Genomic DNA, 71689 nt, shown 5'->3' with positions numbered 1-71689 from the left:
TTTGGGCTTGCTAAATAACAAATTAATTCGTTTGAATTGACTCCTCCACTTATGAATACAAGCATCGACTTACTCAGCAAAGTACTTGCTAATGGTGTGAATAGGAACGTACCAGACTGAACAAAAAAATATACGTAGTCGAATCTTGACCTTAAACTGTTGACAATTCATCGAATTGTATGGGGAGGGTAAATAAATAAATAAGTTTGTCAATCACACAATCATGAACTGCAAATCTGGTGAAACAAAAAAAAGTTACTCTCTTTTATTTTACCAGGTAAGGCCCACTGAGTTGTGGCTCTTTTTCAGAAGCGACCTGGCTATCACAAATGATAGCTCAACAAAGTGTCTTATCATGTGGAAATGTATAGCAGCCAAATGCTCAAAATGCGTGATGTTGATTCTACATGTGGAGGGAAAAACCAGAGGACCCGGAGAAAAATCCACACGACCACGGGGAGAGACTGTTGACATGGTAAAGTACAAGGTAAAGGGAATAAAGGCAGACTGACAAAGTTTGACAGTATTGTAAATCTAACTCTGATGTTATAGCAAATACCATAATCGAGGTAATAAGTACCCAGTAGTGAGTAGTGCAAAACAGGGAGAAAGACTGGAGTGGGAGGGGGTCTCTTGTGTAAACACACTGCTCTACATACGGGTCAATGTGACCTTGGCAATTAATTGAAACTGGCCACGTGACATGACTGAATCCGGGCTCCAAAAGACCCCACAGGTTTACACTATGAGACCTCTTTAACCAGTGGCAAAATATAGTAATATGTTTTTACCCTTTCAACTGGTACAAAAACTGACACCTTTATACAAGGCATCATGTTTGCAATAACCACAACACAAGCAGTCAAAATGCAAACAAAAATAAACAACTCTGATGATTTACACCATTGGATCCTCATTTCCCAGTAAAAATATATTGGTTTTTTACCCTTCTATTTGGCAACAAAACTGACACCTTTTTTTACAAGGAGTCATGTTTACATAGACCACAATACCTGCAGTCATAATGCAAACAAAAACATAACTTTAATAATGTGCACTGTCCTTGAAGTTGATTGGTCCACACCCGAGATAGCTTTCCTTAGAGCCTAGTCTCACATGGTGTTGTATCAGATAGCGCCTTGTATTGTGGTCTATGTAAACATGACTCCTTGTAAAAAAAAAAGGTGTCAGTTTTGTTGCCAGATAGAAGGGTAAAAAAACCAATAATCAATTCTGATGATAATAATGATATGCACTGTCCTTGAAGTTGATTGGTCCACACCTGAGACAGCTTTCCTTAGAGCCTAGTCTCACATGGGTTGGACCAGATGGCGCCTTGTATTGTGGTCTATGTAAACATGACTCCTTGTTAAAAAAAGGTGTCAGTTTTGTTGCCAGATAGAAGGGTAAAAAAACCAATGATCAACTCTGATGATGATAATGATATGCACTGTCCTTGAAGTTGATTGGTCCACACCCGAGACAGCTTTCCTTAGAGCTTAGTCTCACATGGGTTGGACCAGATGGCGCCTTGTATTGTGGTCTATGTAAACATGACTCCTTGTAAAAAAAAGGTGTCAGTTTTGTTGCCAGATAGAAGGGTAAAAAACCAATGATCAACTCTGATATGATAATGATATGCACTGTCCTTGAAGTTGATTGGTCCACACCCGAGATAGCTTTTCTTAGAGCTTAGTCTCACATGGGTTGGACCAGATGGCGCCTTGTATTGTGGTCTATGTAAACATGACTCCTTGTAAAAAAAAGGTGTCAGTTTTGTTGCCAGATAGAAGGGTAAAAAAACCAATGATCAATTCTGATGATGATAATGATATGCACTGTCCTTGAAGTTGATTGGTCCACACCTGAGACAGCTTTCCTTAGAGCCTAGTCTCACATGGGTTGGACCAGATGGTGCCTTGTATTGTGGTCTATGTAAACATGACTCCTTGTAAAAAAAAGGTGTCAGTTTTGTTGCCAGATAGAAGGGTTAAAAAACCAATGATCAACTCTGATGATGATGATATGCACTGTCCTTGAAGTTGATTGGTCCACACCCGAGATAGCTTTTCTTAGAGCCTAGTCTCCATTGGTGTTGGACCAGATGACGCCAAAAATCCTTTTGGTGTCATCTATTTACCCACAGGTTACCGGGTGGCTGGAGCTGTTCCCGTACCGCAATGTGCGCTGTTCCGTGGGACGCGGCCCAGGTGCTCCGACACAGAATCCTCGAGACACCGCAATCCTCCCCCGGGTGTAGGGGACTGCTGGGCTCCCCCGTTGCTGCCGCCACCGTCGCCGCCACCGTGATCTCACTCTTTACACTCTCTGAACACGTGGTGTGCGCATGGAACAATGATGAACATCCGATGCTATAAAACTACTGCCTTTTGCTGTTATTTTTTTCTTCTTCTGCTATGCTGCTGTCAACGAGTTATCTCTATCTATTAGAGACTTACTCTGTAGATAGAGTTGTCCAATGAAACCAGCACTGGAAGGATTGGCCTTGGTGTTCCCAATGTCATGACATTTTCATTTGCAATTCTGCAGCCGGCAGTGCATCAATCTGTGCCACAGAGCAGCCTGGAAGATGCCATCACACAACTATTTATTCTCAAGTTACTTCAACAGACCGCTCAAATATTCATCAAATCGAGGGACACACAACCTTTATGGTCCCTGAAAGGAATGTGAATCGTACGTTCACCAAACCAAAATGTTTCGGTCTCTTTGTGAGACTCTAAAAAATATAAAACTGTTCAGATTTTGCTTGCATGTACGAATGCTTGCTTTAGGAGTCCGAAGGCCCACATGCTAATGGGGAACAAAACTGTAATTGTATCGTAAGAAGTAGTTCTTGTCGGTTTTTCTTTTTATGAAGGATATTTGTCTGTTAATTATGTTACTGCACGTAGATTACTTAGGCACACATCTACAACAAGATAAGGACTGTACATATGTTTTGAATTGTATCTTCCTCTAACCAACGCTGGTCCAAAGCCATTCTACCGAGTTACCAGGTATTAGCTCTGGATTCACCGACCCATTTGGCCACCTGCCGCCACCCACCGGATTGGGACAGCTCTTCTCCGGCCGCTATCCCAGGCTCCAGCGAGATGAACCTCTGTGCGGCGTGATGCAGTGTGTCGCTCAGCGCGCTCAGCATCGCCACGATCGTCTCCACGAGCCCGCCCAGCGCCACCGATCCCCCTTCCCCGGTGCCCCCCCCTCGTGGACCAGCGAATCTGCGATGCGGCGCAGCACTGCGTAGAAGGCGAAGGGCAGGCGCTCTTTGGCGGCGGCGAACAGCTCGACGCGGACCTGCGGTGCCAGCGCGCACGCCAGCAGCTCCTCGTAGTCGCTGATCCCCAGCTCGCGCTCCATGGCCTCGGCGAACGTGAGCTTCATGCCGCGGGAGGCAAGCCACGCCGGGAAGTCCCCATGCGGGTCCACGCTGCTGCTGCGTCTGCGTTGTGCCACAGAGGCCATGCTGTTGCCGGAGACGGCCTGTTGAGTTAAACGATGAGGTTGAGGGTAATGAGTACTGTGTGAGTTGTATTGGGTATGCAGTTCACTGTTGTTGGAATGAGTGAAGAGTAAATATTGCTTGAAAAACTGATACGGTGAATTTTTGACACCCTTTCAAATCCTTCATGCACTCAACTGCCTACCTCTACAATCTCGTCTCACTACTCCCCTCCACGTACTCCCATACCTCTCCACCTTGCCTCACGCAACTCCCCTCCACACACTCAAGTCCGGAAACCAAGGCTTTTTATCAGTCCCAGTCAACATTCACGACGGAGTTCACTCATTCTCCTCTGCTGCCCCTCAGGTATGGAACTCTTTTCAGCATCCTGTACTATAGACTCCTCGCCCCCCCTGTTCTGAGCCCAGGCTCATGACCCTCGTCTCTTGACCGGCTCTTACCACATGGAATTAATAAACCAGTGGAAGCACATTTTGCACAATTTCTGTACTGCGTCTTGAGATATGATTGCATTTAGACATTGCTCTACCGCATGTAAATCCAGATCGCACGGTCTTAATACATTCCTGTGGAGGGAGCTGGTAGGAACGTTGGGTTGCTCGGTCAATGGCCAGGGTCAACGGCGGCGTGGTGAATTCCGCAAATATGCCCGACTGTGAGGGCGGGCACAAGCCGGCGTGAGTAGGTTAAACGTTGAGTTTTATAAGGGCACCACGGGGTGACCAGCCCCTCCCCACCCAGCCCCACCCCCCACCCAGCCCCTCCCCATCCGGCCCCTCCCCCCCAGCCCCTCCCCATCCTCCCCTCTCCACCCAGCCCCACCCCTCCCATTTTGGATGCACGACGGACAGACACAATAAGCCTGTTGTGTGGCGATCGAAACGTCGTGATCTAGTATTCATTTTCTACGTGACTTTACCGAAAGAACCAAAGAGTATTACTATCATCACCACCACCACCTCCCTCAAACTAACAAAAGGCCTTCTCGCCCAGTCTCAAGACGGGAGTTTAAATAACCCAGCCCAGTCGATGGCAACCTCCTCACAACAACGGGGGCAATAATAGATGCGTTTATTTCACCGTCCGAACAAAAGTAAACGCTTCTAATGTGAATGGCAAAGACGCCCCCCGTATAACCTTAACAGACTATAGGGGCAAGTGCTGTTAGCGAGCACCTATGAAGGCCGGCACGGCACACGAGGGGTGGGTGGCCAGCACCACGCCCGACCGCCTTTGTCTCCCCAGTGGCGATGTTTGCTACACACCGCACCAGGTACTCATTTGAGGCTGAGTCGACCTAGGGGAGGCCCAGGACCGGTTCACATAATCCGTCACTGGTGTTGGCCGTGAGCGGGAATCGAACTCGGGTAACTTGGTTCATAGCGCAGCGCGCTAACCACTACACCACCGCTCCCCATAGACATACGCACAGACACACAGAGACACACACAGGTACACACAGACACACACCAGACACGTACACAGAGACAAACACACAAACACGCACGCACGCGTCTTTACCGACAGAGAGGGCACGGCAGAGGCCTTGTGCCGCAGGCTTCACTCCAGGCGAGGCGGCGATGACTTTTCCGCGCGAGAGAGATGTAGTTCTTTTTATTTCGCTTCGAGTTGAACCCTCAAAGTGGCGTGTCTCGTTCCGCCCGTGGCCCCGATCGAACACCAAAGTCTCGCTCAACAAAGCGTCGCGTCGTCCGTGGCGACTTTAAAACGCCGTTTTACTGGTGGGAACCTCCTGGTGACACCAGGCCACAGGGGATTATTGCGTCCGTCGTGCAGGGAGGGGCTGGGTGGGGAGGGCGGGGCTGGGTGGGGAGGGAGGGGCTGGGTGGGGAGGGCGGGGCTGGGTGGGGAGGGCGGGGCTGGGAGGGCTGGGTGGGGAGGGGCTGCCACGCGGCTGCCTGGAATCTCCCCATCGCTTCTCAGCCACTCACGCAACCCCGCTGCACCAATCAGACGCGCGGAACGGGGGGTCAGGGGGTCAGAGGGCGATGACGTCACGCGCACGCGCGTAGCCGATTGGGGGGTTGTATTGGAGCATGATTTAAAGGCTTTTTCGGTGAAGTCACGGAAGTAAAAATAAATAATAAAATAAAAACTTTCATTTTTTATTATACTAGCTGTACTACCCGGCTTCGCCCGGGACTTGTATCCACCACGGCCGGCCGCCTTTGTCTCCCCAGTGGCGATGTTAATACGCCACACCAGTTACTCGTTTGAGGCTGAGTCGACCTATGTGAGGTTCAAATAATCTTGATCGGTGGTGGCCATGAGCGGGAATCTAACTCGGTTCGCCGGTTGGTAGCGCAGCGTAGCGTTAACCACTACACCCACCGCTCCTCACACACACAGACGCACACACACACAGACACACGCAGAAACACACAGACAGACACAGACAGACACAAAGACAGCACGCTAACCACTACACTACCGCTCCCCACACCACACACGCAGACACACACACAGAACACACAGACAGACACACACCACAGACACACAGACAGCACGCTAACCACTACACTACCGCTCCCCACACACACACCACCACACAGACACACACACAGACACACACACACAGACACACACACACAGACACACACACACACAGACACACACAGGCAGCACGCTAAGCACTACACTACCGTTCCTCCTACACACCACGCACGCACACACACAGACACACACACACAGACACACACACACAGACACACACCACAGAGACACACACACGACACACACACAGACACACAGACACACACACACGACACCACACACACATAGACACAGGCAGTACGCTAAGCACTACACTACCGTTCCCCCTACACAACACACGCGCGCGCGTCCATAGGTACACATACACGCGCTTGCTGCACACACACATCACACACATACATAACCGCGCATACACACAAACACATACACACACATGCATACACACAAACATACACATACATACAAACACACATACATACACACAAACACATACACAATACACACACATACATACAGACACACACATACATACACACAAACACATACAGACACATACATACACACATACATACAGACACACAGACATACACATAAACACATACACACATAGTCATGACCCGGCTTTGCCCGGGACTTGTATCCACCACGCCCGGCCGCCTTTGTCTCCCCAGTGGCGATGTTAATACGCCACACCAGTTACTCGTTTTGAGGCTGAGTCCCTCCCTCGCCACTCTGCCTCCCTCGCCACTCTGCCTCCCTCGCCACTCTGTAGAGGACGTGAAATTTGTATGAATTTACCTCAGAGTGGCGTGTTGGGTGTCGAGGCCTAGCACCGTGCAGAGCCTCCCGCCTTGCCTGATTTTCGCACCCGGCGAACGCTGGGTACGGGTGCCGGTCCCCCCCCCCCCCCCCCCCGCGCTATTAAAAATGGCGTCCACCCCGCGGAGAAAAGTTGCTACTCGTTGCCAGGGGCAACCGCCGTCCAATGAAAGCGGCGAAGGCGTGGCTAGCCGTTGCCAGGGGCAACCGCCGTCCAATGAAAGTGCAGTCCACACACACACACCACACACAGACATGAACGATTTTATATATATAGATTATTTTATTTCTATTATTATTTCTATTATTTTTTATTTTTTCCCTACGTGACTTTACCGAAAAAAATCTAAGAGTACAAATCCTTGCAGTCACGAAAGCTTCAAATCTATAAATGATTTAAAGGGCTGTGGGGCGGATGTTTCGTGTTAGCACAAGTGTTGCTGTGTACTGGGGAATTAAAGAAATGCTTTAACCGTCCTCCAGAGTAGCTGGCGACAAGATTCACGCACCACGCTTGGACACAACCTCAACAATAGCCGCACGAATAATACTGCCACGTGTACCCGTGCGATTCTATCCTCTGCTTTAGAGTTTTTTCCACGAGTCCCTATTACCTGAATCAGTCGGAATCAGCAGGGTAAGGCATGATGATACTCTTAGTTCTTTCGGTAAAGTCACGTAGGTAAAAATGAAATTCAAATTAATAAAAATAAAACAATAAAAATCACGACGTTTCGGAGGCAACACAAGCTTCCGTCTTCAGGTGAAACCGTCACAGCAAAATATCTGTACCTTATTAGTGGTTAAAGGGGGAGGACCCAGGAAGGGCAGCGCTATATAAGGTACAAATATTTTTTGTGACTGTTTCACCTGAAGACGGAAGCTTGTGTTGCCTCCGAAACGTCGTGATTTTTATTGTTTTATTTTTATTAATTTGAATTTCATTTTTTACCTACGTGACTTTACCGAAAGAACTAAGAGTATGAATGAATCCTTGCAGTCACGAAAGCTTCAAATCTAGAAGGCATGATGAGTTAATGAGATAATGATGACGTCACCCTGCTGCTGCTGCTCTATATAAGAACAGGAGACACAGCAGAGCCTCACCATTCTGGCGAATTGCCCGATGATGCTGGATGCAATTACCAGCGAAACGTCGTGCTACTCAAATTGTAAATGTTGTGGTTTCACGCTTCAACACACCGGTGGGCTAAAGCAGTGAACTATTTGTCTTTTGTAAACGTGACACTTTTTTTACTGATTGGCCGTGTCGGGTGGTGGAGGGTTACGACACATTTATAAATAACGCGATCTAAACCCAACAACGTTGATTATGAATAATATTGGTCGCGAAAGCCTACGTGTTAAACAGGGTAAGGCAAGTCTATCTCCCGACGGTCTAAACCCGACCTACCTCGTCTATTTGGAATTAATCTCCCGAGGCTTTTACGCTAAATCCCAACTCTCTCTCACGTACTCACGGTTCGGCTCGGATGTGCGTGAAGTCTTAGCTGCACGAAGCTCTCGCTGGGAGCGGGGCCCTGGCTGCGCTGATACTCTTCACACAGACGATCCAGTGGCCGGCAAGATGACTGCTCCAATCGCTGATCACGACTAAATAACTCTACCTTGCCTCGCCCGTTATTGTTCTTTACATCAAAGAGGATTTGGCGCTGATCCGCTCGCCTTCTCGGCCAAACAGATCGGACCGTTGCTCTCAGCGACGTCCGCATCTAGGTTTGCCACGAAGCTCCCGACCAATCAGAGGGCCTGCCATTCGTGGCTCCGCCCCCTACCTGCCTGCTGACCTGTGTGTGTGGTGTGTGTCTTAACCCGCGGGGGCTGCGTAGCCTCGTCGTGACCGTGTAATTCCACGTTAATTCACGGTGCCGCAGCGCAATTTAGCCTGGGGAAGCCTAAGTCAATTCCCTGGCCTCAGGGAAAACCGTGGAGAATGTTCCCCCACGAGGAGGGCTCCTGGGTGAAACCTGTGGGGCCAGGCGACTTCCCCGCGAGGCTCTATGTGGGGGGGTGTGTCCGGGTGTTCATGTGGGGGGGCGGTGAGGGAGGAGCAGTGTCGGCCAAGCTGCTTGGTGGTGGTGGGGTCGTAGGTGCGGCGTCGGCAGAGCGGCTTCGCTGCTGTGGCACCAAATAGCACCCCGAGGCGCCCGTCCCCGTCCGGTTGACTGGAGCACCTCGCCTGGGCTGCCCCACGAGGTAGCGCTACGGGGTCCGGGGATCCGCCCGGCCCTCGTGGCTGGTCTCGGGGGGGGGGGGGGGGGGGTGGTGGCTCGTCCTCCTGGGGTTCCTGCGGCTCCCCTCGTCCCTCGGCACCTGCGGGCTGAGGGACAAACTCACAGGCAGAAGGTTTTAGGGGCCGTCGCCCCCCGCCATCCCCTGGCTGGGCCACTACGCGACATAGCCAACTCGTAAGGGTTGTCACATAAACAGAAAATGCTAATTCGTTACTAGTACAGCACACCGGTGTATTGGAGAGCCAAGGCACAACATTTACAATCTGAGTACGTTAGCCAGTAATTACAACCCAGCTTCATCAGGCGACAGCCAGATTTGTGTGCAAAAACGAACGTGTCGGCGTGATGTATTTTTCAATAACTCTCCACAAGCAGACAGGAGCGTCACACTATTTAAAATTTAATCGAGCATTGCAATTTACAACAATTCCCACCGCGCGTCCGTGAATACTCAACACGCGTAAGATACTGTGGGGGGGGGGGGGGGGGGGGCTTGGGGAACCAAATCAATTAACGGCACAGCCCAGGGCAAAAGCAACTACCAGTGTCCTCGAAATACCGGGATAATCCACTCACTTTCCTTACAACCCACCAAAAATATTCCACGAAGGCAAAATTTCGCGCATTTACAACCAGGAGTTGCATTTATATTGCTTGGTATACTATACACAAAAAGCAATATAAAACAAAAAATACAATTAAAGTAAAAAAAACACAAGCCAAATTTTGCAACACACACACAATCCACTGCCACAAGTAGTTGCACCACGGTACCAAAGTGGGACTGCTGTCCTGGCTTGTGATAAATCTGCACGGCGTGCAAACGCAGCCCGTCATCAAATCAGCATCCGCATTTGCACGCCTCTGGCGAGTTTTGGGAACGTGATTTTACGTTCTCTTTTTTAGGGGTTCCCCCAAAAAGCTTGTGTAAGAGGAACAGCCCTTCAAACCGATTACTCACATCACCAGAGGGAGATCTACGGAGTGCTTTTGGCCTACTCTTCCAGCACCAGCCCGACATCTTAAGAGGTAGGAGTACCCATACTTCACCTCCACCACGCGTCATCTTCCCAATCGACCCCACTTCCGTTGCGTGCTGGACGTGGTGGTATTTCTCGACCCATGCTATTTCGAGGACACAGCGCACAACCCCCGGGCTGTAACCATTTCAAAGAGGAAGGATAAGGTGGTGGTGGTAGGGGGGGGGGGTCATAAAGATCGTAAGGAATCGCGCGACATTCAAGCGACAAGCAAGCCACTCAATGAGAGGAAAAGGTGCCCCGTGGCAAGCCTCTTAAAAATTAAATACAGCACATCGAGGGTTTTTTGCTGCCACACAACGAGGTTACGGCTACTCTCACACGACTGCTAAACCACACCAGAGCCAGGGGGGGGGAGTGGTGGAGGGACGTTTAGACGAGCACAACATTACACTACACACGTTTCGTACGTCAACTACACCACTTCCAAACATTCAATTCCGTTTAAGCCATTTACACGTGGCAATAATTAATACAGCATTCCGAAACGAACAAGGTTGTCGTGTGTGTCTCTTTGTATTGATCGGCTGCGTGCATTTTAACAAATCTCAATACTCTCCCGCCCCTGAACATAACGAAAGAAAAAAAAATATATGCAAAATTGCAGAAGAGTTACTTTTTTTTTAGGGAGCCGATTTGCTGCCAAAACAAATCGGACCAAATCTTTCAATGAGAGAAGACTTGGGTCTACTCTTGTTTTTGTTGTTGTGATTCCAGTTGTTTGTGCTCAAGTCCGTGTACCCCAGACGCAACCAAAAGCAATCGTGATATAATCGCTCGCCTCAAACTTCTATTCGTCTTTGAACAAAGATACACGTGGCATGATGCTAAACACGTGGCATGATGCTAAACACGTGGCATGATGCTAAACACGTGACGGACAAATTACGGCCGTGCGTCTTCAGTGCAGCAATAATATGCAGTGCAAATAAACAGGTGAATGGTGATCAATGCAGTCAGCGTTGTTTATTAATGGCCAAGCTGAGATGATGACCGTTTTGAATGTCCCACTGTCCTCGGCAAAACTGCGACTACCTCGGATGTGCACCGCCACTGGTTTGGGTGGAGTCATATCACATGAACATGTTCAGTCCCCGAGTTAATCCACTGCTGGCTGAGGGCCTCCTTATGCTGTGTGGGTCATGGGTGATATTTGACCATAATTCCCGCTGGGCAGTGCTGGTTGGTGAAATAGATGCTGGAGCAGAGCACAGTAACAACGGTTGATTTTGCTGCACTGCCGCCTTCTGCTGGCAATGTAGCCCAACAGCGGCCTACAATGCCAATTTTGTACATTGTCGTCGCCCATCCAAACATTATCCAGGCTCGACTCTGCTTGGCTTACGAAACAGGACACATTCCTGGTGATTTGGTGATCGGCGATTACATTCTGAATCCAATCATGGAATGTATCAACGCTGCAAATTTAATAAAAAATCCCCCACGTGTTTCGACATCCGTCACGCTCCTCCGTTAGCCCCGTGTCTTACGGGGACACGACCCAGCACGTGGGTGCGCATAGCCCGAATGTGCATGGCCAAAGAGTGCAGATGAACGCAGATGAAAGCGCGCGAGCGCATTGGCAGGCGAGCACGTACCAGAGCTGGAGTCAAACACGAGTTCAGCAGCGATGTTGGCCGCAACAGCAATCCCGATATGGTGTTTTTTTTGCACTTGCATTGCGACTGCAAAGTGACGCAATAACGCATTTGTAACCGACTCCAGGTCGAGCACACACACACACACGGACAGACTGACACAATTGGAAACTCCTCCCTAACTACCGATGACCAGCTCGTTCAGAAGCACATGCCAGGTAGTTTACATGCGGCCAACCACGAGGCACGGATCGACCGTGGAGATTCGTAAAGCGGTGTCCGTTAATCGACGAGTCTGCCCCTACCTCGGTAGGCATTCAAAATCGGCAACGGGCACTCATCTCAAACAGCTCGCATTATAAGGTCGCACTCATTAGACACGACAGTGCTTGTAACAAATCAACCACAACACTCTGCCTTCTCGACAGACCTGTTCTTCACCTGAAGACGCTGCTTGCATTGTGGCCGAAACGTCGTGAGAATTATTTTATTATGTTTTATTTTTATTATTTTCCTTCTACGTGACTTACCGAAAGAACCAGAAGATCAACCACAACACCTTGCTGATCTCGTCAAGGAGTGGGAGCATAAGCCGTCACGCGAATTCCGGTCATCCTCGCAGCAGCAGCTTTTGGCTGGCCATTTGGACAAAGACGATCACCGCATCGCGGCGCTTTCAGAGGCGCTTCTGCAGCCCTCTGGAACGCTCTTCCTTCCGATATGCGGAAGCCACTGGAGCTATGCACTTTTAAATAATCTAGACTGAAAACTCATTTCTTTACAACTGCTTTTTGCGTTTAGTTTGTTGTCCTTCCCCCGCACCTCCGATTAGCACGGTCGGCTACGTACGGTGCGAAAGAAGTTCAACATACGTACAAATAAGTGTCGGCGCGGATGAAACAGAAATGTATGTCAAAGGAACAGCTCTTCAAACCGAGAGAGCCTTTACGCGATGGCAGCGCGAGTGCGTCTCGCGCAGCGGATCTGTTTGTACTTGAGCATCGATGCTGCGCCAGCGATTGTTCGCAGAGCCGGCCCAATGGTCAGACTGGAAGAGGTTAAACTGCGACGGGGGGAGTTTCCAGTTGCGAGTCTCTTTACTGAGGTGACCTTGGGTACGTGTGTGTATGTATGTGTCTTTGTACGTGGTGCACACACACAAAGTGCACCTAGCCTGGCACAAACGCCATGGTGATATTACCATCTCTTATGTGGCGAACGGCGGTTGCTGTTGTTGTGCGGGTGTGTATCTTTGTTTTATTCAGGGTATGAATGTGTGGTTGTAATTGCTAGCTGCAATTTCGATCGCTTTCATTACAAATTACACAATTATAACTGTGAATGACACCAGTTCTGGGGGGGTCACACACACACCCAAGTAGAACCGGAAACTTTCCCCTGACAATGCTGACAGGCTGCCCACACATGCACACGTCAAGAATTCTACACCAAAGACTACCCACCCCCCCCCCCAACACGGGGATTGTGAAAATTCTCAAGTGGTCTCTCACCTACAATACCTCGTTGGGTAGGTTAAATCTTAAATAGACTCTCTCATCTCAATCCCTCGGAAACAGCTGCGATCGGCGTGGATTGAATCGAAATGTCTCGGAGAGCCTTCAGGTGCCGGCAGAGGAGCGAGGATGCCTCTCGTGCAGCAGACCGCTCTGCAGTCACGAATAACGCTGTGGCTGTGGTGATTTAAGCGGTGGCCGCCCAGTGTTAAGCTTCGACAGGGGGAGTTTCCAGAGAGCGTGCTCTTAGGTGTCCTTAGGCAGATGTGTGTGTGTGCAAGAAGTGTGTGTGCAGGGTGTGTGTGTGTGTGGGGTGGATGTTCACGCGGGGTGTGCGTATGTGAATGCATGTATGCGTGGGCATCATGCGGGGGAGTTGGTGTATAGGGGTGTGTGCGTGCACATGTACGGTGTGTGTGTGTATATGCATGTGGGTTGTGTGTATTTGTGTGGGTTGATGTGTGTGTGTCTTTGCATGTGTGAGTGGGATATGTGCGTAAGTGAGTGGGTATACATGTGTATGTGAATGATGTATGTGTGGGTGTATATGTCTTTGCGGCGTGTATATTGTGGGTGTGTGTGGGTTGTGTGTGGGTCTATGTGTAATGGTTGTGTGTCTAATGTATGACAGTGTGTGGCTCGTGTACCAGCTCGTGTGTATATATGTATGTACGTGTGTAAGTGTATGCGCATGGGATTAGGGTTAGGAGTCGTGCGTTCGCTGGTTGTGGACTGAACGTGTGTTCTGGTCACCAACAGCAGCTGTCACTTGTATGGCTCAGTCTCCCATTTTCACTTTCGATGTCTGCGTAAAACACAAACAACAACGATGCCAGCAGGTCAATCATTGTCCTTTCCCTGCACCTCCAATTAGCACGGTTGGCTATATATGGTGCGAAGACGCTTAACATACATTCATATAGTTGCTTGGTTAATGCATACACTGCAATTTAGTTTATTAATCGACGCAAAATGATATTCAGAGTTGAATATTTTTTCTCCAAGTGTTACCCATATAGTTTAATAAAGAATTAATAATTGGTAGAGTAATCGATCACTGAATTAATTGGATAGCCCAGCTCCAACAATGACCATCATTACCGAAGCGCCACAGCCCCATAACCGCACCCCTACAACCCCACCCACAACCCCACCCACAACCCCACCCACAGCCCCACCCACAGCCCCACCCACAACCCCACCCACAACCCCACCCACAACCCCACCCACAGCCCCACCCACAACCCCACCCACAACCCCACCCACAGCCCCACCCACAACCCCACCCACAACCCCACCCACAACCCCACCCACAGCCCCACCCACAGCCCCACCCACACACCACCCACACACCACCCACAACCCCACCCACAGCCCCACCCACAGCCCACCACACCCCACCCCAACCCACCCAGCCCCACCCACAGCCCCACCCACAACCCCACCCACAGGCCCCACCCACAACCCCAACCCACAAGCCCCACCCACAGCCCCACCCACAAACCCCACCCACACCCCACCCACAACCCCACCCACAACCCCACCCACAACCCCACCCACAGCCCCACCCACAGCCCCACCCCTACAACCCCACCCACAGCCCCACCCACAGCCCCCACCCACAACACCACCCACAACACCACCCACACACCACCCACAACCCCACCCACAAGCCCCACCCACAACCCACCCCAACCCCACCCACAAGCCCCACCCACACACCCACCCACAGCCCCACCCACAAGCACCACCCACAAGCCCCACCCACAGCCCCAACCCCCAACCCCACGCCACAGCCCCACCCACAGCTCCACCCACAACCCCACCCACAACCCCACCCACAACACCCCACCCACAACCCCACCCACAACCCCCCCCACAGCCCCACCCACAGCCCCACCCACAACCCCACCCACAACCCCACCCACAGCCCCCCCACAACCCCACCCACAGCCCCACCCACAGCCCCACCCACAACCCCACCCACAACCCCACCCCACCCCACCCACCCCAGCCCCACCCACAGCCCCCCACAACCCCACCCACAACCCCACCCACACCCCACCCACAGCCCCACCCACAGCCCCACCCACAACACCACCCACAACCCCACCACAGCCCCACCCACGCCCCACCCACAGCCCCACCCACAACCCCCCCACAGCCCCACCCACAACCCCACCCACAACCCCCCCACAGCCCCACCCACAACCCCACCCACAGCCCCACCCACAACCCCACCCACAGCCCCACCCACAACCCCACCCACAGCCCCACCCACAACCCCACCCACAGCCCCACCCACAACCCCACCCACAGCCCCACCCCTACAACCCCACCCACAGCCCCACCCACAGCCCCACCCCAACACCACCCACAACACCACCCACAACCCCACCCACAGCCCCACCCACAAACCCACCCACAACCCCACCCACAAACCCCACCCACAACCCCACCCCTACAACCCCACCCACAGCCCCACCCACAGCCCCACCCACAACACCACCCACACCCCACCACAGCCCCACCCACAACCCCACCCACAGCCCCACCCACAACCCCACCACAACCCCACCCACAGCCCCACCAAAACCCCACCCACAACCCCACCCACAACCCCACCCACAACCCCACCCACAACCCCACCCACAACCCCACCCACAACCCCCCCCACAGCCCCACCCACAACCACCCACAACCCCACCCACAACCCCACCCCTACAACCCCACCCACACCCCTACCCACAGCCCCACCCCTACAACCCCACCACAGCCCCACCCACAGCCCCACCCACAACACCACCCACAACCCACCCACAGCCCCACCCACAACCCCACCCCAACCCCACCACAAACCCACCCACACCCCACCCACAGCCCCACCCACAACCCACCCCACAGCCCCACCCACAGCCCCACCCACAGCCCCACCCACAACCCCACCCACAACCCCACCCACAACCCACCCACAGCCCCACCCCTACAACCCCACACCACAACCCCACCCACAGCCCCAACCCTACAACCCCACCCACAGCCCCACCCACAGCCCCACCCAACACCACCCACAACCCCACCCACAGCCCCACCCACAACCCACCCACAACCCCACCCACAGCCCCACCCCTACAACCCCACCCACAGCCCCACCCACAGCCCCACCCACAACACCACCCACACCCCACCCACAACCCACCCACAGCCCCACCCACAGCCCCACCCACAACCCCACCCACAACCCCCCCACCCCCACCCACACCCCACCCACAACCCCACCCACAACCCCACCCACAGCCACCCCCAAACCCACCCAGCCCACCCCTACAACCCACCCCAGCCCCACCCACAGCCCCACCCACAGCCCCAACCCACCCCCCCATAGCCCCACCCCAGCCCCACCCCTTAACCCCAACCCACAGCCCCACCCACAACACCACCCACAACACCACCCACAACCCCACCCACAGCCCCACCCACACCCCACCCCAACCCCACCCACAACCCCACCCACAGCCCCACCCACAACCCCCACCCACAGCCCCACCCCTACAACCCCACCCACAGCCCCCCCCACAGCCCCACCCACAAACACCACCCACAACCCCCACCCACAACCCCACCCACAGCCCCACCCAGCCCACCCACAACCCACCCACAACCCCACCCCACAGCCCCACCCACAGCCCCACCCACAGCCCCACCCACAACCCCACCCACAACCCCACCCACAGCCCCACCCACAACCCCACCCACGCCCCACCCACAACCCCACCCAACAACCCCACCCACAACCCCACCCACAGCCCCACCCCTACAACCCCACCCACAGCCCCACCACAGCCCCACCCACAACACCACCCACAACCCCACCCCAGCCCCACCCCACAACCCCCCCACACCACCCCACAGCCCCACCCACAGCCCCACCCCTACAACCCCACCCACAGCCCCACCCACAGCCCCACCCACAGCCCCACCCACACCCCACCCACAACCCCACCCACAACCCACCACCCACACCCCCACCCAACCCCACCACAACCCCACCCCAACCCCACCCCAACCCCCCACCCACAGCCCCACCCACAGCCCCACCCACAGCCCCACCCACAACCCACCCACAACCCCACCCACAGCCCCACCCACAACCCCACCCCACAACCCACCCACAGCCCCACCCACAGCCCCACCCCAACCCCACCCACAACCCCACCCACAGCCCCACCCACAACCCCACCCACACCCCACCCACAACCCCACCCACAACCCCACCCACAGCCCCACCCACAACCCCACCCAGCCCCACCCACAACCCCACCCACAACCCCACCCACAGCCCCACCCCTACAACCCCACCCACAGCCCCACCCACAGCCCCACCCACAACACCACCCACAGCCCCACCCACAACCCCACCCACAACCCCACCCACAACCCCACCCACAACCCCACCCACAACCCCACCCACAACCCCACCCACAGCCCCACCCCTACAACCCCACCCCAGCCCCACCCACAGCCCACCCACCCCACCACCCACAACCCCACCCACAACCCCACCCACCCCCCCCACAGCCCACCCACAACCCCACCTACAACCCCACCCACAGCCCCACCCACAGCCCCACCCACAACCCCACCCACAACCCCACCCACAACCCCACCCACCCCCCACCCACAACCCCACCCACAGCCCCACCCAACCCCACCCACAGCCCCACCCACAACCCCACCCACAACCCCACCCACCCCACCCCCACCCCTACAACCCCACCCACAGCCCCCCACCACAGCCCACCCACACCCCACCCACACATCCCCACCCACAACCCCACCCACAACCCACCCACATCCCCACCCACAGCCCCACCCACAGCCCCACCCACAGCCCCACCCACAGCCCCACCCACAGCCCCACCCACAACCCCACCCACAACCCCACCCACAGCCCCACCCACATCCCCACCCACAGCCCCACCCACAACACCACCCACAACCCCACCCACAGCCCCACCCCTACAACCCCACCCCTACACCCCCACCCCTACAACCCCACCCACACCCACCCACAGCCCCCCCACAGCCCCACCCACAGCCCCACCCACAACCCCACCCACAACCCCACCCAGCCCCACCCACAGCCCCACCCACAACCCCACCCACAACCCCCCACCCAACCCCACCCACATCCCCACCCACAACCCCACCCACAACCCCACCCACAACCCACCCACAGCCCCACCCACAACACCACCGACAACCCCACCCACAGCCCCCCCACAATCCCCACCCCTACAACCCCACCCCTACAGCCCCACCCCTACAACCCCACCCACATCCCCACCCACAGCCCCACCCACAGCCCCACCACAGCCCCACCCACAACCCCACCCACAACCCCACCCACAACCCCACCCACAGCCCCACCCACAGCCCCACCCACAGCCCCACCCACAACCCCCCCACAACCCCACCACAGCCCCACCCACAGCCCCACCCACAGCCCCACCCACAGCCCCACCCACAGCCCCACCCACAGCCCCCACCCACAGCCCCACCCACAGCCCCACCCCATCCCCACCCACCCCCACCCCACAACCCCACCCACACCCCACCCACAACCCCACCCACAACCCCACCCACAACCCCACCCACACCCCCACCCACACACCCCACCCACAACCCCACCCACAACCCCCCACAGCCCCACCCACAACCCCACCCACAACCCCACCCACAGCCCCACCCACAACCCCACCCACGCCCCACCCACATCCCCCCACAGCCCCACCCACAGCCCCACCCACATCCCCACCCACAGCCCCCCCCAACCCCACCCACAGCCCTACCCACAGCCCACCCAACAACCCCACCCACAACCCCCCCACAACCCCACCCACACCCCACCCACAACCCCACCCACAACCCCACCCACAACCCCACCCACAACCCCACCCACAACCCACCCACAGCCCCACCCACAGCCCCACCCACACACCACCCACAACCCCACCCACAGCCCCACCCCTACAACCCCACCACAACCCCACCCACAGCCCCACCCACAGCCCCACCCACACCCCACCCACAACCCCACCCACAACCCCACCCACAACCCCACCCACAGCCCCACCCACAACCCCACCCACAACCCCACCCACAGCCCCACCCACAACCCCACCCACAACCCCACCCACAACCCCCCCACAACCCCACTTACACCCCACCCACATCCCCACCCACAACCCCACCCACAACCCCACCCACAACCCCACCACAACCCCACCCACAACCCCCACCCACACCCCACCCACAACCCCACCCCACCCACCCACACCCCACCCACAGCCCCACCCACAGCCCCACCCACAACCCACCCACAACCCCACCCACAACCCCACCCACAGCCCCCCCACAGCCCCACCCCAACCCCACCCACAACCCCCACCCACAACCCCACCCACAACCCCAACCCACAGCCCCACCCACAGCCCCACCCACAACCCCACCCACATCCCCACCCACAACCCCACCCACAACCCCACCCACAGCCCCACCCACAACCCCCACCCACAACCCCACCCACAGCCCCACCCACAACCGCACCCACAACCCCCACCCACAACCCCACCCACATCCCCACCCACCCCCACCCACAGCCCCACCCACAGCCCCACCCACAACCCCCACCCACAACCCCACCCACAGCCCCACCCACAGCCCCCACCCACAACCCCACCCAAACCCACCCACAACCCCACCCACAACCCCCACCCACAACCCCACCCCAACCCCACCCACACCCCCACCCACAACCCCCCCACATCCCCACCACAACCCCCACCCACAACCCCACCCACAGCCCCACCACAGCCCCACCCACAACCCCACCCCAACCCCACCCCACGTCCGCCGCCCACCTGCAGGATGGAGACGATGACGCCGAAGAGGCCGATGGCGCTGCCGAAGATCTCCACGATGAGGATCTTGACGAAGAGAGAAGCGTTCTGCGCGTCGGCAAGCGCCGCTCCGCTCCCCACCACCCCCACGCACACTCCGCAGAACAGGTTCGAGAAGCCCACGGTGAGGCCGGCCCCGAACATAGCGTAGCCTGTCGGGAGAGGGGCAGCACACCACAACTATGTGCCAAAGTGCACTGCGGCACACAGTCATGCGAGCTATGCCGGCCTTGTGAAGTGCTTGCAACAGAGGTCGCAATCGGGTACCCGATACCCGTACCCTACCCGATACCCGGTTACCCGTACCCAGTCGGGTACGGGTACCCGTTTGCGACCCTGGTGCGGCCGGGTACGGGTAAGGAATCAAAACCCACTATGAGACCTCCTTTATCAGTGGCAAAATATAGTAGCAGGTTTTTACCCTTTAAACTGGTACAAAACTGACACCTTTATACAAGACATCATGTTTGCAATAACCACAACACAAGTAGTCAAAATGCAAACAAAAGGAAACAACTCTGATGATGATTATTGCAAACATGATGCCTTGTATAAAGGTGTCAGTTTTGTACCAGTTTAAAGGGTAAAAACCTACTACTGAATCAAAACCCGTTTGCTGACCTCTGGCTTGCAAGCAGAACTCGCTCCAAAAGTCTGTTGAAGGCTATATGGGGGATCTTTGTTGTTGCTGTATTGTGCTGTACTGCGGCGTGCGTGCCGTGCCGTACCTGCGTGGTAGTTGCGGTTACCAATGAGCTCAGGGATGGCTCCTTTAAAAGGCTGCAACACAAAACAATAAACACAGGCATTTACAGACACGTACACACACGCAGAGCCACAAGTAAATCATACACAAGGATGCACACACGCATCGCCAAAAGTAAACACGAACATATTCCGCTTCAGCGGTGGCATTTCGTTTGGGTCGCTCACCTCGGCGAGGTTGCTGATGACGATGGCCATGATGATTCCATAGATGGCGACAGCTTCGCAGAAGATGATGCTGCATGGGAGAAGAGAGAGGCAGGGACCGAGAGCGGAGAGAGCGTTGGAGGAGACGTACCGACCGGTCACCGACATCAAAACAGCTTGAGGTACCTGACTGCTGGACGCCCCCTTTCACATCGTGGCCTCACGCTTTACACGCCCATGTGATGGGAAAACCTACCATCAAATCACCCGGACTGCGCCCCGGTCTCGTCAGATCACGGAAGCGAAGCAGCACTGGGCCTGGATAGTGCTGGGGGGATATGGATGACCACCAAGCACAACGGCTTGTCACGTAGCCATTGCCGTATATCCCGTGTTTTCTGACACGGCCCAGACCTTCTTCGCACGAAGCACTGGAACTTGTTGACGGACGCCTCCGATTTACCTACCCCGGTGCATAAACTGTCGTGAATCATAGCTCCGCTGAACCCAACCGGGTCACCTGACTGGGCATCTGGGGCTCACCTGACCAGGTTCTTGGTGCGGATGCGCGGTGCCTTCACTCCGCCGCCGATGATGCTCGAGCCGGTCATGTAGATGCCCCTGGTGAAGAACGCGAGCAGACGAATGTGAGAGCGCGCGTGGGGTGGGTGGGGGGGGTGCGTTCACGCTGTTTGCTTTGGGAGCCGCATCGACACGGCCGTGTGAAACTATCGAAATAATAGCGCTACCACCAAAGCGCGATAGTCAGCGGCAGGTCGGTGAAGCGTTCTCAAAATACACCAACGACCAATGGGGTGTCGGGGAGGCCTTCATCTAGCAGTGGATATATCACTGCTGCTCACGAGGCCGCACACAGCAAATTAAAATTGCAGTACGGTATTGTTACAAGTATTCACAATACAATAGAGTATGTACAAACAATTACGTTTATATGCACACGTACATAACAAGAGACGAGAAGCTATGACAGCGTACGTGGCACAAGCATCGCGCTGGGACGTGGCAAACTTGAGATTTCATAATCATAATACTTATTCATATTGGAGGAATAATTTGGTGAATGATCTACCGTCGAGACTCTTTGCCCACCCACAAAACCATTTGGGCAAGACCGGTAGACCCTGACAAGACTGGGTGGTGATCATAGGTAATTTGTGGAGTGTGTCCCTTAGCCGAGTGTCTGTATTTGCGGAAAAGTCGTTTGTGGCATCATTTTGCAGGGAAAACTGTGTACATTCTCATGGAAAAATATGCAGAAAACCAGTTTTCCGTGAATACACAAACCAGAAGTCATTGTCTGCACAAGTAAACGTGTGTATGTGTTTGTGTAAAGTGTTGATTGCTTGGCAAGGGCACAACACACCAACAAAAGCTCCTTCCCTCCCTCTCTATACGCGCATCATTTCTAAGCATGGCTCCAACAGCAGTGAACCTGTTTGGCCAAGATTCTCAGTCGTGTGTGCGCGCGAGCACACACCCACCAGACCAGTCTGACTCAAGCTGACTCAAGGTCACAGTAAAGCACACCGCAAGTCACATTCACGGGTCAGGACGGATGAGCAGATGAGAAGTTGATGTTGGGAAGGATGGCAGATTTGTTAGCCTTAGAACAATGAGATAATTAATCACATATTACTATTAACCATCAGCGGCTGGGATCAATCCACTGATGGACAAAGACCTCACCAAGCTATCGCCATCTCTCACCAAATTGAACTTACAATGTAAATGTAATTACGTAAGTGTTACATATACAACCAATACGATACATTTCATAATAGTCCTGAATAAATATTCAACAGAAATAGTAAGCTCAACAAATACATTCCAATAAAATAACACCAAATACATCTGAATAAATTAGGAAACATTTATTAATTTCAGAAATCCACACCTACATGTCAAGATTTATTTTCGTTTTGGAATATACGCGTAAAATCAACTTCCAAAATCATAACAATAATGCGCCACCATCTAAACACTGCTCAAGGCTTCGCCAAGTCGTTGCCATCTCCCATGCATGCACCTCCCCCCCCACTCCCAATGTTTCTTTGCACAGTTTGCATCTTTTGTTACATTATCATTGCGACTTTTGTAAAAAAAAAACTTAAGGAACATACCCACAGAAGAATGTTTTTGTATTAGCGAGTATTTTGTTTTCCTGCTGTGAGATATGAATCAGAAACATGCGCCAAATATCCATCCACCCTCTATGTTTGATCTAGCGATAAGGCTGTTGGAGCCCCGCGCTGGCAGCTCCCATCTCGATCTCCCCTCCACCTCTCACCACCCCCCCCCTCCACCACCCTCGCGGATCAGCTGACTGTGGTTTGAGCTCGTCCAGTCTGCAGTGCTCCGAATCCCACCCACCAGCTTTGCTCGGGTGCCCCTCCCTCTTTCATCTCAACAGTAATGTTTTTTTGTTATTTATAATCTATTGAAGTGCCCAAATAACTGCAGATTATGTTGATTTAAACTAAAACTATTTATTTTATTTTACAATGTAAGGCCCACTGACCTGGCCACAAAGTGGCTTACCATGTGGAAATTTATAGCGGCCAAATACTCTAAACGCATGTTTCTAAGTACTCTAAACGCATTTAGCCGGTGGCTAGGAGGTGGTCTCTGCGTCCCGATTGCGTTATCGTGCCCTGCGCATATTCGTTAGCTTCAACCGCATAATAAATTCGTGAACGAACACGTGAGTGAATGAGTGAGCGAACAAATGAACGTATGAGTGGGGCCTCTCACCAGGCAGCTCCGACCACGGACAGCGAAATGGCGAGGCCGATCCCAAGGTTGGCCCACATGTACGGGGACGTCTCGGTCAGGAACCTGACGGCAAGAGGACAAACGGCTTGTCGGCAAGTCACGGTTCCTCCGAGCCAGACGACAATGGAACACGGATGACACCAACAACGGCTGCACGCGGAATAACGCTTCACCACCGTCACAGTGGTGTAACAAATTTCGATTTAAAGCTTTCGTGACTGCAGGGATTCATCTTCTTGGTTCTTTCGGTAAAGCCACGTATAAGGAAAATAATAAAATAATAAAACATAATAAAATAATTCTCACGACGTTTCGGGCCACAACGCAAGCAGCCGTCCTCAGGTGAAGAACAGGTCTGTCGGAAAGACAGCGTCATTCAAACGTCATTCAGACGCTGTCTTTCCGACAGACTTGTTCTTCACCTGAGGACGGCTGCTTGCGTTATAGCCGAAACGTCGTGAAAATTATTTTATTATTTCCCTTCTACGTGACTTTACCGAAAGAACCAAGAAGAAAAAAAAAGAGTGATGTAACACTTTACCACATCGCCCGACTTGCAACCGGAAGTCTCGCGAGTTCAGATGCCGAGTCGGAGTTCAACTTAGCCCTTCGTTGCTCGGAGGTTGGCAAAACTCTGAGCCAGTATTAAGTGGGACATTCACTACCTTATAAATGTTCATTCATTTATCAGCCACGTGGACAGGAAATAACAAAAAGGCTGGAATAATTAAGGGCGTGTGGCTACAGTGCAGCAATGAGTAAATTCTTGTGCAAACAAGGGGTCAATTGTTATGAATGCAGTTAGCATTGTTCTTAAGGGTCAAGCTGAGATGTCGATCACTTGTACATTTCTGACGATCCTCGGCAAAACTGTGACAATCAAACGTTTGTGCCACCGATGGTAAGGTGGAGGAATAATCACTGGTACATGTACAGTCCTTTTGTCAATCCACTGCTGGATGAAGTCGTCCTCATGCCATGTTGGTCATGGGGGTTGTTTGACCAAATGTCACCACGACACTGGTCAGAGCAAAATGGCAAAGGGAAAGGACACAGAACTGTTCCAGATATCACTCGCCAATTATGTTAAACCCGTGACGAGGATTCGAACTCGGCTCACCAGGTTTGTAGCACAAGTGCGATACGAATCCGGCAAACTTTTTAGAAAGGGCTTTTAGAAAATTCATAAAAAATGCGTAAAAAAAGAGGCAGTGAAAATGTAAATAATTGCGTAGACTCATTCATTCGAATTACAGCCGTCACCTGCTTCATACAGCCGAAGTAGATCGCAGAAAGCTAACGGTGGTATGGAAAATAATTAACATTTTCAAGCGATTTATCACTGGGATGATGTTTGCACTTTGAGCAAAGACAGTATTAACCCAATTTCTCCACATTAAAACATGGAACAGCATCACTATACAACACTGCACATTAGCCTTTCATCGATTGGTATCATATCATGAACGTTTACGCAAAACCGTTCGTATTAAACGGCAAAAAAAATCGGCTGTGTCAATGATTAATGTTTTAGGTCATAACCACGGTACAAGTATTTAAAAAATAACCTCGGTAAAACTCAAGTAGTCACGCAATCCACAAAGCTAATAGGAGCACTATCTGTGAATGTCGTGCTCAATCCACTGCTGGAATGAAGACCGTCCCCATGCCGCGTCGGTTGTGTGGACTGATCGACCAAATTCCATTGAGCCGATTATTTTTACAGCCCCGTTTGTATTGCCTATCACCGATGTTCTGCCGCTTTTGTTTAAACTCATTCATACCTTCAACCCACAGGTTAATATTCGCATAAATTTTGTATGAACCCTAAAACAATTGATTCTTACATGGCCCATGCAACGCACGCATCATGGGTGTTATAAGCTATAATTTTAATAGATGCGTCGTCACATGCCGAGAGGGTGCATCGCAACTCCAGCGGCTAAGCACTCTCTCACTCTTACAGAGGCTGCAGGCAGTGGTGGCCTAATGGCTCAGAAGTGAGAGCACAGAACTGGCTTTCAATTATGGGTTAGACTCCGGACACCACCTGTGATTAAAGCAGGTTCCGTGTGGTGCGATGGTGACCAGTGACTGAGAGAAACCCATACATTGCTAGACGAGACCCACAAACTCGTAATGAGATATCTATAGATAACAGGTTTTTTTGGGGTTAGATCGTGTAAATATATAAATGTGTCATTAAACCCACCACCACCCGACACAGCCAACTAGTAAGGGTTGTCACGTAAACAGAACGCAGAACGTGGCCAATTCGTCACTAGTACAGCACTAACCGGTGTGTTGGAGAGCCAAGCCACAACATTTACAATCTGAGTATGACGTTTCGCCAGTAATTACAACTAGCTTCACCCCTCCCCACTTGCATCAAGTGGGGGGGGGGGGGATTAATGAATGCATATAAATGACTATGGGTATCTATAGATTTAAAGATTAAAAACCAGGTTCTCAATTCGAGTCGACGGTCTCATCCCGGTCACCAATGACTGCACAAAATAGTCCCATAAAATTTGGATCTGCACTTAATTTTTTATGAATTCCAGCTATAGTTTCAAATATCGGTGTGGCTATCATGTGATGACCATTACTCTCTGTAATGTTTGAAGCAGAGGTCACTTTAAGGGATTTCAGAGGTAGTCAGCCATGAGGCCAATCACAAGTACACTGTGGTTGCAATGTTATGAATAGACACAATTACAAATGTAATTGAAGACACACCTGGAGGCTGTTCTACGATATCCACTTCCACGGCCATCCTCAAACTGTTGCTCTGATAAAACTTTTGAATGGATTGCTTAGCGTCATGAAGCATACAACACCAAAGGCATCATCAGAAACAAATTGGTTACAAAGTAAATTTTTTTTAAACAATGCAGTTCAAGAAACCAATGACCAAGGGCACTGGGCATCTGAGGGCGGACGCGACCTGCCACCGTCACACATCTCCCTCTCCCCCCCCCCGTTGCGCACTGTTTACAGTAAGCGTCTGGCATCACTAGCGCATGCACGTATACACACATACACGCATGCACGGTGAGCCTGCCCCACCGAAAAGCAGCCACAACCGGCACGGGCCACCGCTAAAACCGCCCCATAGCAGTCGAGTCCTCACCATCCGATGTCGAACCGGAATCCGAGGTCGAAGATGGTGTAGCAAATCCCTTGGGGGGTGGTGGGCAGGAGGGAGGGAAATGCACGAATGGGTTAGCGTGGTGGGATAAATCGGAGGTTTCAATGCTTGTTCAGGTATTTTTGTTCACGTCACACATGCCGGCGTTCTTTTAGAATGAGCGTCGCGAAGGTGGGAAGGTGTGATGGCAGGCTGAGGGAAAAACAAAGTGTTAAATCAGTTCCAAAATTAATGAGCTTACGACCAATTCACTTGAAATGCACACACGTCACAGAAATGACAAGCTAAGCAGGGCTGAATCGTGTAAAGTGCAGTTTCCAACTCTTATTATCCACTCTATATCTTTGGCCTATTTATGTGTGAAGGGTCATTTCCCAAAACGTTGCCTATTATATATTTGCCAAAGCAGCTGCATCACCAAATACGTCTTCCTTTTTTCCTTTTAAGTAGTGTGTTGCATGTGGAAAGAAACCAGAGTACCCGCAGTAGACACACCAAGCACAGAGTGGATAATAACACTCAAATCTTTGCACCGATGTGTTAGCAATGAACAAAGTGTATGTCAGTGTCATACTGTGCCAAAATAAAGCACAACAGTAATCAACCCACAGTGAATGTTCACGTGGCTCCATGATAAAAAAGTACTAAATACATCCACAATTAATCTCGATAGGTCCCGTAGTTAATCACCAAGAAACCCATGGAATATGTAACGTTACCATCATGGTTAAATAAAGAAAAATCGTGATTTAACTACCACTACCATGATTGGAATAACACCAAGAGACAGACAAGCAACACGTGAACTTCGAGTATAAGCTCAAGTTAGAGAGACATCTCATAGACTATTACGAAAGGGAAGTGAGCTTGGGGCGGACACCGCGGAGAAGGGGGCGCAGTCGGTGGTCGAAGGGGGATGACAGAGTAGCAGCCAAAGGAGGGAAACGCATCTGGGGGTGGTGGAAATGAAATCAGCGAGATGGATTGTTGCATCGCAAAACCGTGAGAGATGGCAATGGTTCGGGGGAGGCCCTCATTCCAGCAGTGGGATTTATCATGGCTGGCGACGATGAGCGATGAACTCTCAGTGAATGTCAATAAAATGTGCATGGTTCAGTAAAGGTGCGAGTGGTCGTGCACCCGGGTGAACTCAATGTGGACATCAAGCTTCAAAGTCAATCTCAATGCTTACTCATGGCCAAAGCAAGGAGACATAACGAAAGCAAATCTCTGCGTGTCTTGAATGGTTCATAAAGGACTCCACTCGTCCACTGTGGATGACCATACGCCAATTTCAATTAATCTACATGTCGATGTATCACCCAAGTTGAATTAAGAACGTACCAAAACATAAAGGACAATCGCAAAGAATTCAGCGAATGCCAAAGCCCCCGTGACCACAGCACAAGACATCCACAACATGCCTCCACATCGGCAAATAAAAGGGCACATAAAACACCATCAATCTCCACGTGACCCCCCACCCACAGCCCCCCAATTGGTTGAAGAGAAGAGGTCCACTCGCTTTGATTAACATGCGACCAGCGGCAAAAATAACGTGCAAAACAGTCATCACGGTGAATCCGAATACTGTCCTCCCCCGTGGTCCACTAAAGGACGTGGTCACCATAAACCCCGTGGTTATACCAAGGACTATAAAACACTATGCAACCAATGGTTAAATAAATGGTTAAATAAATGGTTAAATAAAGGGGAAACCATCATAAACGCGTATAATTCGTACTGACCCCACACGTTGGTGAAATAAGGGGGCATATCAAGACGTATATCGGTGGGCACCAAGTCTAAATGAAGGTCACGTCAAGGCACACACACAACAGGTAATAATGTCGGTGGTTAGATCCCGGACTCACCCACGATGGTGAGCGTGCTCCAGAAGGCGAGCGAGACTCCGCCGTAGAGAAGAGAGAGCGCGGCCATGGCTGTCAGCACAAGGAACACAGCAGAAGCAGCAGAAGCAGCAGCCCTCATCAATGACCACAAGCCACTCGTCACGACAACAACTGCAATCACCAATCGTTACAACACCACGGCAATTACGAAGCGCGTCTCTCTTGGTCGGGCATTAAATCAGCGTTTGATGAATTCTAGAAAGCCGTGGGGAGCAGGTCCTTGGGTGAGGCCTTCACCCAGCAGTGGACAGAGCATGGTTGACGGTGGCGATGACGATGAGACTGATGAGAGAACTTAATGAGCCCTGCGTCTAGCAGTGAGAGATTACGGTCGATGGTGATGACGACGATGATCGTGGGACGATGAGTGACGCCACTTAAGAGAGGCCTTCACCCAGCAGTGGACAGGGCATGGTTGACGGTGGCGATGAGACTCATGAGACTGATGTGAAGACTTAATGAGCCCTGCGTCTAGCAGTGGAGAGATCACGGTCGATGGTGATGAAGACGATGACCGTGGGAGAGGCCTTCACCCAGCAGCGGATAGAGCATCCGCGATGACCCCAGGCCCCCCACTCCTCACCTGGATACCGACAGCCCCGGATCGCTCAAAACCTTTTCCGACTCTACGGACCCCCGTAAATAACTACGACGACGATCGTGTAGCTTGTGCTTATTCTACAATAACTACTACTTACTAATGATGATGATGTTTGAGCGTTAATCTCCAATCGTTAATTTCTCCCTCCCCGGTCGCCGTCTCTCTCGCTTCGCTTCTTCCTCTGGCCGGGGACCGTCTCTGTCACGTGACTTCGTGACGGTCCGCACGCACGGCGCACGTGACTATCCGGTGATGGATGACCGTCACGATTTTTTGTGTTAAACTCCTCCCCCCCTACTCACCCCCTCCCCACTCACCCCCTCCCCACTCACCCCCCAGTCCCCCACTCACCCCCCCCTCACCCCCTCCCCACTCACCCCCTCCCCACTCACCCCCCCACTCACACCCCTCCCCACTCACCCCCCCACTTACCCCCCTCCACTCACCCCCCCCACTCACCCCCTCCACTCACACCCCCCACTCACACCCCCCCACTCACACCCCTCCCCACTCACCCCCCCACTCACACCCCCCCACCCCTCCACCCCCCACTCACCCCCCCCACTCACCCCCTCCCCACTCACCCCCCCCCCCACTCACCCCCCCACTCACCCCCCTCCACTCACCCCCCCCGACTCACCCCCCCCACTCACCCCCCCACTCACCCCCCCCACTCACCCCTCCCCACTCACCCCCCCCCACTCACCCCCGCCCACTCACCCCTCCCCACTCACCCCCCCACTCACACCCCCCCCCCTCACCCCCCACTCACCCCCCCCCACTCCACCCCCCACCCCCCCCCCCCCACTCACCCCCCACTCACACCCCCCACTCCCACCCCCCCACTCACCCCCCCCCACCACCCCCTCCCCATCACCCCCCCCCCCCCACCCCCCACTCACCCCCTCCACTCACCCCCCCCACTCACCCCCCCCCCACCCCCCCCCACTCACCCCCCTCCACTCACCCCCCCCCACTCACACCCCCCTCACCCCCCCCCCCCACTCACCCCCCCCTCACACCCCCCACTCACACCCCCACTCACCCCCTCCCTCACCCCCCCCCACACCCCCCCCCACTCACCCCCCCCACCCCCCCCCACTCACCCCCCCACCCCCCCCCCCCCCCCCCCCCACTCACCCCCCACTCCACCCCCCCCACTCACCCCCCCCCCCTCACCCCCCCCCACTCACCCCCCCCCACTCACCCCCCCCCACCACCACCCCCCCCACACCCCCCCCCCACTCACCCCCCCCACTCACCCCCCCCACTCACCCCCTACCACCCCCCCACTCACCCCCCCCACTCACCCCCCCCCACCACACCCCCCACTCACCCCCCCACTCACCCCCTCCCCCCTCACCCCCCCACTCACCCCCTCCCCACTCATCCCCCCCCACCCCACCCCCCTCACACCCCCCACCACCCCCCCACTCACACCCCCCACACCTCCCCCCCCACTCACCCCCCCCCACTCACCCCCCCCACTCACCCCCCCCCCACCCCCCCCCACTCACCCCCCCACTCACCCCCCCCTCACACCCCCCACCACCCCCCCCACTCACCCCCACCCCCCACTCACCCCCCCCTCACCCCCCCACTCACCCCCCCCACTCACCCCCCCCCACTACCCACCCCCCACTCACCCCCCACTCACCCCCCACTCACACCCCCCCACTCACCCCCCCACTCACCCCCCCCACTCACCCCCCACTCACCCCCCCCCACTCACCCCCCCACTCACCCCCCCCCACTCACCCCCCCACTCACCCCCCCCACTCACCCCCCCCACTCACCCCCCCCACTCACCCCCCCCCCCACCCCCCCCCCACTCACCCCCCCCCCCCCCACCACACCACCCCCCCACTCACCCCCCCCCCCCTCACCCCCCCCCACCCCCCCCACTCACCCCCACCCCCCCCCACTCACCCCCCCCACTCACCCCCCCCCCACCCACCCCCACTCACCCCCCCCACCACCCCCCCCCTCACCCCCCCCACTCACCCCCCCCCACCTCATCCCCCCCACCACCCCCCCTCACACCCCCCCACTCACCCCCCCCACCACACCCCCCACCCTCACCCCCCACTCACCCCCCCCCCACCACCCCCCCCACTCACCCCCCCCTCCACCCCCCCCACTCACCCCCCCACTCACACCCCCCCCACACCGCCCACTCACCCACCTCCCCACTCACCCACTCCCCCCCCCCCCACCCCCCACTCACCCCCCCACTCACCCCCCCCACTCACCCCATCCCCCACTCACCCCCCTCCCCACTCACCCCCTCCCCACTCACCCCCCCACTCACCCCCCCACTCACCCCCTCCACCACCCCCCCCACTCACCCCCCCACTCACCCCCCCACTCACCCCCCCCCCCACTCACCCCCCCACTCACCCCCCCCCCATCACCCCCCCACTCACCCCCCCCCCACTCACCCCCCCACTCACCCCCTCCCCACTCCCCCCCCCACTCACCCCCCCCCACTCACCCCCCCTCCACTCACACCCCCCCACTCACCCCCTCCCCACTCACCCCCCACTCACACCCCGCACTCACCCCCTCCCCACTCACCCCCCCACTCACACCCCCCACTCACCCCCCTCCACTCACACCCCCACTCACCCCCCACTCACCCCCCCCCCCCCACTCACACCCGCACTCACCCCTCCCCACTCACCCCCCCCCCCACTAACCCCCCCCCACTCACACCCCCCCACTTCACCCCCCTCCACTCACCCCCCCCACTCACCCCCCCACTCACCCCCCCCCCCCCCCCCCCCCCACCACCCCCCCCCCACACCCCCACCCACACCCCGCACTCACCCCCCCCCACTCACCCCCCCACTACCCCCCCCCACTCACCCCCCCCACTCACCCCCCCCCATCACCCCCCCACTCACCCCCCTCACTCCCACTCACCCCCACTCACTCCCCACTCCCCCCCCCCCCACCCCCACTCACCCCCCCCCACTCACCCCCACCACCCACTCACCCCCCCCCACTCCCCCCCACCACTCCCCACCCCCCCCCCCCCCTCACCCCCACTCACTCCCACTCACCCCCACCCCTCCACCCCCCCCCCCCACACGTGACTTCATGTCCAAACAAATAACTTCTTCAATCGTGAGCGGTGATGACGTCGGCACGTCGGATGTTTGCGAGATTGTCCCGCGGGCAATGACGTCGCGGAGGCGCGAGGCGAAAACGCGATGACGTCATACCGCGATCAATGAAACTGCTCTGGAAATGACGTCATAATCAAGGATGTCGTCACTCCTTCGGGAACGTCGCTGCGGCAAAAATAACTACGGCGAGCGGGGAGGGAGGACGGCGGTGATTTTCGCGTTTTAATATTACGACGTGTTGATTTAAGCGATTTTTAAAAATACTTTTTACTGTATTCGATTGTTTACAAAGTTGTGTTTATGTGAGCGAAAGCTATCACTCGCATTCGTCGAATTCTAAATTAATATTGACAACCAGATTAGTTGTCTTGGCAGTTTTTCATTCATAGTCGAGGCTTATTAATTACGAAACATTAAATAAGCAGCCTTAGTATCTATCTCTCCACATAAAAAAAATACCGTGTTTGTAATACAACCCATTAGTTACACGATCGTCCGGGAGGGCATCATTTACAACAGCATTGATTCAAATCCGCGTTCAGATGCGCTTCTGTGGTGGCCGTCTGGAACGCTCTTCCGATATTCGGGAGCCACTGGGAGCTTTGTAGTTTTAAATCGTCTAGCTTGACAAACTAATTGATTTAAAACTGCTTTTTGTATTCAGTTTGTTGCCCTTCCCCTGCACCTCCGATTAGCACGGTTGTCTACGTACGGTGCGAAAGAAGTTCAACACAGAGCATCAAAACCACCGAGGCTTTACGGGCTACCAAAAATTCACAAAACCTGATGTCCCATTAAGACCCATAGTTAGTACAATAGGCTCTGACACCTACAAATTAGCACAATACGTAACGAAACAAATACAGGCCTACATCGGTAGGACCTCTTCATTCATAAAAAAAAAATTAACCCGTAAAAACAAAGTTTTTCACTATAAATCCTTTATATGCGTGGCGGCTAGAGTCCTCTCGTCCTCTGGCTTGAGATGGCTGCCACCTATGGGTCAGATGATTGCCAGTATTAAGCAATTGGTAATTAAATATTTAATTTGTTTTCCCTAAAAAATGTAAAATTTAGGGAAAAAATTTCACAAACATTAATTGTCTCGCACAACGAGTCTGTGGAAAATGTCAGCTCGATTGGATCACGGGAAGTGGGTTAAAAAGCGACCGAAAGATTTGCACGGTTGTAAGCGCGCAAGCAAGTGAACTTAATATAAAGGATTTTTAAAAAATCTGAACATCTCGAAAATATAATTAAAGATATTAATCTTAATCCTAATGATATTCTCGTAAGTTTTGATGTTACCTCTGTGTTCACGATGGTTCCGGTCAACGAGTCAATTAAATTACTCGATACTCTGGTAACGAACAAAGGTTTAGCCAAAGATATCCCAAGACGAGATGAACACTGTCTAAAGAACACCTACTTCTTGTGGCAAGGTGACTTCTATAAACACAAGTAAGAAGCAGCAATGGGCTCTCCTTTGTCTCCTGTGATTGCGAATTTGTACATGGAAGATTTTGAAACAAAAGCAATAGCTTCAAGCACACTAAAACCATCTGCTTGGTTGAGATATGTGGATGACACATTGGTGGTCGGGCCACACGGCAAAGATACACTGAACGCATTTCTAAATCATCTCAACTCGTAAAACCCATTCCATCCAGTTCACCATGGAAGTGGAAGCTTACAGAAGTCTACCATTTCTTGATATTCTGCTCGGACGGGGTAGAAATGGTAAATAACACACGGTTCTAGATTTGAAGCTTTCGTGACTGCAAGGATTCATATTATTAGGTTTTTTCAGTAAAGTCAAGTACTTGATACAGCTGTCGTGGCTGTGACGGTTCCACCTGAAGACGGAAGCTTGTGTTGCCTCCGAAACGTCGTGATTTTTATTTTATTTTACTTTTATTAATTTTAATGTTTTACCTACGTGACTTTACCGAAAAAACCTAAGAATATAACACACGGTGTTTACCGAAAGAAAATGCATACTGACGCCTATCTGAATGCAGAGTCACACCATCACCCCGCACAGAAATCTGCTCTTATCAAGACGCTCATTCATCGAGCTAAGAAAGTGTCAGATGGTGACAGTCTGAGAAGTGAAATTCAACATGTTAAAGAAGCGCTGCAAATTAACGGTTACAATGATGCACAAATCAACAGGGAATTGAATACCAAAAACAAATCAACTAACAAGAGCATCGAATCTGCCCAAGTAATTAAAATGATCAAAATACCATGCATTGCGGGAGTAACTGATAAACTAGCCAGATGTTTGGCACAGTACATAAAATACAGATTCTAATATCTGGTACAAAAGGTGTATTACCGAAGCTATCAACAGAAGGTGCGTACAGGATTAACTGCACGTGTGGTAAATGTTATGTTTGGCAAACAGGACGAATGATCAGCACGATACTAAAAGAACATCAGAGAAATATTAAATTATCCCAACTGCAACTGTCGGCAGTAGCAGAACATGCGTGCCAACAAGGACACTCAATTGATTTTGATAATGTTGAAGTTTCGTGCAAAACTAGCTACTACTGGCCAAGACTAATTAGAGAATCTATCGAATTGAAAGAAATCAAAATAATTTAACCGTTCTGATAGCTACCGCCTTAGTGCTGCGTGGAAGCGAATCATCAAATAATACATTATTTAAATAGCCCTACCGTTGGTAGGGCTATTTAAATAAACACAATAGACAGAAAGGACAAGTTTAAAGGGCTTGCATAATGCACATGCATAATGTTCAAGTTCATTTCAAGTTCATGTATTAGGTGTAGCCCTGTGAGCCATTGGGCTCTTGAATCGGGCGCAACCGCAACAAACAAAAAACAAAACATGAACAAGAAAACATCTTAAAGTGAATATGTGGCTAAGTGCAAACAGAAAATCCAGGAAAAGACAGAAAAATATTCCACAAAAGCACCGTACACCAACACTGTGTGCAAAAATCCCAGTGGGATGCAAGTCAAACAACAACAACAAGACAACTTAGATTAAGGCCATCAGTCTAACTCTGTACTACAACAAACATGGCCAAACCAGTATTTTTTTCGAAATCACCAAAATAAAGCAATGAAACAGTGATCATAGGAACTGTGACGGAATTTAACAATAACGACAAACAACATGGACCACCGAAACCCAGTGGCGGCTCCTGCAAAATCTCTCAGGGGGGGCAAATGTCTGGATGATTGATAAGGATAAGGTCCACCCATGCAATTGATACATTAACAGCTTAAGCATGTAAAGGCAACTTCACTTCTTTAATATTAATGAAAAATAAAGTGACTCTTACAATACATCTCCTTGTTTGTTTCTATACTCACTATTAATAGAATCCACTCAAGTTTCTTTTATTAAAGATTCCACTAGGTGGCGACAAATTATATTGTTGGATGAAACGTGCTTACATATGATGACGTAAGCACGTTAGTGCGAGCCCTCCCGGAAGCCATAGATAATGCATTGGAGCGCCCCCCGGTCGAAAAAAACATCTTTGAATGTAAGTCTATGGGAACATTTTTTTGTTTTATTTTTATTATTTTATTACTTCCCTTCTACGTGACTTTACCGAAAGAACCAAGAAGATCTATGGGAACACTCTGGGCGATTCTCAGCCGGAGTGAAATCGCCCAAAAAGAGGTGGTACTCCACAGAACGTGACATGACGCTGATTGGACTATATCCAGAGGCACAGTGACGGCTGGCGTGACTCTGTGGTTGAATGAGATTGGTGGTGCGTCGCCCAATCGCCCTAATGAAGAAACCGCCCCTGCCGAAACCACTCCACAACACAGCAGGCGCATCAATCGGTAAATGTAAGTTGACTCATTAATCCCACCTCCCTATCATTGCGCAAGAGTGCAGAAGCGTGGTCAACACATCTACACCTCTACATAAGGAACGAAACGGGAGGACTTTTCCACAAATCTGGCTGTCGCCTGATGAAGCTGGTTGTAATCACTGCCGAAACGTCGTACTCCGATTGTAAATGTTGTGGCTTGGCTCTCCAACACACCGGTGTGGCTGGACTAGTGACGAATTGGCACGTTCTGTTAAGGGGCCGTCCATAAATGACGTCACGCGATTTTGACGATTTTTGACCCCCCCCCCTCGTCACACGGCGTCACAAAAAGTCAGACCCCCCCCCTCAAATATGACGTCACAAAGCCCTGCCCCCCCCCCCCAAAACCATATTTCCATTTTGAATATAAAACATGCTTAAAATCGCTTTAAACTATTGTCATTGTAGTGCGTATTTAATGTGGCGCTGCACTCTGATGTTGTAGGAGTGTTGTTATAACAATTAGTGTTGTTATAAAAATTAGTGTTGTTATAAAAATTAGTGTTATAACAATTCTATATTTATTTAAAGTTGTACTTTTTGATGTGACGTCACATTTCTTAACCCCCCCCTCCCCTTCGTCACACATCGTCACAAATGTCTGACCCCCCCCCCCAGGTGCGTGACGTCATTTATGGACGGCCCCTTACGTGACAACCCTTACTAGTTGGCTGTCGGGTGGTGGCATGTTTTAACGACATATTTATATATTTACGCGATCTAACCGAAAAAAAAACCTTTATTATGATTATCGTTGGTTTGTTTATTGTGTTTACGATACGAAACATCACCAAACATGACATCAAATTCCACGTGTTGTTTGGTGTTAAGTGGACGGTTTTACTGGAGACCCTCAGCGGTGTCAGGATGGCCGAGCGGTCTAAGGCGCTGCGTTCAGGTCGCAGTCTCCCCTGGAGGCGTGGGTTCGAATCCCACTTCTGACATGGAATTTTTATTTTATTTTTTGCTGTTGTCGACGTCGTCGTTACCAGACCACATTTCATTATTCGAATGCTTTCGTCGCATTTTAAGCGGAGATTTTGTGAAGTTTTTAAAGCGTTTACCAACCACGCCGCTGGATTTAGGCAACTTTCAAATTGCTGTTCGTTGACGTATTATTGAAGGGTGTTGAATGAGTGCAGTGTACATTTACTGTCTGCAGTCAATGCAAAATCAGTGCGCTGCCATTCAATCACCCAGTTGCCTAATGACATCAACTTGTCGTACGTTTGTCTCGGTGAATTTAATTTGAATAAAAAAAACCCCCACGAAGCTTCACATCGGTCTGTTCAACAGCCTTCGACAAAAACCACGCTCGCTGTTAAAGGCGATGCTGTGTCACGCCACGAGGGGATGCTATCGGCACTGCGGTCACAGCAACGCCTCCTGCTGGTACCTGCGAGATGTGTAGAGGCGCAGCCCTGCAACTGCTCGCTCGCACCACTGCTGGAGGGCTGTTTGTAACATCTCCCACGCTGCTGGCGAGACGTGTTGCAAGAGGTACGCGTTACCCACATTTTGCCCCACGAAACGCGTCCTGCCGAACGATAAGGTGCCACAGTGGCGAGATGTTGACTACCTCGCCAGGTATACAGGAGGTCGTGAGTTCAATCCCGAACCCTGACGCCTGTTGTGTATTTGGAGTTTGCGTGTCTCTCTCTCTCTCCCCGTGGTCGCGTGGATTTTTCTCCGGGTCCTCCGGTTTTTCACCTCCACATTTATAACCAACATCACGCGTTCAGAGTATTTTGTTGTTGGTTGTTTGACTTGCATCCCACTGGGATTTTTGCACACAGCGTTGGTGTGTACGGTGCGTTTTCTGCAATATTTGCTGTCTTTTCTCGTGTTTTCTGTTTGCACTCAGTCACATATTCACTTTAAGATGTTTTTTTGTTCATGTTTTTTTTTGTTGCGGTTGCACCCGATTCAAGAGCCGAATGGCTCACATGGCTATACCTAATAAATGAACTTGAACTAGATTTGGTTGCTATACATTTCCACGTGATAAGCCATTTCAATGGGCTCTTTTGTGTGGCCGGGTCGTTTCTCAACAAGAGCTATTAGCTCAGTGGGCCTTACCTGGTAAAATAAAAAAAATAGTTTAAAATAGATTCATTCAAAATTCTTTGGCGACCACATGATGTACCACCACGACTCTCTCGGCCACACCGGGGACGCTTGATAACTGAATCCATAAGCACGAGTCAGCACTAATTCACTCCAGTCACTCGCCGGAGATCACTGGATCCGTGGTTACTGGTCACTAATTATTCCACACACGTTGAGGAATGGGTCACTCATTCACGGAACACACTCACCCACTAACCACATTGCAGGACACAAAAAAAACTCACTCACCCACTCGCTCATTCACGCACACACTCACCCACCCACCACACTGCAGGTCACAAAAAACTCACTCACCCACTTGCTCATTCACGCACACACTCATCCACTAACCACATTGCAGGTCACAACAAGTCACCCACTCGCTCATTCACCCACACACTCACCCACTGACCACACTGCAGGTCACAAAAAACTCACTCACCCACTCGCTCATTCACCCATACACTTACCCACTCACCACACTGCAGGTCACAAAAAACTCACCCACTCACTACACTGCAAGTCACTAAAACTCACTCACCCACTCACTCATTCACGCACACTCATTCACTCACCACACCGCAGGTCACAAAAACTCACTAATTCACGCACACACTCACCACACTACAGATCACAAAACTCTTCTCAAATTCTACCCTCACACTGCCCCACTTTGTAATTCCATTCTCGCGTATGCAAATATGTTCAGGCGAGAAATGCCAATGTCGAGGTCTGCTAGTCAAGAGAGGGCTTTCAGGAGAGAGAGCGTTTGTGTGGTATTTGCCATTCCTCTGTTGAGGGAGCACGAACGAGAATGGTTGTGTGAAGAGGCGATGTTGGCTATCAACAACAAGGCAACTCCTATGACTAATTGGGAATGGGACGCAAGCGTAGGTTTGATCACCCTGTCGCTGGCCGCCTTTGGGGAGGGTGTATAGTGTGAAAGGCCGAAACACCCTAGGAACCAAAGGTTCACTACTGACGATGCGCTCCCCAAATTTCACCAGGCTCACTGTTCATGAACTCTTGGAAGTGCTTGCACAAAGGATAGTAACATCTCCTCCTGTGTTCTTGGAATCTGTGATGTTCAACTTTGTAATTCCCTCACCATCATCCGTCTCTGTTCCCACCCCACCACGCATTCTTATAGCGTTGCTCCATTAAAGCAACGTGTTTCACTCTGCATCGTTTAGAATCTTTGTTCGTGCTGTTTGTTGCTGCCTTTTTGCAAACAACTTCCGACTAGATGATAAATAAAACGTCTTTGTCTCTGGCTGGCTTCGTGCCCGTCTGGCTGTGTGTGAAGCTGGGTTCGTAAGCGTGAACTTCACGCATCACCCACCCACCCTCCACCCCAGCCGTGTATTCGGGGGAGAGAAAAACGTTTTGCTGGCTGGCTGGTTGGCTTGGGGGAGGGAGGGAGGGATGGACGGTCACGTTCAATCAGATCCAAAAGCATTCCCTTCAACACATTTATTTAAAGTGTAGCAACATCACTACACATACACCTCATAAAGTAATCCGTAACGTTGACAGTTGTCTTTTTACGCATGTTTTATATCATGTGACACACAAACCCTCACACCTAAGTGTAAATTAAGTTAGCATTGTTTATTTTTGTCACAGTCTCAAGCCCATCTTATAACTTTTGGAATTTTAAGTCAAGTTTTACTGTGCATTTAAAAGTCATCTTCGACGTCTGAAGGACTAAATTGGTCAAATATTGAGTCCACTCCAAGTTATTGAATGTTGGCGAGTGGTGAACTATTTCCCTACTCCATCACTAAAAATATTATCAGTACGGCCAATTTGTGAACTCATAAAACATGTTATGTTCAGTACATATATTGGCAACTACAAATTACCATTCAAAGTTGTTTGTCATTGCACTGCAGTCGCTCATCGCGTTACTTTATTACCCAAATCTGCGTCTTCGATTATGGCACAGAAAGTTCGTTGTACCTCGTCAGAGTCAGTCGCGATTAGGACTTTTGGTTTAGTAGTTCACAGTCATAGCCACGCTCATTGTCACCGCCGACCAAAATTAAGTAAAAACCAAGTTCATTGGTAATTTCTAACTATAAAATCCACAAATGATTAGCATTGCTTCCCCACACACCCACTTTCCCCATCACTTCAAAAAGGCACGACAGTTGAACAGTGACTGCATGTAAGTGCAAAAGTGAGCACACTTTGTGTTGCTTGATTATACCACGCACGCCTCTCCCGGCTATCTACATGGGGTCTACTTAAGGCAATAGCTTCGAATACAAATGGCTACCTTCATTCCTTTTTTACTTAGCGCTCGCAAACAGCGCTGGGCTCTCCAAATTAATTACGTGAATCGACGAGACCCTTACCGATCATCCGGTGAGGTCAATCGACCACTCGGATACCACGAAAATAGTTTGGAGGAAATTCATTTTTAAAAAGTCTCTCCTCCGTTCCCATCATGTGTGCCACTGGAAGGGGGGTGATGGGACAGGAATTGGTGATTCCTTATCATCATCATTAGCCGCGTTATGCTGGGCAAGGCTTTATGGGGGGATTCCTGGCTACAGAATACGGCACGGGGGACGGCTGCCACAGCATTGTCCAGTGACAATGACAAAGCAACCACGTTGGGAAGTGTAGTTGAAGTGTGCAATTTGTAATGTTTTAAAATTGGGATATTTAGCAATTTTTTATAATGAAAAAGAAATGCTTGTGAATAAAAAAAAGTACCACCACGGCCATTGTTATACACATGCACACGCACACCGTCCAATTCTGCATTACAGAAAATATAAAAACCTGATTCTTCACACCCTATATTGTAAATATAACCAATAAAACAATCTTGTGTAAAAACCCACACACCCAGTTAACCTAGAAATGTCGTCGTGTCAGATTCCTTTATCCCAACAGCAAGTTTCCTGTTTTACATACATTGTAAAAATTGCACGTTTTCTTGTTTAAAATAGTAAAAAGAATCCCCTTGTAACTGTAGATTCCTTGACAACAGGTGCCATTAATCTCCATGTGCTATCGAGGGTTTTCAAATAAAGACACCAGTGAATCCATTGATAGATACATAATTAAAAATTAAGTTATATTCCAGGTAAAAGACACCCAAAAAGGTAAAGTATTGCAATGTGACCCAAATATACTCTCTAAAAAATCTAACATGTCACCTTTTTTTAATCCAATGCACCGTTTGATAAAGGCTTTTCATGACGCGCGAGTTCATGGGGATTGTTTTACCCATACTTCACCACGCTGGTCAGTGCGAGTTTGTAGTCATGGCTGAAAGGTCCTGTGGTATAGAGCCAAGGCATTATCCACTGCAAGGTGAAGCAATTCGTTATGCTGGCTGTGCAAAAACCTTCCGCTTTACATGAAAAGATAAGCAGTTTGAAATCCCTGCGCTCTTGAAAATACAAAAACGGACGTACTTAAAAAAATCTAGATTTCGGCCAGTTACTTCATAAGTTGATTTCAAGTAACGACGATTGTACTGATCGTACGTCCGGCCGCTGTAAACAGTTGTGCGAATTGATGGAGAGGTGTCCTGAAAATCCTGATAACCCACATAATATATATTGATATATATATCATTTGTGCAAGCTAACATATTCTGGCTTCGCTGGAACACTTTACAATCCACCTTTGATGGCGTTCGATTGTATTATCTCCGCGCAACAAACTTAATTAACTCGCTCACCCTGCTCTCGACAAAAGCTTGATAAACTTTCTGGACTGTGATCTTTGGTGGGTTATCACAATGTTTGCAGGACAGCCACTCCCCCTCAGCAGGTGAGTGTGGACATGCGCACGTGTGAGCGAGGACACGTTCACACATGACCGCAGCATCACGCGCATTGCCCATGCGCGTACAGACCCTGGCGCTAGCGAGCGGGCGTTGGGGGAGATGCGTGCACGGGCCCTGGCGCTGGCCGGATCAGCCTCCTTGCTTCTCAGCCGACGACTCCCGGAACGTGAGGAAGGAGTAAAGGACGCCTCCGCTGATGCTACCAAAAAGAAAGAGTAGCGTTGCATAAATAAAATCGAGAACAAAAATCATGCGTACGCACGCAGGCATTATATATTGCTTTCCAATACGTGGCTGTCGTTGGAAATGTTTTTTTTCAAGATAATTAAGGGAGGACTCGTATTGTAGGGAGAGGTACATCCGTAGGCCGAGATAGGAAAACGGGGCTCGTATAGCGGCCCTGTCAAGGTCAGTGCATCTTGGCTGGCTGGGCCAGGATACCCTGGCAGGTGCTTTTAGCACTGTTTCGCTTTTTTTCCCTTTAGGCATTAGAAAACTATTTTGGTCGATTTCCTATAGGGCGAATCCATAAAAGCAACACAACTTCATTCTCAAGTTTTGCTCATATCGGGATGTCTTTACAATAATTATCGTGCCTCTCTCCACCACCCCCTCTCCCATTAGAGACGGATTGACACACAGACGTATTGTTTACAACCTTAATTGGAAAGTGCTTTTAAAGACAAAACATCCCTGCATAAGCCTTCATTAGGCCGTTGGGGGGGGACAAGTGCTGTTAGCAAGCACTTACATGTTGCATTGCCCAAGCACCTACCAAATGTTTAGGCCCACGAAGTTGGGCCATGAGAAGATGTAGTCACCTCCCACCAGCATGCCGATATAGGCCACCGACACATTCTGCAGTGGCACACGCAGAAGGGAACAGAGTCATAAAAAAATTAACCCGTAAAAACAAAGTTTTTTCACTAAAAATCCTTTATATGCGTGGCGGCTAGAGTCCTCTCGTCCTCTGGCTTGAGATGGCTGCCACCTATGGGTCAGATGATTGCCTGCCACCATTAAGAAGTTGGTAATTAAATATAATTTTTTTTCCCTACAAAGTGTAAAGTTATGGAAAAAAAATTTCACGAAAATAAATTGTCCCGCACAACGAGTCTGTGTGCAAAATGTCAGCTCGATTGGATCACGGGAAGTGGGTTAAAAAACGACCGAAAGATTTGCACGGTCGTAAGCGTGCAAACAAGCAAGTGAACTTAATATAAAGGATTTAAAAAAACCCTCAAAAATACAGTAGAACCCCTCTCAACGACCAGCCTTGTTAACGACTAATCGCTTAACGACGGGCCTCCATAGAGCCCAATGAATAGTATATAGTGTAGTGTATAGTAGTGTAGTGTAGAAAGTAATGTATAGTATTGTAGTGTATAGTAGTGTAGAGTAGGAAACCCTCTCAACGACCACCCCTGTTAACGACTAATCGCTTAACAACGGGCCTCCATAGAGCCCAATGTGTTCGCTTACCGACCATTCCCCTGTTAACGACGGGCTGTTGTAGGTACAGTAGATATTAATAAATGCATTGATAAAAATTCAAGAAACCTTCAGGCAGCCGACGATGGTGGTGGTGAGGGCAGAGTTGTACTGTGTGCAAAGGATGATGGAGAAGAGCAAGATGAACCTGCGCTCATACACACACAAACACAAAAGACAAAGATCCCACATGTAGCCTTCACCAGATTCCTGGGGCAAGTGCTGTTAGCGAGCACCTGTGAGCGGAAGTGCAGCGGTTAGCGCGCTGCGCTGCAAACCCGACGACCCCAGTTCGATTCCCGCTTACGGCCAACACCAGTGACGATTATCTAAACTAGTCCTGAGCCTCCCCTAGGTCGACTCAGCCGCAAATGCGTACCTGGTGGATTGTGTAAACACTGCCACTAGGGAGACAAAGGCGGTCGGGTGTGGTGCTGGCCACCCACCCTCTTGTACGCCGTATCGGCCTTCATAGGTGCTCTCAAGCACACACATACACACAAGACAAAGACCCCCCGTGTAGCCTTTACCAGACTGCTGGGGAAAGTGCTGTTAGCGAGTAGCACCTTTCAAAATGGCCACGGCGCACAAGAGGTAGGGGTTGTAGCCAAATACAGCGCCCCGCCACCTTTGTCTCCCCAGTGTTGATGTGTTTGTTTGTTGAACTTCTCTCGCACCTTACGTAGCCAACCGTGCTCATAGAAGAGAATCTGAGGTGTTGATGTTGATGCACCACAACATTCGATGGTGAATCAACGTAGGGGAAGCCCAGGACTAGTCGAGAAATTCCCCACTGATTATGGGCACGTCTGGCACGTAAACTCAGGTCGCCAGGTCTTGTAGCACAGTGTGATTACCGTGATTGTTAACGGATCAACGTGCATGACTAGAAGAGCTAGCAAGATGATATTTCGTGTAAATGCAGCTGATATTGTAGGAAAATAATGCCTACAAGTATAACAATGAATAAAAATAAACTCCAATTGATTATTTTTCGTCCCCCCCTATTTGGGCCCCTGAAAATATAACGCGTTAGCACAACGTGCGAGACTGAACGATTACTCTCCGTTCATGCGGCAGGGACCCAGCGAGATAACATCGTCGCGACTCACCCCATGAGGCAGGCGAAGGTGAAGTGTACGACGAACCAGGGGTTGCTCCAGCCCTCAAAGGCCAGCGCCTACGGACAGAGGGGGGCGGCAGAAAGATGGTGTGGGGGGGGGGGGAACACGGGGGAGAGGTACAATACAAATACAACGCCGTTTTATAGAATACCAAATACAGTTGATTATCGATTATCCGGCTTACAACATTATCCGGCAGTCCCAGGCTGATCCGGCTAAACCGCTCCAAAGGCTGTAACCAGTGCGGCGTGTCAAATTTTATACACAGTACAATATAGGGTAAATACAACATAAACAATGAAAATACTGCAAGCATATACATTTTTCTACGACTAATAACTACAGTAATAAAACAGAAAATATACACGGCGAGGTGATCCGGAGAAAATTTTGCGTTGTGCAATTCGGTGTTCGCATCAGTCTGGCGATCGTCGGATATTAGCTATTGAAACAAGAGCGGAGTTGTACCACGAACATCACCCCCATGCAGAGTCTTCGAGATTGGAATTGGTAAGTATGGTACAGTAAATACTGCACGGTAACTTTTCACAGGAGGATATATATTATTGTTGATTTGTATATTTAAGCCACTTTCATATAGTAATAAAATTTAAAATACACAAAACATATACACAACACCTAAAAACATAATGTTACGCGAGAATGTGCAAAAAGAAGCAATTTTAAATAATTATGCGATTAAATTTCGATTTAAAGCTTTCGTGACTGCAGGGATTCATCTTCTTGGTTCTTTCGGTAAAGTCACGTAGAAGGGAAGTAATAAAATAATAAAAATAAAACATAATAAAATAATTCTCACGACGTTTCGGCCACAACGCAAGCAGCGACTGTCGAGGCGACAGACGCTGTCGCCTCGACAGACCTGGTTTCACCTGAGGACGGCTGCTTGCGTTGTGGCCGAAACGTCGTGAGAATTATTTTATTATGTTTTATTTTTATTATTTTATTACTTCCCTTCTACGTGACTTTACCGAAAGAACCAAGAAGATGAATTATGCGATTATCCGGGGTTTTTGGAAATCCGGCGCCGCCTTCCCCCTTGAAGCTGCCGGATATAATCAATGATCCACGGGGAGATGTAGGCAGGGTTAAGTCCATGGTGCTGAAATTATGACATCACTTGATTATAACAATCAAATCACAGCACCTGATGAGTTAAATGATGACGTCACCCTGCTGCTGCTCTATTTAAGAACGGGAGCAAGTGGAGGGCTTCACCATTCTGGCGAATTGCCCGATGATGCTGGATGTAATTACCAGAGAAACGTCGTACTACTCAAAAAATGTAAATGTTGTGGATTCACTCTTCAACACACCGGTGGGCTAAAGTAGTGACCTATTTGTCTTTTGTCAATGTGACACTTTTTTTTTACTGATTGGCCGTGTCGGGTGGTGGAGGGTTACGACACATTTAGAAATAACGCGATCTAACTCAAAAACTTTATTATGATTATAACAAATTAAACTAATAGTTCCAGTCTTGAAATTTAAGTACAGGCAGTCCCCCGGATTACAGAAGGGTTAGGTTCCCGAGAAATATCCGTAATCCCAATTTTCCGTACGTCGGACTCTGAACAATTTTCCCCCCCGACATCAAGATAAAATCCATTATCCGGGAATAGTTGTAGCCTCCCCTACCGTTTTCTCTCAGCAACCGTATCACGCTGCCGTCCGTTTTCTATCGCTACCTTATCGATTCGCTGTACATAACGCCCTGCATTTCCTACGATTCTTTCATTTCATCAATATCTTGCCCTAACAACTACCCACAATTAGACGAATGGAACATGTACTGCACTGTGTCCAATTGTTTATGAATACCACGAAGCATATAGAACAATTACATAACGCTACAAAAAATTCCATCTACCTTAATCCTCATGAAGCTCAGGAAGGCGGAGTTTTTGTGGTGAAGGTGGCGTCTATGCTCTAAAGCAGAGGTGGGGAACGTCCGGTCCGCGGGCCGTATAAAGCCCGCAAAATCATTTGTGTCTGGCCCTGCCAAGGCAACCGCAGGCGGGACTCGAAATTCAATAACAGGCTAATTTTTAAGTTGATGATTTTGTATGGCCCGCGAATGATGTTATAAATATGCAAATGGCTCTTGGCAGAAAAATGGTTCCCCAGCTCTGCTCTAAAGCAATCGCTTTACGCTTACGAGCATCGTTCTGCACTGTTGCAAGCACCTGGTCGCTTTCCAGTCATTATTGCAATGCAATTATGGCTAATGTTACACTGAAAGTTACGAGACTATGTGGCCGGGGGTACAGTATACTCATGGTAACAATGTAACGGCGTGAGTGCCATACAGTGCACCACTGCCATGGGGAATGTGTGCCCCCGCATTACGCCTCGCTCCGTTGTATTCATCCGAAACCTCACCGCGCTGCACTATTTGCGCTCACAGTATTTAATTTTTTTTTCATGATTAATGGGAGCATTTTCGCAAATTCGGATTTCTGTAATTCGGGTCTTCCGTAACCCGGGGGACTGCCTACATATTGGTTTGACTGCCACGCAATAAACATTACTCTGTGGGAGGGGAAGTGGGAAAATGATGTCCTCTACTGTGTGGACCAGAGTTCATTTTAAGGGATCTCAAGAGGTAGTTCTGTGACATCTGCTTCTGCAGGCCCGTTACCGTAACACGAAGGGTGCCGAGATCAAAACCAGGAGAAACTTAGGTAAAAATATAAAAAATAATGAAGGTGCCTCACCAGTTGCAGATCGCCTGTGTACGCGCACGCCAGAGCGGCAGGCACGATCATGAACACGGCGTTGTAGTAGAGTAGGCCGTATTTCCCCAGCTCCTAAACACGCAACGACGAGGAAAGTCGATCGGCATGTCGCACGTGGTAGGGGCAAAGTCTGGTCGGCGTAAACCATCGTCACGCGAACTCCGGTGGTCGTCCCTCGCAGCAGTAGCAGCGGCTTTTGGCTGGCCACCGAACAAAGACGGTCACCACATCGCACACTTTCAGATGCACTTCTGCAGACGTCTGCAATGCTCTTACTTCCAATATTATAACGCTACTGGGAGCTATGTAGTTTTAAATTTATATTGAAAACATATTTCTTGAGAACTGCTTTTTGTGTTTAGTTTGTTGTCCCTCCCCGACACCTCCAATTCGCACGATTGGCCACGTACGGTGTAAAAGAAGTTCAACATACGTACATAGCATGGTTGGCAACGTATGGTGTGAAATAACTTCAACATACATACGGAAGACTAGGCCAAAAATACCAACAGTGATGGTGTCGGCATGAGCAGGCAATCGCCGGGCTGCATCTTTACCTTTGTCTAAACATAACACAGAGAAGTAAACTAAACTAATAAACTATTTTTCAATTTACCAGGTAAGGCCCACTGAGCTGTATAGCTCTTTTTTAGAAGCGACCTGGCCACAAATGAGAGACCCAATGAAGTGGCTTATCACGTGGACATTTATCGCAGCCAAATACTCTAAACTTATTTTTCTAAATGTGGAGGGAAAATCCAGAGGACCCGGAGAAAAATCCACGCAACCACAGGGAGCACATGCAAACTCCAAATATGCAGGCGTCAGGGTCGGGATCGAACCCATGACCTCCTGTATATTAGGCGAGGTGGTTAACATCTCCTAGCCACCGTGGAGGAAATATAAACACTTGCGGTTTGGTGGCGCCATGCCAGACCGCTCGACTCGCCAGTCGGGTTGGGTGGGGGTAGAGCTGGGATTGAGCCATGAGAGGAGGGGGAGGGGGGTGTTTGATGGGAGGCGAGATGACAGGCGGTACACGGCGGTGTGGGGTAGCGAGAGGATGAGAGGTGAGAGAAAGGAAGGTGATGTGATCACGCAGTGTTCTTCATTGCAAGGCCCGCGGGCCATTGTGGCTGCTGGTGGCCTTTAGTAGGGCCCCTGGTGGCCTTTAGTACGGCCCCCGACAATACACAAATGTGCAAACATCCCCCATCGTCATCGTGCTGCTGTCAAACCCCAATGGTTTCAAATGTGTGGCGGCCTTCACACTGATGGTGTCTTATCGGTGAAAGTGTGCCGCCCCCAACTCCCCTCTGACAATTAGTGCAGAACACCGTCATAGGTGGGTACGAGGGGGTGTAGGAAGGTGACGGGAGGTCAGAAACATGACGGGCAGTGAGAGGAGGGGTGAGCGAGAGAAAGGTGAGAATGGGTGAGAAGACGTGAGAGGTGGTGCGAGAGCGGTGAGAGACGGCGAAAGAAGGCGAGCGTTCGTGTCCGGGACCTGGGAGTCGAGTTTCTGTTTGGTGTAGACGCCGTTTGCGGCGGTGAAAAGGTCGTTGGCCAGGATGAAGGTGTAGCCCACGGGGTCAAACGCCAGGTCAGAGCTGCAGAGGACCGACACACACACACACACACACAAAGAAAACAGCCGTCATTCGGCACTAAGCTGCGGTGACGTCAACACGGTGCTTGTGCCAGCCTTGGTGCACATTGAGGTCACGTGGAGTGCGGAAGGTTCGTTGGAAGAAGGTCATGGGACAGACCCAGGTGGTGACGTGGGTCGAATGGCTAGAGATCACTGGCAGATGCACCACCTGTGCTCCCCACTGTGCCACCTCGCTGCGTTTTAGCCGCTCGGTGCTCCGCTAGTTGTTGTGGCGAGCGTCGCTCCTCCTCCCTCCCAATGTTGTTGGAAGGCAACTGCCTCCAACTGCCCAGTAGCATCCTTCACGAGCCTCTCCACAGACGCCGATATTGACACCAAATTGATGCCGGTATCAAGATTATACACATGTATTGCATTACAATCCCTTGCTTCCTAACAACTGGTGAGTCGTGAGGGTTAGGTGGGAAGCGTCCGATGAGGATCATGTGTCAAAGAGTTATTATTATTGTTATGCGAGTGTCATGTCACCCCATCCATAGGATGGGCTGAGCTATTATTTAATTTATTGTTACGCTTGATTACACAGGAAAGTCTCGCCGAGTCTCAAAACTCGGCAAAGGCTTTTTTAGAACAGTCATGCCAAGTTTTCAGTCGGGGAAAATGTTGCTTGTGCGTGCAATCCTAAATGAAGTAATTTTCAGGAAATTTTCCAGCAATGGGATATTTTGGCCAATACCGCTTGCACAGCAATTTATTAAACTATGAGAGGAAACCAGGGAACCTGGAGCGGGAGAACACATACAAATAGCGTGCAGAAAGGTGCCCGAGTCAGGAATCGAACCCAGGCCATTCTTACTGTGAGGCACATATATTGACACTGCACCCCCCTGCTTGCCCACAGGCTATGAATAAAAAAACACCGTAGTCTTTGTGTTCCCATCACAGCTGGCACACATCGTTTGTGGGGTCAAGAGTTCATCCCCACCTGGCGGCGAAGATGGCCCCGCCCATCATCATGGCCACGGTCAACTGGATAGGGCATGACGTTGTTTTTCTGCGAAATCAAACAAGAGGGAAAGAGACGCGACAATGAGAAGGCAGGGGAGCACGGGCACGAGTCACGAGTCCAGTCCTCCCGCACAGCATCGGAGTTAGGGTGGGGGGGGTGGATCAAAAATGGACATTTGCCCAGGGCCCAAAACTCTGGAGGGGCTCGCAAGAAAATATATGAAACCCTTTCCCGTTCCGATAGCGCACGTGTACGTCATCAGTTTTTCTTCCGATACTGTTCAGATGACGTACATGGACGGTTTCGGTTTTTGTTGACGTACATGTATGTCATCAAAACGGAGCCGGAGACTCACCACAAGGCGGGAGGGCGTGTGGCACAGTTTGGTGCCAGCTATCATAGAGTGCGGTCGTGTTGCTACAGTTCTCTGCGGTGGGTACAATGTTTTGAAAAACAGCGGCACTACTCTTCTCTGAATAAAATTAACGCCCAACCACTTGCACGTTCCGAGATCCAACGGCGCATGGGACACCCACCCTGCAACTTGCAGACGTCTCGGAACAGGAAATAGTTAACAGCAAGGAAAAAATTCGCACACACAGATTATATTCCCAGCGTGTGTTTTTCACCGGAGGTTACTTAATTAACGATGACGTTACCTTGCGATTTAACAAAATGCGATGACGTTGCAAGTGAAAGAGCTGTCCCCCCCTTTTTATATTGACTAAAATGCGAGCCTGTTACAGACTCGTTCGGTCTGATTTTTTTCTATTTATTATAATTATTTTTACCAGGTAAGGCCCACTGAGCTGTATATCTCTTTTACAGAAGCAACCTGGCCACAAATGGCAGCTCAACAAAGTGGCTTATTACGTGGAAATTCAAAGCAGCCATCTACTCTAATACGCATGTTTATAAATGTGGAGGGAAAAACTGAAGGAAGTGGAGAAAAATCCACGCGACCACGGGGAGAGAGACATGCAAACTCCGAATATACAGGCATCAGGGTTGGGATCGAACCCACAACCTCCTGCATACCAAGCGAGGTAGTTAACATCTCGCCACCGCGGTGCCCCAAGTGGTACATTCACGACGCAGCCCTGAGAATTACAAACTTCAAGTTTGATTCACGTGCGACAAACACTCACCCGAGGATGAACATCTCGCCCACCATGGTGAAGAGGATGGAGAATTTCCGCAGCACCGTGAACATTGGGAGGCTGTGCAGGCACACACGACAAATATCCCACGCGTTAGCAAGCTGCACCTATGAAGAAGGCCGGCCTGACACACGAGGGGGGGGGGTGCCTTTGTCTCCCGAGTGGCGACGTTTACACACTGCACCCGGTACTCATTTAAGCCCGAGTCGACCTCGGCGAGGCCCAGGATCGGTTCAGATAAACGTCACTGGTGTTGACCTTGAGCGGGAATCAAACTCAGGTCGCCGGGTTCATAGTGCAGCGTGCTAAATGCTGCACTACCACTTCCTACTGTCCTGACTGCTACTTGCTCACAGCACTGCTGGCTCAATGACCTCAACTAGAGCAGGGGTGGAGAACGTCCGGCCCGCGGGCCGTATAAGGCCCGCGAAATCATTTCATCTGGCCCTGCCAAGGCAACCGCGGTCGGGACTCGAAATTCAATAAATCTAGGAGAAAACCTGGAAAAGCAGTTGCGAGTAGCAACAACATCATCAATACCAGCGAACATCACACGCCTCACCAAAGAGAAGCAGTTCCAGCCATCGCATTAGGGGTGAGATAATTAAATGTTCGACCAAATATAACGGGCTAATTTTTAAGTTGATTATTTTATATGGCCAGCGAATGATGTTATAAATATCCAAATGGCCCTTGGCAGAAAAAAGGTTCCCCACCCCTGAACTAGAGGGAGCTCTAGACAGTTCAGGCTATAGAGGGCCTTTGGCTTACTTTTTCGATGCCGGTCAGACGTCTTACGAAAAGTGGCAAAATACTTTACCCCATCCCCCAAACGTAGTGTGGCCAGAATGGCACCTGTTGCCCCACTTAACATCGTAAATCTTCCTTCAAAAAATATCCTGAAGAAGATTAGTGCTGGATACAGCAGTCACATTTGCAAATGTGCTTTGTAACTTCGATCGATAGTTCAATGTTAATGTATCATTTTATTGAGGAATTGCTGTGTGGTGTTATCTTGGTGTATTGTTTGTTGTTGTAACTTGCTGACCTGCCCATTATGGACATCTGTGAGAAAGATGCTTCATAGCTCATCGGGATTCCTCTTGCATTCGAAATAAAGATTCTGATCCACCTTTGTATCCGCAGTGCTGATGTTGACACACCGCAGCAAGTAATAATTTAAAGGCCGATTCAAATCGATGTTCGCTGCAGCTGGGAATCGAACACAGGAGGTCTGGCTTGCACTGCGGGTCCCCACTTGCCACTCCAACAGCGGAATCCTGCCCTCCCCCACTCTCAACCTCCCTAGATTGAATTGCTTTTTGCGTTTTAGTTTGTCGTCCTTGCCCCGAACCTCCGATTAGCACGGTTGGCTACGTACGGTGCGAAAGAAGTTCAACATACATACACACAACGTACATACATACATACAACACGTGTCACGCCCACCGTGCCAGCCCCGTGTTTGGTCCGTGCCGGCGAGCCAGCCCCACCTCGTTTGGACAGTGCGGGGTAGCCAGCCCGAGCGAGGATCGCGTTGGTCAGTGTGTGGGTGGAGTGCGACGTGACGCACCTGAGTCTCTTGGTGCTGATGAGGCCGGTGATGTGGTTCCCCAGGTAGATGAGTGGCAAAGGGAAGATCTGGAACGCAGGGGTGGGGGTCGCGGCACGGTGAGCAATCGTGGAAAAAACCACATGCAGTCTGACTCGACTCTCCATGTAACAACTGCACGCTTGCTCAAAAAAACCCGTCTGACTCGACCCTATTTAGTAGTAGTAGGTTTTTACCCTTTAAACTGGTACAAAACTGACACCTTTATACAAGGCATCATGTTTGCAATAACCACAACACAAGTAGTCAAAATGCAAACAAAAAGAAACAACTCTGATGATGATAATGACAGTGCATATCACTATCATCATCAGAGTTGTTTCTTTTTGTTTGCATTTTGACTACTTGTGTTGTGGTTATTGCAAACATGATGCCTTGTATAAAGGTGTCAGTTTTGTACCAGTTTAAAGGGTAAAAACCTACTACTATATTTTGCCACTGGTAAAGGAGGTCTCATAGTGTAAATGTCGACCCTATTTATTATATCTTTATTTTGTATTTACTAGGTAAGGCCCACTGAGCTATGTAGCTCTTTTTCATAAGCGACCTGGCCACAAATGATATCTCACCAAAGTGGCTTATAATCACGTGGAAATTTCTAGCGGCCAAATACTTTTAAAAGTATTATTCTAAATGTGGAGGGCAATACCGGAAAACCCGGGGAAAAATTTACAGGACCACCAGGGGGAGAACATGCAAACACCAAATATACAGCAGCAGGCGTCAGGGTCGGGATCGAACCCACGACCTCCGCTATACCAGGCGAGGTCGCTAATATCTCGCCACCATGACCCTCCGTGGAACAACCACACACTCTATAATAGTAGGTTTTTACCCTTTTAAACTGGTACAAAACTGACACCTTTATTCAAGGCATCATGTTTGCAATAACCACAACACAAGTAGTCAAAAAAGCAAACAAAAATAAGCAACTCTGATCATGATAATAATAAATACTCTGATAGTGCAGTGTTTGAGTTGTACGCCTTCTGGTGTCATCTGGTCCAACACCAATGGGGACTAGGCTCTAAAGAAAGCCGTCTCGGGTGTGGACCAATCAACTTCAAGGACAGTGCATATTATTATCATGATCAGAGTTGCTTCTTTTTGTTAGCTTTTTTGACTACTTGTGTTGTGGTTATTGTAAACATGATGCCTTGAATAAAGGTGTCAGTTTTGTACCAGTTTAAAAGGGTAAAAACCTACTATCATATTTTGCCACTGGTAAAAGAGATATCAGTGTAAACCACACACTCGGTCAATAAAACATTCACAGACTCGCACACCATAGTACAAACTCGCTTCGGTGTCACACTCACAGACTATTTAGATTATTTGGCTGGGATAACTTTCCACGTGATAAGCCACAATCATTTGTAGCCAGGTCACTTCTGAAAAAAAGAAGCTTATACTGTAGTTCAGTAGGCCTTACCTGGTTACATTAAAAATAGTTTACTTTCACGTAAAAAAAATTGCGATTTGTGTACCATTCCTATACTTTGTAAGAATATCGTGTTTTTGTATTGTTTGTTGTTGTAATTTTATGACCCGCCCCAACTGGCCATCTGTGAAAAAGATCTTTATAGCTCACCGGATTCCTCCAGTATGAATAACAATTCTGATTGATTCTGACTAGCTCAACCTCCCATGGACCGTGCTGGCTACCGTTGTATCAACTGTTCCATGCAGCCCCTGCAAACTCTCCCTTCCCATCTGACGTTGCTTACCGCTGTTGCCAAGTTGCCTTTCAAAGAGCTTCTTGGCTCAATGTGCCTTACCCGGAAAAAAAAAATGACTGACTGAAATTGCAATGAATAATTTGGTTTAGTTTAAGAAAATACAGAAATGTGACGAGGAAAATAAGAGCGGCACCTTTTTTGGGAGGTTTAAGTCGAAGTATGGGAAGGACACGAGACCACACGCCCGTCCCACGTGCAGCAGCACCACCGTCACCAACATCTGCACAACGGAGGTCAGCGTGTCAAGTTTATTTCAACCGAAGCGAGATCTCAAGGGTTACCAGGGTAGAAGTCTCCCTCGCACGAGTGATCCGGGTTAACCAAAATGGCAAAAGCATTGAAAAAAAGTTAAAGAAATGAATCAAAATAGAAATTAGAGCAAAAAAGACCCAACTGTGTCATAGGAGAAATTGGAAGGTCATCTCACCGGCACCGCGCGTTAAGCAGCACGCTAAACCAGAGTTCGGCAACCAAAATAACAATGAGCCATTTTTGTTCAAACGAAGGAAAAAAAATCATCCACATTTTAAGAGCTGCAACGTACATAAATATACAAGACAGCGGCCGGCCCTCAGTAAATAACTGTCACAAAGTAGCCCTTAAACAAACCGCATTCGGCTCCGGAGCCGGAGGCTGCCAACCCGTGCTAAACACGTTGAACGCGCGACATCAGCTGTGCGGCTCCGGTTCTGCGGTGGGAAAAGAAGCCAGCGCTTCCCAAGCCACGCCGGGTCGGCTCGGCATGCTCCAGCACGGCTCCGTTGAGAAAGTGAACATTTTCAAAAGAGATGTCCCATTCGGGCGACACGGTGGTGACATATTAACTATCTCACGTGGTATACAGGAGGTCGTGGGTTTGACCCCGAGGCTGACGCCTGCTGTATATTTGGGGTTTGCACGTCTCTCCCTGTGATTGTGTGTATTTTTCTCCGGGTCCTGCCGTTTTTTCCTCCACATTTAGAAACGTGCGTTTCGAGTGTATGGCTGCTATACATTTCCACGTGATAAGCCACTTTGCAGAGCAATCATTTGTGGCCAAGTTGCTTCTGAAAAAGAGCCATATAGCTCAGTGGGCCTTACCTGGGAAAATAAAAAAACTGAATGTCTGAACCTCAAGAGTCTCTGGGATGTTTTTTGCGAGCGTAAATCACCTGCCCGACGCCCAGGAACAGCGAAGAGGGAAACCTAACAACAACAAAAAGAGAACAGTGACCTCAGACCACACCGCACAGCGACGACAGTACAAGCAGGCAGCCTAAGTAATGCTCACGCATCTCACTCAACCTACTGGCTTCGACCTCCCAAGGCCACCAGTGGGGTTCAGTTGAACGGCTCCCGGTGTGACCAGGGCAGGGTGTTGTGTGCCCCTTCCGAACATGGATGGGGCATCGTACGGCTGCGCGACAGCCTCGCTGTGTGATGGCAGGGAGCAGGAGACCAATGGTGCACCGTCGTCTCCGGCTGGGAAGCCCGTCAGGGTGTGCTGGGCCGACCGGTTACCCTGCACGTGTTGGAGGAGGAGGCTGCCACATGGCTCTGTGGCTACGTGGGCCGACATCCACCTCACGTATAACACTGAGACAGATATGTAATAATTTCATTATTTCTCTTGTGTATCTGGTGCCCTGTGTAAAAGTAATATGTAAAGCACTCGTTAAATACAATAAAATCTCACCCTACTCTACTCCCAACACCCTCCGTCTTCTGTGAAAAAAAAAAAATTCTGTTCGAATCCCATGGTGTAAAGTGCAGTTTTGCGCGTATGTTGAACTTCTTTTGCACCGTACATAGACAACCTGCTAATTGGAGGTGTGGGGTGAAGAACAACAAACTAAACATAAAAAGCAGTTCTAAAAAATGAGTTTTCAATCAAAAATTTTAATATAATTTTGTTTACTCATACTCCACTCAATGTCAGGTCAACCTATTGACCTATAAAGAGAACTGCTGCCCGAAACGTCGTCTTAAAAAAAATTCCTTTCAAGGACACTGGATTACTGACGTACGTGTTGCGATTTGTGTTCACCCTTTCCCAGTTTTTTCTTACGATTCATCCCACAGACTCTTGAGATTAAGAATCGGGATTAAAAGCTAAAATAAGGCTCCCACAAAGCCATGCTGGGAGGGGGTGTGACACAGTTTGGCGCCAGCTATCGTGGAGTGTGGTCGTGTCGCTACAGTTCTCTGCAATGAGTACAATGTATATAAAAACTAAGCAATTTATCAGTTTAACACGTAGGCTTTCGCGACCAATGTTATTCATAATCAACGTTTTTGGGTTTAGATCGCGTTATTTATAAATGTGTCGTAACCCTCCACCACCCGACACGGCCAATCAGTAAAAAAGTGTCACGTTGACAAAAGACAAATAGTTCACTGCTTTAGCCCACCGGTGTGTACTCAAATTGTAAATGTTGTGGCTTCAACACACCGGTGGGCTAAAGCAGTGAACTATTTGTCTTTTGTCAACGTGACACTTTTTTACTGATTGGCCGTGTCGGGTGGTGGAGGGTTACGACACATTTATAAATAACGCGATCTAAACCCAAAAACGTTGATTATGAATAAGCAATTTATATTTTACTAGGTAAGGCCCACTGAGCTATATAGCTCTTTTTCAGAAGCGACCTGGCCACAAATGATAGCTCAACTTAGTCGCTTATCACGCGGAAAATTATAGCAGCCAAATACTCTAAACGTGGAGGGAAAAACCGGGATTCCCGGAGAAAAATATACGTGACCACAAAGACAAAGATCCCCCGTATAGCCTTTACAGACTGTAGGGGCAAGTGCTGTTAGCGAGCACCTGTGAAGGCCGGAACGGTACACGAGGGGGTGGGTGGCCAGCACCACGCCCGACCGCCTTTGTCTCCCAGGTGGCGATGTTTACACACCGCACCAAGTACTCATTTGAGGCTGAGTCGACCTAGATGAGGCCCAGGACCTGTTCAGATAATCGTCACTTGTGTTGGCCGTGAGCGCACCGCGCTAACCGCTACACTCCAAATATACAGGCGTCAAGTTTCGGATCGAACCCACGATCTCCTGTATACCAGGCGAGGTAGTTGACAGCCCACCACCATGGCACCCCCCACGACAGTGCTGAAGGCTCCCCAAATAAAATGAACGCCGAACTGATTGCGCGTTCCGAGATAGAGCGGTGCAGGAGGCACCCCACGCCTGCGACTTGCAGACATCTCGAAAACGGGAAAGGGTTAGCTGTGTGCTTGTTGCAGCAGCAGCATCTACATCAGCAGCATCAACATCTGCAGCATCTACAGCATCTGCAGCATCTGCAGCAGCATCAACATCTGCATCAACATCTGCAGCATCAGCAGCTGTAGCAGCAGCAGCGTCTGCAGCAGCATCTGTAGCATCAGCAGCTGTAGCAGCAGCTGTAGCAGCAGCAGCGTCTGCAGCAGCATCTGTAGCATCAGCAGCTGTAGCAGCAGCTGTAGCAGCAGCATCTGCAGCAGTATTTGTAGCAGCAGCAGCATCTGCAGCAACAGCATCTGCAGCAGCAGCATCTGCAGCAACAGCAGAAGCATCTGCAGCAGAACTGCTGCAGCATCTGCAGCAGCATCTGCAGCAGCATCTGCATCAGCAGCAGCATCAGCAGCATCTGCAGCAGCAGCATCTGCAGCATCTGCACCAGCATCTGTAGCAGCAGCTTCTGCAGCAGCAGCATCTGCAGCAGCATCACCAGCATTAGCAGCTGCAGCAGCAGCATCACCAGCATTATCATCTGCAGCAGTATCAGCTGCTGCACCTGCTGCGATGTTAAATTTGAATTTGGCGCCAATCGTGGCGTCACGCGCTCTCAGCCAATCAGAGCTCGACGGTAAATACCGCCGTTTCAACACTTGGGAGCAGCCGCCACCACCACCACCACCCCATTCATTGCAGCGATCGAAACGTGGCGAGTTTTACCCGTAGCTCGTGAGCACTTGCTTGTTCACGATGACGATGAGGAACGAGCAGAGGCCGTAGAACACGGCAGCGAGCAGCCGCGACACCCAGTGCCGCTCGATGCTCGGAGTCGTCATGTCGACGGCAGCCTCGCCTAGGAAACCCCGCGGGAAGCCTGAGTTAGGCCTCCGGCTGAGGCGATCTCTCGCGCGGTCCCGGTGTTGTTTTTTTTATTTGCTTTCGTTGATTTCGCTACGAAGCCATCGCTCCGAGTCTTGAGAAGGCGGGCATGTTTGGTATTATGCGGAAAGGGTAGGTTTCTAAGGGCGTCAAGTCGCGTACACGGACAAAAAACAAGATCGACGCTGTTTGCGGAGAACGCGAAGCTGTTGGTAGTGCGAGACGTGGCCCCTTTAAAAACTTCGGGGGCGGGGAATCGATTCGATGGTTATCGATTCCTGTTACAAAGCGAATCTCATCGATTTTCGCGTTAAGATTCGTACATCGATCGATTCGGCGATTCTGTTGCTCGATTTTCCGTTCACGAATTGTTTCTTGACAAGTTGAAACCTCTCAACGTTAAATATGAAGCCCTGCGTGTTAAACTTTAATATTAAGTCTTGATAACTTTGTAACGTGAATTTGTACAAGGAAATGAAATTGCTTCACCTGCTTTGGTGAAAGTATTCCCTTGTCGCGACTCCCCTTCTGGTGTGCACTTACTTTCTCCATGCAATCTTGGTGTAGCTGTCCAACGTTGCTAAATTATTTTGCACGATTGTACAATCTTGATTTGAAGCTTTCGTGACTGCTTGTGTTGCGATCGAAACGTCGTGATTTATTTTATTTTATACCTACGTGACTTTACCGAAAGAACCAAACAGTACGATTGTACATGTTATGGCTTTGCTGTCCAACACAATTGTGTGCTGTAGTAGTAACGAATTGGCATGTTTAACGATACATTTATGTATCATGGAACCTCCTTTGCCAGTGTCAAAATGTAAGAATAGATTTTCCCCTTTTTTCTGGCAACAAAACAGCTGTGTTAAGATGTTAAAACACCAAACTGAAACCTTTTGCAAGGAATCACGTCTGCATTAACCAGACACTTGTGGTGAAAATACAAACAAAAAACGTGCTCTGACACAATTATCCGTGGCTATTGCAGACATGATTCCTTGTAAAAGGTTTCAGATTGGTGTTTTAACATCTTAACACAGCTGTTTTGTTGCCAGAAAAAAATAGGGGAAAACCTATTCTTATATTTTGGTTCTGGCAAAGGAGGTCCCATGATGTAGCTGCTCACCCCGAGCTATCAATGCCCTGATAGTGGCATTGTCTTTGTGCTGTTCGCCTTTTGGCGTCCTCTGGTCTAACACTGTTTGAGACGAGGCTCGAAAGCAGGGGTCGGGAACCTTTTGACTGGGAGAGCCATAAAAGCCAAATATTTATAAATATATTTCATTGAGAGCCATATAGTATTTTTAACGTATAATAAATTAAATGTCTTACTTTTAATGCGACTTCTGGTGCTGCATGGTTTTGCTGATGGCCTTGTAGTCTGGTTCATACGTGGTGAGGTTGAGCTTCATGCAGGCGTGACCCGTGAAATTTATCTTCAAAACTAATTTCTGTTTACTTTAAAATGACACAGCATTATTAAAATCAGTTCCAAACTGATTTATTATTTTTTCTTTTTTTATTATTTTTTCAACTCAAAATTGTGTGGGAGCCATATGCCGTCACTGGAAGAGCCATATATGGCTCGCGAGCCATAGGTTCCCGACCGCTGCTCTAAAGAAAGCTGTCTCTGGTGTGGACCAATCAGTTTCAATAACAATGCACATACTGTCAAGAGTATGTTTTTGTTGGTATTTTCACAAGTATCCGTGGTTATTGCAGACATGATTCCTTGAAAAAGGTTTCAGTTTGGTGTTTTAACATCTAAACACCTGGTTTGTTGCCAGAAAAAAAGGGAAAACCGATACATTTATGTATGTATGCGATCTAACCCAAAAAACCTGTATCATGAGCGTGGTTAATGTATGTACATATATTCAGCAGTGGCTATATCATTACATGCTGCTGATACCGATGAAGATAATACATACCGTGTCAACCCATACGGTGAACCTGTATTCTTGTACAGGGAAATTGAGTTTTCAGGTCCACATGGTGTACAGCCGGTTCAATAGGGCCACCCTTTTTTTGTCTGTTTGTGTTTCTCCCTCATGATGGGACTTTGAAGGATGAACGTTGATATTTATAAGGGGCAAGGGGTGGCCAATAAGGTCTGAATTAGTCCGTAATAAGGTAGGCGCTGATAAGGGGTTGACAGGTATGATACTACACAAGTTGGAGTCGCAGGGATAACAGTATAGGAGACATAAAAAAATTAACCTGTAAAAACAAAGTTTTGCACTATACATCCTTTATATGCGTGGCGGCTAGAGTCATCTCGTCCTCTGGCTTGAGATGGCTGCCACCTATGGGTCAGATGATTGCCTGCCACCATTAAGCAATTGGTAATTCAATATAATTTATTTTTTCCTAAAAAGTGTAACATTTTGGAAAAAAATTTTCACGAAAATAAATTGTCACTCACAACGAGTCTGTGTGCAAAATGTCAGCTCGATTGGATCACGGGAAGTGGGTTAAAAAACGACCGAAAGATTTGCACGGTCGTAAACGCGCAAGCAAGCAAGCAAGCGAACTTAATATAAGGGATTTAAAAATGCAGTAGTGTTTTGTGAAAAAATAAATGACACTACTCCCACCTGATTAGCACTCTGTTAATTTGGTGACGTTAAGGTTTCACCTTTGGATGGGGGTTTGCTATCATTCTCAGCAAGGTCCTCCCTCTGCGACAATGGTATAAACCAATACTGTACTGACCCCGGCCATGGGAATGTGGAATGCAAACACTGGCTCAGGTGCTGCAAAAGGAGTTGAGTGCTACACCAACTCTCGCTTGAGTCGACACGCCCTGACTTTGACAACGTTTACAGTTCATCTTGAAGGAATTCAATTTTATTTCCATGAAATGTTGAATGTAAAATTTGACGTGGGGCGACCGTTGATGATCTGTAAACTGGAAATCTGTGAAAGAGCTTTACAGCTCATCGGATTCCACCTTTATGAATCAATATTCTGATCATCGTCCTTTCTTCAAAACAGGGAGGGAAAGGATCAGGATGCTGCGTCAGGAAAAAAGAAAAGTGTGGTGTTACTTTCAACAAGTCCAAAAGATAAATACAACTACATTTGCTTTTATAATGCGATATACACACACAGCATCGTAGGGCGCGTCAGAATACAGTACATATAACTCCTGAAAAGGAACATTTCTCATTGAACTGCAGCTCAAAAATAGGCTAAATGAATCAAAAGAGTATTTACATGTAATTAAAAAAATGTCTTACTCTTGATGTGACTTGGAATAGTTAGAGGCCGGGAACATGGCATCCGAAGGTCCTTGCCTGCTCCTAAATGTAGACGAATTTTAGGAACAAACAAAAGTCCAACATTTACTGAGCTGAAGATGCGATTACGAGCATAAGGTTCACGTCAATACAGAGTTGATGAAAGTGTGGACTACAAAATGGTAAATCTTTACCGCACACAGGGATTATCCGCCTCTTTATAAAGGTGGTGAAAAGACAATCAAACCAATTAACGTTTCACAAAATATACAGGGTTCGCCTTTATTAGCCACACACAAATACAGCAATTTTTTTTCAATAATCTGTTTTTGATAAATTACTTTTACACTATACACAGTGGTACCGTAATATTGTTTCCTGTACAATCCCGAGGCGAGACGAAACGCGTCCTCTTTCCTACTCGCACGACATCAAGTAATTTACAGGTGACCTATAATCTTAAAAGAGCGTTTCCTGTCAACAGTGGCACGGGACTAATCGTTGTCAGTAACATCAGCAGTCACTCGTCACTGACATGTAGCAGACCGCCGCACAGCAAGCCGCAATAACCAACTCGGGTGAGATTCTCGTGGTTTATCTAAAAAAAATTTCACTTTAGGTGTTTTGCTTTCACGCAATCAGCGGCCGCGGATTCACAACTTGTTGACATTTCCAGATCGCGCATCCACGTAGGTAATAAAATGTTACCGACGGTGATGGAGACGCGAGTGTGCATTCCCCCACCATTCTACAACCCCACATCCCGAAAGTTTTAACGACAGGCGTTTCAGTTGGATGAATGTTGTAAGTGAACAACTGCCTAGGCTGGATGGTCTCTCTTTCAATAGAGATCGTGAAACAGCAGATGGGCACCTGCCTGGTTAAAAAGTGTACGATTCCCGTCCACGTGTGAAAAGGTGGTAAAATATGGTCAAGGCGCAGCCCTGCAATCGCTTGCTCACGCCACTGCTGGCGGATGGGGCCTCCACTAGGAGCTCGACAGAGCGCCCCACCGCATCAGACTTTCTCCACGCAGGGCCAGACGTCTTGGAAGAGCTGCGAGTTCCCACACTTTACCCCAACGCACTCAACCTGCCGATCGACTTGTTTACAATTTGCACAACTTACGTCATCGAAACGCACGTGTACAGTACACTCGTTTTCTTTTCCTCCCAGGATAACCGGCGACACGAGATTACCATTTCTCGTAAATGGATTTCAAGGTCAACTCCATACAAGCGCGAAAAGGGACTGCGTTGACAGTGACAGACAAGCAATTCGTTTTTTGTTCTGTGTTTAAATTCACGGTATTCATCATCAACACCTCATCCCTCGCCCAGCGGCAGCTCGTTCGCCGCTTGTGGCAGAAGCCCGCGGTTCGAATCGAGCGGCAGCCCCGATTATGACTGTGCGCGGAATAATCTTAATGCTCCGCGCTAACGTCATCGACAAGAGTGGGGCTTCCATTGGGATTGTACGGCGTAGCGATCATTGCCGCTGACTGGCAAAGTGATGCCCCAAGGTTACTCTTGCAAAAAAGACGCATGCTGGTCCCTTGAGTTCTCACTTGGGGGAAAAAAACTACCCTATTCATCATCAGCCATGATCAATTGACTGCCGGGTGAAGACTTCCCCCCTGAAGCCAATTACCGTATAACGTTTGCCGTTATTAGTTTGCGCGGCGAATGTGGTGATGATTTTATTTGTGTTCACGTAAGCCATTCTCGTCTCATATTTATCATACTGCCAAAATAAATTGTCCGAAAACAATTGTTTTGGTGTAAGAAAAAGTGCCTCCGTACATCCAATAATCCAACGAATGCCATTGACACGGAACATTCTGTTTTAAATGGTGACTGGTACAGGAGTTGGTATTTGCACGTACGCATTTTCTTCTTCTTCATATCTACCCTGACCTTGATGCCAACCTTTTGCTGTCTATTGTGAATCCTAACAATATACACTTTATATTGCGCGTGTGACGTGTGTTCGCTTCCCAGGACAAAAACAGAACCCCCCCACCGGAATAAAACGTAATTTTAAAATATAATTAGGTGCATGACATTAACCAAAACAAAGCGCCATCGACTGTGATAATAATTAAGAGCAAGGTTCATGAGGAGCGTTCAAGAAGATAAAAAGACTAATCGGAGCAATTCAGAAAAGGCAAAACGTGTGGATCGAGCACATTCCCAAGAGGCGGGAGGTGGATGAAGACAGTTCTTGAAGGAAGGATGTTGGTAAAGATGCCATGAGGCACAAACAGTAAAATGCTGCTTGGCGATTGATAGAAGGATGGAGCCACCGGGGGAGCCCCCTCCCTCCCCCTCCTCAAGAGTGAAGTGGAGATGAAAGTCCAAGACTGGCCAAGATTGAGGGAGCTTGAGCCAAACACCTGCGCAATTGGGCATCGGTTTAAAAGGAATTCGAAACTGTGGTCCAGTGTCATGGAATGCAACGAAACGTCGAACAGAGCGATCGTCCACGCGGAGGCCTTCCAAACACGGAATGTAACGCCCGTACGCACGCGTGTAAACACTGCAACGTTGTGCAAAAGGAAAAAAACAACCTCCTCCTCCTCCTCCCCACAAGTATATAACCACCAGTCCCGGGAGAACAAAAACTCCCAACTGATGTTGTGAAATGAAGTGGAAGGGACACGCTCAGAGGCAAAACGTGCGCATGTGCGCAAAAGCACTCACCCTACATATAAAAAAACAACAAAAAAGCCCGTATAGCCATACCAGACTGTTGGGGCAAGTGCTGTTAGCGAGCACCTATGAAGGCCGGTACGGTATACGAGGGGGTGGATGGCCAACACCACGCCCGGCCGCCTTTGTCTCTCTAGTGGCGATGTTTTACACACTGCACCAGGTACTCATTTGAGGCCGAGTCGACCTAGGGGAGGCCCAGGACCAGTTCAAATAATCACCGGTGTTGGCCGCGAGTGGGAATCGAATCCGGGTGGCCCGGGTTCGTAGCGCAGCGTAGCGCTAACCGCTACACTACCGCTCCCCACATATACACACACACACACATGCAGAGATATGAAAACAAATATATTCTATATCACGCCGAAGGACAACTTGGAGATCGGTCCTATGGACCATTTCATTCCACTTTAACTGTCAGTCTATTATCCAGAACATAAGCCAGCCCCATCTCTTGTCTGGGTACTCCATCTGAAACCAGTCTGTCGGTCTGTTGTCTACAAATCCAACCATTGACCAGTCTAAAGCCCAGAGAACCCATTCAAGATCAGTGTCAGTTTTGTTTTGTACAGATACTCCGACTATTATCTAGAAAACCCATCAGAGACCAGTGTTTAATCTAGAAACCCCACTAGACACCAGTAAGGTCTATATTTTGGATACTCTGTCAGAGACCAGTCTCGAGACCCAATCAACATTCTAATGGCAACAGAAAAAAACGATTTATCAAACATGATTAAGTAGCACCCGACGCAATTTCATTTCTTCGCGGAAATAACCACTTTACAATCACGTGATGCCGACTTCCCAAAATAACATCCATTGCTCCGGCCCCCTGTGCATACTGTGATGATATCTGCACCAAAATGCATTGGTGTGGCTAGGATTTCTCACTCCGGAGTGGCTCAAACCAGTTTTGCAAGCTGCCCCGTGTAATTCTCTCATCAAATGCAATCCTGCTAAGTGCGATTAAATATATGGCATTCACCGGTGGCCAGCCAAAACCTGCGAGTTGGGTAGACGCCCATTAAAATACAGGTTTCCCTTGCTTTGTGCGGGTTTGGTTTGTACGATTTTGCTAAAATTCTGCTAACCTATTTCCAGCCCAAATAATCGACATGCCGTTTGATTCACTCGAAATGCGGCTATGCGGTTGGACGTGGCACAACACCGTGTGTGTACTGTGCGCTTTACATGCGTGTGGTGCATTGTGGGTTGGGCGACTGGGTTCGTTTTATGCGACTCAAGCTTTGTGCGCCCCCCTCTCCCTCTTTGTTTGGAACGCATCTACTACCGCACGAAGGGAAACCCGCACCGCATTCTACAACGCTCACAGATTCGCGCGCCACGCGTAAAAGCGAACCCGGCTTATGCGCGCACCACGCGCTTGTGCACATCACAGGGCACCCCCCCCGTTCTTATTGGCAGAAAGCATCTCACGGTTCGCTCTGAGAGACAAACAGCTGCAGGTTTTTTCTCCCCCCTCCCCGTGGAGATGTTACGATCCGGACTGATGGGGGTCCATTAAACGACAACAAAAATATTCGTCAAACATCTTTAGTGGGTGGGGTTGGTGCGAACGATAAAAGGCGTGGGCTGACACATCAATATCGAATTTCGTTCTCAACACTGGCAGAGCCAGTGAGGTGGGGTGGCACGTGCCCCCCCAATGATCCGATCGAAATCCCGAATTTCGATCGGATCATTGGGGTTTATTAGGAATAAATTGGCATTTTGCGACCCCCACTGCCACTGTGTAGCATATTATTACGTGCCAGGGACTCTATGAGATGATAAGACAATAGTCTGCGTCCAGAATTGGCAATAAGTAACGGCAAAGCAGTGATAAGTGACTCAGAATTTTGCGCAGTTGCGAATACAGTCCACGACTTCCCTGAAGGCATTCACCTTCAGCGAGCGCGATGCCGATCACACAACGCGGTTCGAATTCGACCCTCCATCGATGGCTGCGCCATCGCCGCACACGCGTCGAATAAAAAACAAGGGAAAATTCCTTACTTAATAACAACTCCTTACTTACTAACAAGTCCTTACTTACTAACAACTCCTCTATCATTTCTCATTGCTGGAGGGGTTGCCCCCTCTACCTGAAAATATTGGCTCCGCTATTGAAAACAACCTAACATCCAATATATATAATTTCTTTCTGCCTTGCCTTTTGTAGCACCAACAACCAACTGTATTAACTGAATCAAACATGTGGGGGGGTTGGGGTACGATGACGGGAGGCTAAACGAGTCGGGGCGCATATTTGAAACAGGTCTGACTGCTTTACGGTTCACCATGTCACATGCTTGCCAAATTCATGATGTATTAATCCCCCCCCCCATAATATATTTGACTGCAGGCATACGGGTGAAGTTGTGAAAGCACTCGACTCACAACTGCAACCACAAGAGTTCAAATCCCAGTTTGTTGGTCGACTCACACAGTATAATCGTAATTGTCATCATCATCATCATCCCTCTGGGGCCAATACGATTAGGACCACTTTGCGAGAAGCCAAGAGCGCTTGTGCCACCTCCCTTTGAACTTGGCCCCCATCATAGGAATGTGAAATTTACGTCACTGGCGCAGGACTGCCGACTCCAGTCAGCAAACCGGTCCCACGTTGTAAAAATAATTATCACCACAAAGGCAGCACAGTCTAGTTGCAGAAGTCATAAACCGATAGTGCCCAATATATTGATATTGGGGTCTCGTAAAAAAAAATAACCTCGGCAGAAATGAGCGCTGCCCCGCTTCACCGCGTGGGTCCACACTGAAGGGAACAACATTTATATTTGGAGTTTGCGTGGTCCAGCTAAGTCGTGAATGTACACCACTTGGGGCGCCGCGGTGGCAGAGATGTTAACTACCTCGCCGGGTATGCAGCTGGATGTGGGTTTGATCCCGACCCTGAAGCCTGTTGTATATATGGAGTTTGCGTCTTCTCTCTCTCTCTCTCTGCACATAGTCGCGTGGATTCTGGGTTCTCCGGTTTTTCCTTCCACATTTAGAATTAACATCACATAGACTACTTAAGATTATTTTGCTGCTATAAATGTCCACATCAGAAGCCATTTTGTTGAGCTATCATTTGTGGCCAGGTCGCTTATGAAATACCTCAGTGGGCTTTGCCTGGTAGGATGGGGGGATGGTTTACTTGTATGTGCTTGGATGATTTGTTTACCTTTATTGTACTTTGCACTACTACTATGTTTTTGTATTGTTTGTCGTTGTAACGTTCTTACCCGCCCCCAACATGTGCGAAAAAGAGCTTTATAGCTCATCAGATTCCTCCAGTATAAATAAATAATCTTATTTGTTTACAATTCCGAGCTTTGTAGAGGCTCGGAGTGCTCACAAGACGGCAGCCAAGCCTGTTCGGAATCCAAATACTCTGCCGAAAAGTTTGCGGAAGCTCACACCCCTTGCTTGCCTGCACCGTTTAGACAAAAAAACTAATTAAAATCCCTCTGTTGGTGATCCTCAAGTGATTATAGTGATATGAATGCAAGGAGCGTGGCTCTCGGACATGTTTTCGGATTTGTATTGTGCGTCGTTCGGTGTGACGTCCGACGTTTCACTCCCGAGTGCTGAGACAGCTACTTCTTCAATTACATTCCTGGGACGCTCCCAGTGAAAAGTTGGACATCATGCCGAGCAGCACAACCCCGAAAACACATCACGGGGTGAATACAGCACAAGCGCAAACACCTACAGAGCAACGTAAAGAGTTGTTTTTTGTTGTTGTTTAAATTTCATATTTATCCCATCACCCATATCTGATCAGCGTTCTAAGGAAGCATTCCTTTAGAACGCAAGGCAACTTCAACAAGGTTTCTACTTTACCGAGTCTCATCAGCAACATCGTGGCTTTATCAACTCATGGCCAAACGAGGTGTCCAACCCTAAAATGAAGAAACAGAAGCTGGATCTTCATCATTGCTCTGTGCCTTCTTTTCTCTCGCGAGCTGCATGCAGTCCCAGCACTGCAAGACCCACAAAAACGAAAGTTGGAATCATCGATCCGACTTTCGAGACGGCGCAAATCTTTTGTTTAGTTTCGGACTGATCGGAATCGTGCCGCCATGGGTAACGACCTTGCATCCCGTACAACTCCCGCTGAATGCGACGTCGCGTGGCATTGGGCGCCGTCACGACTGTCGGCACGGAGATGTTGTGAAACTCGTGCGCAACGGCGAACGATCCGAAAATCCACATGACGGTCCTAAACTGACCTTAAAACTCCACGACGTTTAAAATCTGAAGCCCATCTGTGATCGTGCACCTGTGTTGCGAGACGCTTAACCAAACATTGGGACACAATCGGAGAAAGCGGGGGGGGGGGGGAGGGGGAGAGCAAGCGACTAATATTGGAGCAGCCCGTACCCCCCCCAAGGTACGGAGTGTCGACTGAGATCTGGCAGCAGGAAAGAAGCGATGCGGTCGTGCAGTGTCATCGTAGGCATCGGCCGTAATGAATGCTTGAGCGACTGCTCAGCCACCCAGAGGATCAACCTCTCAAAGTGGACACGGGGGGGGGGCATCGCTGTAAATTAGGGGGGGCACATGTCCCCCCACCCCAAGACCCCCTAGAGAGACGCTACCATTCCCAACTTGAATGCAACTCGAACCACCCATTTTGCTCGAGGGGTAATAAAATAAAGGTCGCAGTGTGACAACAGCAACCTTATTAAGCAAACAAACATACCGGTCTTTCACTTATTTTGCTCGAGGGTGATAATCCTTTGCTGCAGGTGGTGGAGTTTATAGAGGACAAAAAAAATGCATGTCCGGGGGCTTTGAGGTAGGTATGCAGGTGAAGCAGAGGTGGCTTGCCACGTGGCTCAAGAGGGTCTCAATGGCCACGTCAGAGCACGAAGCCAACGACAAATGAGAGCCTAGGTTCGAATCCGGGTTTCCAGTCACAGTGAAACCGGGCCACTCGGTGAGCGAGCTGCGAGCGAATTAATTCCCTTGATTCTGTGCAGCAATCGCTGCGCTTAAAAGAAACTCCCAACGTTGAATTTGGTTTTGGCTCGGTTCAGCTTACGCCAGCTCTGAGCACCAAACTTTAACTGTGGGCGTATGTTGAACTTCTTTCTAATCGGGGGTGCGGACCGCCTGCCATGACCAGACGCCAACAACAACAATAATAACACATCAGGAGATTTTAAACCGAAAGTCAGGTGTACAGTGAAACTACCTTTGTTACCCAGCAGCAGTGGGAGCAGGGGGGCTAATTCTGTAACGTCCCCCGAGCCGGTTAAGTCTGACGATAAAACTCACGTGACAGTGAGAACTAAAACAACAAACGTCCCACAGACTTCTTCGCAACCGAGAGGTGGGGCGGCTCAGGAGACCGGACAGCGATAACGCACACACACACACACACAAGCAAACATTTACACTTCGTACAAATGTACAGCTTATAAAACAACACAGCTGCCTTTTTCTTTTTTTTTACCCTCTCAAAACGCGTTGTCGGCCTTCATTGCTTGGCGCCCCCAATGAAACACGGGACCCTCGGCGGGCGGGTGGGCGGGATCGCCGACCCGTCGTTCCATCTCCTGGGACGTCTCCCCACCCCGCCTCCCATCGATGAATTTCCACCGCGCCACGAACAAGACGGCGATTTCTCCGCAGTTCAATTCGGTGACGCTCACGACGACAACGACGACGACGACGTACGGCAGCCTCCTCCTCACGTCAAGTTTTTTTTTCTTCTCTTTTTTTGTTGTTTTGTTTTTTTCCTTCTTCCCCAAACACACAAAAAAAAACACGAGTAGATTTTTGTTGTTATTTTGTTCGCCCGTTGTCTTTGTTTTTGTTTATAAGACACCTGCCGGCTGGGGCACGGCGGGACGTGTCGGCACAGTGACGCCTCTCCTGAAAGAAGGCACAAATTCAGGTCGATTAAATTATTGTTCGGCCCTTCCCCCCCGCGGGTTTGATAATCCACTGAAGCGTTCAACGGCATTATAGATGAGACGTTCCCTACCCATGATAATGCAGGCTTTTTTATTTGTGCTTATTTAATACGGTTGTTGATTTAAGTACCTCACCATATTAATTTATTGACAGATGATTTGGCTTGTGTACATTTAAAGAGCATTCGAGAGCTTCCCCGAGGCTTGAATATGCATATTTTCTGGAGATTTCTGCTAGATTTTCTGCCGTCGCCTCCGTGACACGAATACAAACATGGATGTTTAAATTAGAGGTCGCTTCCTAGTCCCCGTGTTAACCAGGATCTTGTGCTGCCCTCTGTCCGCTCGAAAAAATAGACGACGCAATTTGGATGACGGTTCGGTGGGTGGCGTTCTACCCTTGAGCACACGAGAGAACGTGTGTTGGATTATTTTAAACGCAGTTTCTGAGCACAGGCCCAAAGGTCCAAAGTGTATAGTTTGTTGTTGTAACATTGTGACCCCGTGCCCCTACTGGGCATCTGTGAAGAATAGATTTATAGCTCATCGGATTCCTCTGGTATAAATATTCAGATTCTGACTGTGTCAAGCAGCCTGCAACAAACAGCACTGTTGTCACAGCTGCAATAGATAAGAGGTCACACGATGACCAACTGCTCATGTTTTACGGTGACTATAAAGCAATCGCGTCTCGAAACAACAACCTTGAATCCAAGGCCGT

The 71689-nt window shown here is 49.9% G+C and overlaps 3 protein-coding genes and 1 non-coding gene across 7 annotated transcripts in view; 1 reads left to right on the top strand and 3 right to left on the bottom strand.

Annotated features, from left to right (window-relative positions):
* Positions 1-13212: 13212 nt before the first annotated feature.
* LOC133349906 (V-type proton ATPase 21 kDa proteolipid subunit c'') lies at positions 13213-29801 on the bottom strand. Of its 2 annotated transcripts, none has more exons than XM_061563775.1 (9): positions 29545-29606; positions 28923-28991; positions 27031-27079; positions 23877-23960; positions 21648-21725; positions 21126-21195; positions 20921-20972; positions 20154-20344; positions 13213-14035 (listed from the first exon to the last, which is right to left on the bottom strand). In XM_061563775.1, exons 2-9 carry the CDS (start codon positions 28987-28989, stop codon positions 14009-14011), a joined length of 618 nt encoding a protein of 205 aa, XP_061419759.1. In that variant the 5' UTR covers positions 28990-28991; positions 29545-29606; the 3' UTR covers positions 13213-14008. The 2 variants fall into 2 exon arrangements, with proteins under 2 accessions (XP_061419759.1, XP_061419751.1); XM_061563767.1 differs by lacking the exon at positions 29545-29606 and adding an exon at positions 29660-29801 and having other exon boundaries at positions 13214-14035.
* A 7621-nt stretch (positions 29802-37422) lies between these two features.
* On the top strand, positions 37423-37505 carry TRNAL-CAG (transfer RNA leucine (anticodon CAG)). The gene has a single exon. It is a non-coding gene; the product is annotated as a tRNA-Leu (tRNA).
* A 2623-nt stretch (positions 37506-40128) lies between these two features.
* LOC133349871 (nucleotide sugar transporter SLC35D2-like) lies at positions 40129-59337 on the bottom strand. Of its 2 annotated transcripts, XM_061563686.1 has the most exons (12): positions 58918-59337; positions 56139-56172; positions 55121-55207; positions 53210-53277; positions 51625-51696; positions 50453-50521; positions 49363-49465; positions 47835-47927; positions 45085-45152; positions 44042-44120; positions 43257-43339; positions 40129-42680 (listed from the first exon to the last, which is right to left on the bottom strand). In XM_061563686.1, the coding sequence occupies exons 1-12, from the start codon at positions 59031-59033 to the stop codon at positions 42611-42613; spliced, it is 942 nt and encodes a 313-aa protein (XP_061419670.1). In that variant the 5' UTR covers positions 59034-59337; the 3' UTR covers positions 40129-42610. The 2 variants fall into 2 exon arrangements, with proteins under 2 accessions (XP_061419670.1, XP_061419679.1); XM_061563695.1 differs by lacking the exon at positions 56139-56172 and having other exon boundaries at positions 58918-59336.
* A 3240-nt stretch (positions 59338-62577) lies between these two features.
* The window catches only part of LOC133349656 (hippocampus abundant transcript 1 protein-like), a 32251-nt gene continuing 23139 nt past the window's right edge, over positions 62578-71689 (bottom strand). For both annotated transcript variants that reach the window (XM_061563284.1, XM_061563292.1), the window contains exon 13: positions 62578-70927. The gene's annotated coding sequence lies outside the window, so the exon portion shown is untranslated. The remainder of the gene's footprint in view (positions 70928-71689) is intronic.

Source organism: Lethenteron reissneri, chromosome 4, assembly GCF_015708825.2.
Source record: "Lethenteron reissneri isolate LAM-NWPU_2019-01 chromosome 4, ASM1570882v1, whole genome shotgun sequence".
Classification (NCBI taxonomy): domain Eukaryota; kingdom Metazoa; phylum Chordata; class Hyperoartia; order Petromyzontiformes; family Petromyzontidae; genus Lethenteron; species Lethenteron reissneri.
This window is presented reverse-complemented; position numbering and strand designations above follow the sequence as displayed.

What these genes read in the sequence shown, in the direction of transcription:
- LOC133349871 (XM_061563686.1), bottom strand. Translation starts at nt 59,033, where the DNA reads ATGACGACTCCGAGCATCGAGCGGCACTGGGTGTCGCGGCTGCTCGCT. An exon ending in TGTTCCTGGGCGTCGGGCAG is followed by an intron (nt 55,208 to 56,138) that starts GTGATTTACGCT and finishes TCCGTTGTGCAG; the next exon opens with ATGTTGGTGACGGTGGTGCT. An exon ending in ACCTTCGCCTGCCTCATGGG is followed by an intron (nt 44,121 to 45,084) that starts GTGAGTCGCGAC and finishes GTATGAGCGCAG; the next exon opens with GTTCATCTTGCTCTTCTCCA.
- LOC133349906 (XM_061563767.1), bottom strand. Translation starts at nt 28,989, where the DNA reads ATGGCCGCGCTCTCTCTTCTCTACGGCGGAGTCTCGCTCGCCTTCTGG. An exon ending in GAGCACGCTCACCATCGTGG is followed by an intron (nt 27,080 to 28,922) that starts GTGAGTCCGGGA and finishes CCACCCCCCAAG; the next exon opens with GGATTTGCTACACCATCTTC. An exon ending in TAACCGCAACTACCACGCAG is followed by an intron (nt 20,345 to 20,920) that starts GTACGGCACGGC and finishes CTCTCCCGACAG; the next exon opens with GCTACGCTATGTTCGGGGCC.